At 35.5% G+C, this 52,507-nt stretch overlaps 1 protein-coding gene and 1 long non-coding RNA gene across 4 annotated transcripts; one reads left to right on the top strand and one right to left on the bottom strand.

Annotated features, from left to right (window-relative positions):
• Positions 1–16,513: 16,513 nt before the first annotated feature.
• LOC145948096 (uncharacterized) lies at positions 16,514–28,999 on the bottom strand. 3 transcript variants are annotated; one of them, XR_014427271.1, is made up of 3 exons: positions 28,748–28,999; positions 27,538–28,232; positions 17,317–17,590 (listed from the first exon to the last, which is right to left on the bottom strand). It is a non-coding gene; the product is annotated as an uncharacterized LOC145948096 (long non-coding RNA). The 3 variants fall into 3 exon arrangements; XR_014427272.1 differs by lacking the exon at positions 17,317–17,590 and adding an exon at positions 16,514–16,826 and having other exon boundaries at positions 27,538–28,999; XR_014427273.1 differs by lacking the exon at positions 17,317–17,590 and adding an exon at positions 24,992–25,423 and having other exon boundaries at positions 27,538–28,999.
• A 578-nt stretch (positions 29,000–29,577) lies between these two features.
• LOC145948097 (uncharacterized) lies at positions 29,578–48,097 on the top strand. Its single transcript, XM_083057856.1, has 6 exons — positions 29,578–29,738; positions 44,062–44,892; positions 45,303–45,587; positions 46,274–46,591; positions 46,863–47,467; positions 47,610–48,097. Exons 2-6 carry the CDS (start codon positions 44,086–44,088, stop codon positions 48,094–48,096), a joined length of 2,502 nt encoding a protein of 833 aa, XP_082913982.1. The 5' UTR covers positions 29,578–29,738; positions 44,062–44,085; the 3' UTR covers position 48,097.
• Positions 48,098–52,507: the final 4,410 nt, after the last annotated feature.

Below are 52,507 nucleotides of genomic sequence, written 5' to 3'. Positions count from 1 at the left end.
AAGCAGTGTATCAACGCAGAGTACTACGTCGTTGAATTGTGATATATGAAACATAGTGAAATGTAGTGCCCGCATTTCTTGGAATATCGCAGTGGTATCAACGCAGAGTACTAAGGAGTCGCCGCATCATCGTCGTTCGATGAGGCCCTCCGATAAGTGTGCCTCGAAAAAAACGGCGACGTGAAAATGAGCATCGGTTCTATTCGCGCGCGAATAAGCTCTCGCGATTCTCGCGTTTTACCGAAACGCGTCTAAAATGTGATATCTAAAATCCGATCGTCGCCGCGCGTCGCGAGCGAAAAAAAGTAACGCGAGTGCAAGTGTTTCGAAGCTTCTACGAGGAGGAGGCCCGGGGTGGCATCGGGCAACGACGGAGCAACCTTGTCGTAAGTAGATTTATAACTTGTTTCGTTTATTATTTATTACTTGCAAAATTATAATAATTACTCGTTCATCTTCGCGATAACGATTCATTTTTTATATAAATGTATAATGCATATATAGAATGATGGATTTTGGATATTTTACTTTTCAAAACTTTTAATAATTTTTAATAAATAAATTATATAATAAAATTCTGATAATAATACACACCATTTTTCATATGAAAATTGTATTTTATCATATTTTCTATATATTTAAATATATGTCTAATTTATTGGACGAAATATAATTTATATAATTTATTCGATTAATCGCGAAAGACTATAATCTCTATAATTATTTTGACAGGTGGCATCACTGCAGCAACATTCCGCGTAAATTTTGTGCGTCGCGCCACGCGGATCGTAGCTTCGTATAGTGATAATTGTCGCTGTTCTCTCAAAATATGTGTCGCGTATAATTACCAAAAGCGCATAAAATATGCGTAATTGATGCGAAATAAAATTAATGCGATTAAAATCGGGAGTGCCGTGTGAAAAGTCCCGTACGATTAATGTCGGGAGTTCCGCACGAAGTATCGCGCGATTAAAACCGGAAGTGCCGTATATAGAGTCGCGTACGATTAACTTCGGGAGTGTCGTACTATTATTTTATTTTGCTGATTAATGCGCGCGTATGATTGTATTTTCGCGATCGTGTGTGTACTGTGTAAGTGCCAAAAAGACGCTAAAGTACGAACAAAAGAGGAGGAGGAAGAGGAGGCCCGGGCAGGCATCGGGCAACGGCGGAGCAATCATGCGGTAAGCAGATTATAATTTAAAAAACAAATTTATATAATATCATATAAATATATAAATAAGTATATAATTACATATATAATTTGTATATAATTTATGTAAATTTATTGTTTAAATTTTTCTTAAAATAAAGTTTAAAATAAGTTAATATTAAGAATTTGGAATAAAATTTAAAGAAAAAAATAATTTGGGAAAAAGAATAAATTTCGATATTTATGGATAAGGTAATTTGCAGAAAAATAAGAAAAATTATTACATTAAATTTTATTGTAATTAGATAATTTATAATGAAAAAATTTATTATATTTTATTATATTTTATATAATATAAATCTTATATAATATAAAATATTATATAATATAAAAAAGATCTAAAAATTTTATATAAATTTTTAGATCTAAAAAATAATTAAAAAGTTTAATAATTTTTATGATCTAATTTTATTAAATATATTTTACGGCACGAATAAAAGTTTCATTGCGCATTATTGACTTTTTCAAATATTAATTATTTTGAAAACTACATATTTTATATACGTATAATTTGTGTTTTTTATATGTTATAGATCAACGCTTTGTACTGTAGAGCTCCGCTGCTACGCATCGTATCGGTGAGTGTATTGCATGTATACATATACATATAACATCTGTATGTACATTATAAGAGCGCAATTTCGAAAAAAGAGTTAAGAAATTATACTTTAACTTTATATAAAAAAAGATTTAAGAAATTATATGATAAAATGATGTATATATGCATCCTTGTTCCGAGTAACACTTAACTGCTATTTTTACTTTTTTTATTTTACCGATTTTATCTCGAATATATATGAGTATTTCTTTATGATTGATAAGCCAAATCTTTTACTAAATCGTCCAAAGTGTGTTGCTCTTTTATAATATCAAATTTATAAAAATTATCGCTTAATCTCGGAGTAGCGAAAAAGATTAATGTCGAGTTTTCGTTACTAAACTATTGAAACTATGAACACACAATTCATTATTTTAATTCATACTTTTACGATAAATTTATATTACGAATGTTTTATATTTATAATGTTTTTTCGATCAATTTCTATGTCAATATGGAACTGTTATTGATAGTTTGATCGCACGCAATTAGTTAACAAAAAGTTGATTTTAGAAACACAAGATAATTAAAAATAAAATTGAAACATTATATTCTTAATTGAAAATTTAACTTGCATACAAAACTGAACTATTTCACATTATAGAACTAGTTCGCATATACTTATATACTTGCGCATTAATTTTTTTAATTATGCGGACTGAAAAAGCATATAAAATTAAGCAACTATATATATAGAAATTAGAAATAGCTCAATATGTGCAATTTCGAAATCTATCTATTACGAAACACAAACATTTTGTCTCTTTGTGACAAAACTCCTGCAGATATTCTTCTTGATATATATTAATTCGAAATTATACATATATTAAGAAAAGAAAAACAAATAGAAAAGCGAAGAAATTTACTATAATGCAGTAGACTTACACCGCCGTATACATTGATGTTCTGTGGGAAATTTACTCTTTTTTTTAGACACATAAAATTTTAAACATTTTTATATAGCGATAATAATACACTAATTCTTATTCTGCAGATATTGATATACTGTGGAACAAATGAATAAATTACTTAGCAGTTTTTTTTATGTTGTTGCAAATTACAGAAAACAAACAAAATGTGAAAGCATTTGAGACCTCAATATTGTTCTTAATATTTTTACGTTACTGCATTCCGTGTAGTAAGCCTAAAAATAAATCCTAAAAATATCGCTTTTATCAAGCTCCGCTTCAAAGTTTTGCATCATGGTCTCGAACGAAATATTACCCTAAGAAGCAATTAGCGAAGGCAGGATTTTATTTCATAGGTTTAGATCAGATATGTTTTTATTGCGACTTATGTTTGATAGATTTGGACGACAACGATAATCTCTGGGAAAAATAATATTTTTGGAATCGTAAATGCTTTTATATACTCGAAAGGTCTATATTAACGTCATCACCTCCGAGTTGCTGCAAAATTTATAGGAAGCTTCTTTTTTTTTATCTAGAAAGATATATGATGTTTTTAAGCCGGGCAAACAATATGTTGTCTTTAGGAAAAAACGCCACTTGACGATTTTTCTCAAAGACAACATATTGTTTGCCCGGCTTGAAAACATTATAGAAATTTACCTAAAGTAGTAATAAACTGTAATAATTTTGGGTAATACTCTGAAGGAGAGCTGCGTCCTTTCTGATTTCGCGAAACTTTACAATATTGTGTATTTTTGTGCGTGAAACACGAATCTCTAAATTAAAATTCGCCCTCTTTCCTACTTGAGAGCGACAATTTTAATTTACAGATTTGTGTTTTTTATGCACAAAAATACACAATATTGTAAAGTTTCGGCAAATCGAAGAGAACGGAGCTCTCCTTCAGTATTACCTTTTATAGTTATTTATACAATCTGTCTCGACTATCGTGTTAAAATTTGTCATGATGTTTATCGCATCATATAAATGCATTATGTACACTACCAATCTATAATACTATCAGAATGATAATCATTTAATGAGTATAATGCGTTTGTTATAATAATTATTGATATAAAAATTATATATGATATTCGTACTCTATGTCATTAACACGATATATACGAACACATACGTATTCATATATTAATGTCGCATTTTAGGGCCAATTTCACCAACGTCGATTAACTTTAACCTCAAGTTAAATTATATCTTTATCTCTTTTTAAGAACGTATCTGAAAAGAGACAAAGATATAGTTTAACCGAAGATTAAAGTTAACCGACGTTGGTGAAATTGGCCCTTAATAGAAGTAAACGCACGAACAATCCATGTGCTTACATGCCTAAACGGATCAGCTATTCGTACTGTTGTATCGTCTTACATCACATTGTAAACAAAGCGGCCGAGCCGTCGAGCTTCGAGGAGTCGAACTTCTTCCTCTTCCTCTTCCCCTTCCCTCACGTTCGCACGGCCTGTTTGTACATGTTCAATACAGTCTCTCGCTGTCTCGCTCTCGCTTAGTACTCCGTCGACGATTGTAGAGATTAGATGAAAATTTTTAAAATTCTTCCTATGTGTTACATCCGGACATATTAGTCACGCAATCAATCTATAATACTACGAAAAGGTAATCAATTTATCTAATGAATATTGCAACGCGTTTGTTAAATAACTAGTGATAGATATTATGCATAATATATTGGCATTCGATATACATATCGCGTTTAATAAAAATCAGCTCTCAAGTAAAAGAAAAATTCACGCCGCGACATTATTTGATTCGCGTGGTACAAAGTCGGAATTGCGGAATCGGAATATAAGTATCATCATTTTTATGCTCGTTTTGTCTCGTCACTGTTTGTGACTGATGCGCGCGAACTATATTATTTGTCAAGTGAAATATTTGAATGTTCATTATAAATATATATGTCTATTTTAATATCATCTATATAGAATTTGTAAAATATTTTTTGCAATTTTTCTCAAGCTTATATTTTGCGCGTACTCATATTTACGACAAGTTCAAAGCTTATCACGATGATGCGTGGTAAATCTTTTTTTATTATTGAATTATCAAAAAATAGCAATTTGTTTAAAAACTATAACGAAACATTTTGTCGTACGCGCGCGCGTTATACTGTTCTTTTTTCTCGTGGAACATTTTATATAAATGTATAAAAGTTTTTATAATTATTTATTATTCTTTATAAACAAATATTTACAACAAGAAACATTTTATAAAGCATATTAATATAATATTATGCGCTATACTTTATTAAAATTATTGAAGAATGAATACAAATAAATAGATAAAAATAACATATTTTATAATACTGTATTATACATATATAGTATTATTTTATAATGCATCATCATTTTATATCAACAAAATTAATAATTAGCATTATATGTATACATATAATGCTTTATATGTATACGTATAATATGTAAATTAAAACATATACGTCAAAATAAAATATGTAAAGATTAAAACATATAAAATACGTAAAATTAAAAAAAATATTTGTAAAGTGGTTCTATATTGAATACTTCTCATGATGTTTTTTATAATTATTAGTATATTTATAATATTTAAAATTGATTCTTAATCACCTGAATAATGTAGCCAGTTTAGAAATTTTGTTTTCTTCTTGCGTCCTTGATCTCCTTGATTGGCTATAGAGATTTTGTTATGTAGGGATCTTGTATCTTTTGCGTTTAAGAAAAATAACGACTCGACAATCTACGGAAAACGATGGGATTTGAATTCTTGATTCCGCAGATCGAGTATCCAGGCATGTTCAAGTTCTCGTTTGCCAGTTCGAATTTTCTGAAGATCGGCGTAAAACGAGTCGAGGAATTTGTTTGTCGAACTTAACCAAGCCCACAAAACCGGTCGTGTATACCGATCGCGGCAGAGTGGCCGGTACCCGCCGACTAATTATAACCTCCTATTTATTTTATTTACACGTATGCGCGCGGACGCACCCTTCGCTCTCATATATACGCAAACCAAAACGTAAGGGGGACCAGGGCGGAGAGAAGGGAGAAAAAGAAAGGGAAGGAGACAGAGCGATATAGTCATAAATCAAAATTCCATTTCAACGTTCTAACGAAGGATCAAATAAAACACTTTAATTGACATTTTTACGGCGGCCGGCAGCCGAAGTCGAACTCCTGCCTACACCCGGCCTCACTCTGCTGCGGTCTTTTTCGCTCGCGGGAATACGCGTAGAAGAGTTGCGTGTACACGCACGACATATCGTCCTCGTTTCGCTATCGTGACTTTTTTCTCTATTTTATTTTCTTTGAGTTGTTCCCTTGCGATCGAGCAAAAAATACCCATCATGAATGCGATGCTGCACCAAAATTCAAATTAATATGTAATAGCTTGTTCTGCGTCGATTGCAAGATGAAAGCTGCTTCATTTTTGACGAGTTCAAGTTTTGATATTACAAGACAAAGGGAAAAATATCGCATTTCATTCTTGTGTGTAAATATTTATTTTTTTTAAAGATTTGGAGTATTTATTTGCGAATAATTATCGATAAGGATTTCAAATAAAGATTTATATAGGAATCGAAATGACGGAATATAAATCTATGAATCTTTTTAAAAAAAAATTTTTTTTAAATATCTAATAACATTTGAAATCATGTTGATATCGATTATTGTATGTGATTGATAAAATCAATATTTTCAAATTTTTTTAAAAAGACATTGAAATAAAATCTTTCGTACAATTGTAAAAATAAATCACATCTTGATAGGTCTAGGATTGAAAGCCTATATAGGAAAAGGACAGAAAGTAGATTCGCACTATAGAAATATGCTGAAGGGGAATATTAGGAGAGGGAGTGATTATATATGGCCCCAGAAGTTAAGAATGCGTCGCCGCTGCGTGGCAGCCGATTATCAATAATTTCATGGTTTTTCGGGCGAACCGACGTAAACATAGAGAGTGGCCGCTCCGACCGCTTTAATATCGGTCCGAGCCGATCAATAATAATAACGAAATATACGCGATTCTCTTGTTCCGACGCTGATACGAGGGATGTATTATAGTAATTTCGTGGCGCGCACGGTTTTCTTGTCCCAGCGCGATAATGCTCTTGAACCTGCTGCTTAGAAGTCATTTCAAAAAAGTTGCCAGCTATTTTTTCTATGTATTCTCCGAAATTATCGAAAGCTAAATACCAATAAAAATTTAACGATGCCATCATTATACGCACTGTGACAAATAAGTCAAGATACAAACGTAAGATACAACATATAAAGATAGAAGAATTTAAGAAAAAAAAAACTACACGCTATAATACAGCATTAATCTTTATAATTTTATAATTAATTTTTTTTTATATATTCAAAAATTGACTGGAGTTTAAGATATAAGATATATGTAATAAAGAACATTGAAAAATTCCTCGCGTTTAATCGTAAAAGATTAGTTAAAATTCATAGTCACGTCACTGCAAGTTTAACGACAATTTTCATGGTCGCCACGATCGATACGCTGGAAATCGAGAGTTCACAATAACGGGTAGACAGTCTTCTCGCATTGCATTACGGGGAAAGAAAGTAAAGAGAAGAATTTATTACATATATTTCGAATCTTAAATATCCACTCGATATCTCTTTAGATATATGTAAAAAGAAATTAAATTGGAAAAATACAGATTAATGCTGCGCTATGAGAGTTAAAATGTAAAACAATGTTGAAATAAAAAATAGAAAAATGATGTGATGATATGAACATCATAAACTATTGAAAAACATAGATTAAAAGAAATTGCACAATATGAATAATAATAATAAATGTGGACATTTTACTACTTTTACATTTATTTATATATACCTAATATATATTTTTACTTTTAATTCAATCATTATTTTTATGAACCTGAGTAAAATATTTTTTATTATTATCTTCTTACGATAAACTTTAATTTTTAGAAGAAATTAGTGATTGCATCTATCGTGATTGAAAATCCAAAAATCTATATCAATCGAACGAATAAATAAGGTGTAAGAAAATATACCTATATTTAATTATGAAAGCGGTTTAAATAAACCAAATGATAAATATTTATGCGAAATTTTATGCGAGCTGAAAGTAGAACTGGAAAATGTAACGAAAAAGAGAGAAATAGATAAACAAATGGAAAGAGAAATAAATGGTTTATTGCGTGTGTTGAAAAGAGAAAGGTCGATGAAAAAAAAAGATGCGCTCTCTTTACCTCTCAAGCCGTGTAATTATAAATTTATACGTTGCTTGCGAGATCAGATCTATTCGCATATCGAACACGATGAGTTGCGGCTTGATTGGCGGGAGAACTTTACGATTGGCGGCGCCAAGTGGTCACGTTTGACGGCTATCGAAGGGACCGCGAATCGAGGAGAGGGCAGACGACTCGAGATAGAGAGAAGCGGACGAAAAAAATCCCGCGCGCATTCTCCTTTTATTTTCGAGATAATAATACTACTCCTCTCTCTCTCTCTCTCTCTCTCTCCACCAACCCTTTAAATATAAACTCAAAATCTCCTTATTCTCTCCACTGCCGCCGCCTCTTCTCTTTCGATTCTCGTTGTTTTGCGGTTTACGACGGTTCGCGTTACAACTGATTATTAGTTCCCTTTCCCATCTCTCCCCTTCCTTATCCGCTCTTCCGTATCACCCGAATCGTCGTCATCATCTCTCTTTTTCTCTGTTTCTTTCTCTCTCTCTCTCTCTCTCTCTCTCTCTCTCTCTCTCTCTCTCTCTCTCTCTCTCTCTCTCTCTCTCTCTCTCTCTCTCTTTCTTTCTCTCTCTTTCTCTCTTTCTCTTTCTCTCCTTTCTCTTCGTCTGTTCACACATCCCCTCCCTCCGTCTATCCTTTCGCTCTCTCTTTCACCATTATTATACACGGCCATATACGGCCATTATGCCCAGGCCCCGATATACAACACAATCCGCTGTAATGTTGGCCATAAAATTAAATTAGGGTTATAACACGATTTTTCACAAAGGTTCCGTGAACCGCACGTTTCAAACCATTCTCCCACCCTCGGAACGTCTTCCAGAGTCTTCTTCTATCTCCCGCTCCCTCTTTCCACATTTCTTTCCAGAACCGCCATGCGGACTACCTGCCTCGATGATACCTGCTCGATTTGATCGTTTCATCACGTCTCTCGAGTGGCCGGCATCGACGCGCGGTATAGCACGACAATTTGCACGATGTTATGCCCATGTTAAAGTCGATTACTCGGTAGATTTTCGCGGGCATAAAAGTCGCGTCAGGTACAACTCGAACTCGGATGACTCGAGTCAAGTCGTCGCTTCCGTTCTTTGCCTTCTCGACGTGATGTCCATCGATACGCGTCTTCGTATAGATTAAACGTAATATAGTATAGATTTCAAATATGGAGAAAATATAGAGAATATAGAGATAGCTGTAAATAATAAATATATATACATGTAACATCTTAAAATCCTTATCAATTTTTAAAGCAATTTTTGTTGAAATATTGTTTAAATTGTTGAAATTGTTGAAATTGTTTAAACTGACGATTTTGTAAACATTAAATCAATTTTCTTGCAATTACTAGAATATTCTCAGTATAAGTAAGCAGTACAATGTGTAAGACTGTCTTTAATTCAATCTAAAACCATGGCAATTTATTGCTAACCGTTATATCTTGTTGCCGCGTCTGGCTTCGATTTTTCCCAAATTGGCTCCACGTTTGTTGTTAATCGAGAACGAGTATTATTGGCAGTCTGTCTAGATGGCAGTCAGCAATGATCGTTTGCGAAATAATTCATGCAACCTTTCACGATAATAGGACGGTCTCGTTTGCTGATGTGTATGTGGCTTTAGCTATACTAACTATAAATATATATTCTTTATAGATACACACAATTTTGAGAGAAAAGTGCCAAAAAGACGGACACAATCGATAATCGAAAGAAATACACATGTTCATTTTACTGTAGCATTGCATATATATTATATATACAACATTATATTATAACATATTTATACCTAATTATTTATTTATACTCTGTAGTAATTATTTATACTCTACGCTTTAAAAGTTAAAAAGATAATGTTGTTAAAATATATTACATTGTGTATATTAATATTTATTACTTTAGGTATAGACATTCACTGCTGTTACTATTAAACTGTTAAATATTTTGTATCAAGTATATTATATTGATATTTTTAATTTTATGAAAATAATTTTATTCTTTGCTGCTCTTTTAATTGCAATGTCATATACATATTATAGATGATTAAATGTGCTTGTATCTAGTTGAAATTTCTTACAAACGGAAAGAAATGGTTATACCATCATGCAAATTAAACAGAATTGTCTGCGCGACTTCTTGCTAATCATTGATGTATAAAATGCAACAGTAGTTAATCACAGGTCAATTGTGATGGACATTTGCAATGATACATCGATATATCTAGACTCTGGTATTAAGGTCATTCACCAAATATATCCCGTTTTGAGCATCAAGAAAATAAGGTGAAAATATATATGTCGCGACGTCTGCCGCTCACTGAAAAAGTTCCATTTTTGGAAAATAGAAGCTTCTCCAACGAGAAAAAAATATCTTGTATCAAATATTCTTTTTATTTTGTTATAAAGAGCAAGTACTCGATCGTTCTATTTTCATTTTTATAATCTCGATCTCCATTTTTTTAAATAATTTAGTTGTAAGGAGTAATTAGATATTTAATTTATTACAAAGAATTATCATATAATTACATCCGGAATGTAAAAAGAAACGATTATCTGGCGTAACTTTTTCTATTTTCAGATATACAAATTTTAATAATAAATTATAAATAATAATAAAAATATAATTTGAATTTTAAAAGAATTTGTTATATTTACAAATTATAATGAAATGCTTAGAAAAGTTTATGCATACAATTTTAATAAATTTCGCGTTAAACTTGTAATATGTTAACATGCTACTATATTATTCATCGTAATTATTAATCGAGATTTTAATATGTATCTTTTATTTTATTAAATCTGCAAAAGTCACGGAGATATTTAAAATCTCTCATCTCGTACACTATAATTATTTTACACAATAATCAAATTAAATTGACATATTCTCTAAAAGAGAATATATAATATCATTTAAGGGGGGAAAAAAAAAGAATTTATTCGATCACTGGGAAAGATTCGAGTGAGTTCGAGCGACGTCTATGGTCGATGGACATCCGACCATAAATGTTGACGGAGAAAGGCGAATGGAAGAGGCGAGAAATGGAGAAAGAGGAAATTCAAGTTTCGCGAAGGAGAAGAGCTCGCGAGGAGAATTCGAGAGGCCACAAATCACGGGCTGGGGGTGTCGGTCGGTTGGACGGAGGGTTCGCTTCGAAGGTGGAAGAGGGTTGTAGGGGTCTATGGAAGCGGGGGAGAAAGGGGTAAACTCGGGAGTCGCAGCGATAACAGGGATGGTCGAGAGCGAGAAGCACCGCTAGCAGCAACGCTAGCAGCAGGAGGCAGGAGGGGAGGGCGTATGGCAGGCTGCAGACGCGGAGCGCGACATGCTTTATGACGTCTGTTCATCACATCGCCCCAGTCTCATAAATTAGAAATCACCCCTTAGATAGCTCTGGCACCCATCTCTACGATGGCGTCAGTGCCGTATCGCGGGAGGCCGGCATCGCCTCCGACAGGACGCAAGAAGATTGGAGGAGAGAGGGGAAGGATTGACGCGGGGCCGCGGGTAGGGGAGGGACAACGCGGCAATAATTTTCAGCGTATGTCATGATGGGGAGAGAAAAAAAAGTGGATACGAGCCACGGAAGATCGTTCTGGCTAAACCCTCCCCGTTCGGATCACGCTTTGACCTGTACGGCACTCGGTGGTTTTTGTGTCTGAATGCGGATATAGGTTATTAATTACCGAAGGCGAGTGATAGATATTTATTGCTGCACCGTACACTGGCGGTACTTTTAAACAATATTAGATTTAGACATATGTATGCGTTGGCGTGGAACGCAAATTGATCGGTTGTATCTCAAGACTAGGAATGCTATTAATCTCGGTGATACTTTGTTGCTCAACTTTTGAAATATCGCTAGAGAATCTAGAGATCGATTACTACAATTCACTAATAAAATGTATGACACAAGAGCCTTTCCCTCCTTCTCTCTTTCTCACGCGTGCGCGTGTTCTCTTCCTTCCCCCTGCATACATTTCTTTGCAAACAACTTGTAAATACATTGCGTCATCTTAAGAGTAAAATAATCGCCAATACTGCCAATAGTAAGTTTGACGAAATTCGATGTATTTGAAACCAAAAGTATTATAATCAGTATATAATGGATTTTTTATTCAATTACAAACTGTTGTGTGTGCACCGCTAATTTACAGAATCTGAAATTCAACGTACAGGGTAACACAATTCGCGATGATGGATTCAACTTGAAAAGCAACGCGAAAATTCCGGGAGTCAGAGAAGAGGCAAGTGCGCGACGATTATCGAGCGGTCGGTCGGCCGACGTCGATTGAATTGGTGTAATGAGCTGATTGATTGGCGGTGTCTGCGCGATCGTCATCGTTACACGCTTGAGACACGCTTACACGTGCGCTGGCTAAGCGCGCAACGTCGCTTCGCGTCACTGTCAATCGCCAGCCGTGTCCGCCACCCTGCCACCAGCCTTGCTCTCTGACTCTCTGGCAGGAAAAGCGACAAGTGCGCCGAACTGTCAACGTGCCAAATATATTCCACTCTTCACGCCGCCTCTCTCTTTTCACGCTCCTCTTCCGCTCTTTCTCTATTATTTCGCTTCGTCGCATCACGCGTCTCTAAATTCGCAGCCAGAACTCATTGTCGGTTGAATTTGCTGTCGTGTAATATTTTTTTATCGTTGGTTATATATTTTGTATGCCTATAAAGAGAGAGAGCAGACGGCAAACTGGTATTAATTCTGTGCGGTTATTCGTTTCCACATAAGAATGCAGTGCAAATTTGGGCAGATAGAATGCTTGTTATTTCTTAGTCAATTTTATTCTGCGAGATAATCAACATGCGTACCGCAAATAATTAAAGAGATATTAGTTGTTAAAGAAGATATATGTCGTATATTATAAAATTTATTAATTCATTCATATTGTAGTTATAACTGATTTAATGAAAACTCAGTATAATATTCTAGGATTCTAGGATATTAAATCAACAGCAAAAGAGGCATTTTGCGTTGATGCATAGATCATAAACGTAAATCTTCGCCAAAGATGTTTGAAGCTGGAGATCGAAGGATCTTAATTGCTAGTATTAAGCTCGGTGTCATTATAAATTCGCGCGAACGCGAACCGGAAACGAAGGAATGAAGTGAGAAACACAAGCGAGAATCTATACGGAGGCGCATTATACCGTCCAGTAGCTGCGACCGGCTTGGGTTTGTTGTCGAGGAAACTTTAATTGGCTCTCGAATCCGAACGATTAATTAATCTTCGATTGACTCTCGACTACTAATGATTCATTATCAGGGATCTTTGTCTTTACACAGAGGAGGTGCTCGACAGGAAAGAAATCGAAGATAGGAAATCGTGCTTTCTAACGATGTGGTTTCAATATTACAAGAGTAAAAAAGAAAGTTGGAATAATTTTAATTACTTTTGGCGAAGAGCTCGCATCGTCGCATATATTGTCTCGAGAAGCGCGAGCGATTATAAATCCGCGGTAATAACCGCGTTTGTTTAATGCACAGATCGCGCGCGCGACAGGTTTTTATTTGCTTTTACAAATATTTTTCCAATATTTATCCACTTTGAAAGCACTAAAATAAACTTTACTAATATTTTATTTGTCTTCTCTATTCACTATATCGAATAATCAATCGTATTGTTTATCTATATAAACTAAATATAAAATGTGATTATTTCAAGCATCTGTATTTTATGCATATGTATTTATAATTGCATATGTATTGCAATGCATATATGCGTATACATATATATAATAATGTGTTGTGTTCTTACAATATATAGAACAAGTTGATAATTATTCTTGTACATAGTATACAAATTTTAGTGCTTTCAGTCAATTTCAGTTGTTACGTATTCCTTCGATCTACATATACACATACCTTTTTCATCCTTTCCTCAGCGATCGTTCATCGTCGAGAAAAGGAAAAGGACTTTTACTCTCTCTACTATTCAACTCTTTTAACTTATTTCTCATCATCGAGTTATTCACTGTGCAATGCGCCTAAAGTATTACTTAAATATTAGCGTAAGTAGGAATTTGGAAATAGATCGTATCTGAATATAATAGTGGTTCACACTGAATTTAAACGATACCGTGTGTAATAAAAACACGGGAGCATGTATGTGAGAGAAGTTTGAGGTTTAATGAAGAATTATAATATCTCAGCGCATATCAAAGAAAGAGATAGTTTCAAATATGTTTAATATATCTTCATATCAACTATTATACTTTATAAAATCTACATATATACCCGTTATTAAAAAAAAAAAGAAAGAAGCTTAGAAAAAATTCATGAGATCGTTAAATATTGCTTTATTAAATATTGATTGAAAATAAAGACTTTGAGAAACGATTTTAATATATAGACCAGTGTAGTCTAATATACACGTAATTACATAACGAGGAAAATAATGTATTGTACTATATATTGTACATTTTTTTAATTATATATCTTTTATATAAATACTCTTAAGATCTCAAAATTCTATTTTAAAATGCTCTATAATTATTATATAAACTAGTTATCATTATACATTTATGATGGCTTTTCTTATTCTTTATCAAGTCCAAAAATTATATTCATTATAGCTCAACTTTTAATTAAAATATATAATAAATACCTATAATTGTTAATAAAAATTTCATTATAGTAAACACAATATTATATATACGTTATATACGTTATATAAATTTTCATATTCTCGTGACATATATGATCCTATTCAATCTCTCTATCGCGATCTAGTAGACCTAGTAAAAGTGAGATAAAGCTACACAAGAAAGAAATAAACCAAATGCTCTCGATCGATTGCATTCATGCAGCCGCGAATAGACGGCAATTCTTAAAGCGCGCCGCATTTACGAAAGCTCTACAAAGACAACGCAACGAATAAGGAACGTTGACGAAGCGTCAACGACATTTCGGTCTACGAAAAGTAGACGACCGTCCGTTGAAGCCATTGTCCATCCAAGCCACGGCACCGATGACACGGCGATGGTTTCCGGCAGCGTTGTGAGAGAAGAAGAGAGAGAGAGAGAGAGAGAGTGCCCGCTCGATACCGAGGGAATACTCGCGAAAAGTGCGGACTCGAGATACGCGTTCGTAGGAAGGAAAACGAGAAGGGGTAGACGGGAGAGATGGTCGTAGAGAACGTCGGTAGCGGTTCAACCAACATCGAGCCGCAGTACGAGACGCAATACACGCGAGTATATATGTATACGTGAATATATACATCTGTGTATGTATATGTATGTGTATAGTGCGGATTCGACGTGGAGGCGAGACTGTCCATCTCGCGGCACGTCGCGGTAGAATGGAGTCGTGGAGGACGGCCGGGGGGGTTACGGGGTAAAGGCGGGGGGTGCTTGGTCGAAGGTGGACGAGGAGAGAGGGTGGTAAAATGGGGGTGTTTGGGTGGCCGAACCCGGGGGGGTTGGGTCGGGAAGGAGGGGTCCCCGGGGGGTGAAACAGGGGGGTAGCTGTCGCTCGCCCGGGCAGCAGACGTCTTCTGACCCGGCCGGTGGCTCAACTCGACTCAACTAGACTCAGCGCGCGCTGGCAGGAGGCAGCAGCCAAAGTGAGAGAAGGAAGCGGCGAGGGAGAGAAGGCTCGCTCGCGCGCGCGGAGGAGGTGAGAGCGTCGGGGCGGACGAAGAAGGACGGGAGGTCGCGGGGGCGGTAGGTGCATTGCTTTTCGCAGTAGAAGGTGGAGGAAGTTGGGGTCGTAAGGGTGGCAGGCGTATCGATCCGGACGGAGCTTGGCTGACGGCTGACGAGGCCGTCACGCGAGACGAGTCGAGACGAGACGGACGGACGGACGGAGAAGCCCTCCCTCCTTTCCTCGCGTCCCGCGCGACGCCCCTCTTTCGTCCACCGGCTTCTGGAGAAGCGAGCTGGCGGGGTGGGTCGCCCCTTAAGAGGGTGGCGGAGAGAGGCGGGTGAGCGAGAGATACTGCTTACTTCCCCTTCGGGGCCTCCTCACCGCGCCGCGCGCGCGAGAAACAGTATCTAGATTGTACGTACGTATACACGGCCGAGCTGTTCGGCCCCTGCCTCCTGCCGCGCCGCGCCACGCCACGCCACGCCGTGACGTGACGTGACGTCGATGTGCTGCGACACGCGTGCGACTGTCGTGCGTCTACAGAGTGTTGGAAAAGTTGAGTCGAGTTTGCTCGAATTAAATAAAATACGACTAAACATGTTTCAACACTCTCTACCGATCGCGTTTTGTGCTTATTCATTCGACTCAATTTTTGCACTATTTTATTAATTTCTCGGTGCGTATTAATAAAAAATGCATCCGACTCCGAAGATTTACTAAACGATTTGTTTTGCTCTATAGTCAAGAATCAATCAAGTTACAGCGCAAAGTTCTTTTACGTAAAAATTTTTAATATTTTTTTCTTCCGCGCGCGTGTATTTAAGTATGTAAAGTTGTCGATATGTATATCAAACCTCTATTCACTTCTATCATTATGTCTTTCTTCTCGATTTATATAATTAATATATTCATAATTAATATATAAAACTACATATCTTTTATTATAAAATAAAATTATACACGTTTTTATCTATAAGCACATTACATCTTTTAAATCCATTTTATCACAAATACTATTAAAACAAAAAGAACAAAAATGATAAGATTATACTATTGTTTCCTTTAATCCATTCTGAAAATTCTCAAATATATCTTGTACGTAGTAGCTGTGTGCGTGCAATGTGTGGCAGCATATTTTACACGCGCGAGGCATTTCATCCTTCGGACTATCCGTAGGGGTTCACGTTTACGGGTTTTGACTGCGTGTCTTTCTTTTGTTCCTTCGCTGTCTCTTACTCCCGGTGAATGTCGTCCTGGCAGGGATAAGTGGATCTTTTTCTGGCGAAAAAATAAAGGTTTTCGACGATTATTTCTAATGTCGCGCTTTCTCGTCAATCTTTAATCATTTAATGATATTGATATTGGGCTTAAATTGTTACTAGATAAACTCATGAGACATATCTAAATATCGTTGCTTTATGGATTTGGCAGAATTGAAATCGAACGTGTCAGCTTTGTATTCGCGAAACAACTAGATGGAATTATAATAAATTAACAGAAACGTGTGAAATAATTTTCATTTTTTTAAATACAGATTTTTTTTAAGATTGTTTTTTTAAAGAAAGTTTTTCGATTATAATACAAATCTCATTTATAGTTTGCTGCTAAAGAAATATTTTTGCTGTTTTTAAAAGCTCTTACATCAAAGATAAATCGCGCGATGGAAAAGTTCGAAGTCTTATTGATTAACGACATCACGTCCTTAGTCACGTGGGACTCCGAATATAAAATGCAATTATTGTCAAAAATTGCTCAGGATGTAAGATACCTAGGACACGCTTTATCGAACGCGGCGACTTATCGTTAGAAGTGGTTGATGCGTGCGTGCTGATCGTGCGTCTGCCCGTCTGCGTCTGTGAAGTTCATCTCGGAGAAGCCACAGACGTGCGGCGGCTCACTTCCTCCTTCCTCCCACCTCCCACCTCCGTCGTCCTCTCTAACCAACTTCTCCACTCTTCCCTCCAACATACTCCTATTCGTACTCTTCTCCGTTACCCCCGTACCTGATCCCAACATCGCGAGCCACACGTTTCGCGCATTACCTAGCGGGATGTCCGAATGTTTTAACCATAAACTTGACAACATCTTCTATATGACATTTCTCTTTTTTCGCTTACATATCTAATTTCGTATTTTTACATTTAAAATATATTTACAAATATTATTAAGGTTTATGTATGAATTATACATTTATACACGCGCACGCGATGCGCCTTTTAGAGAGTTTACAATTATAATTTTTATTTCTACATTAAAAATTTTTGAAATTTTCTATTTTTGTATCATATTTGCGAATTGTATCATATACATTAGAGATTGACAGATGTAACACATCGTTTAGCTCGTTTAGAGGTCGTTTACTTCAGCAGATAATGTTTTAGTAGGTAAAAAAATATACGGGAGAAAGAGAGACAATTTTTGTGTATTTGGACGTTTTACACACGACTGCCTTTGACGGACTAGACCTTCTCCCATTCGGCGGCAAGAGTTGCTAACGACTAGATGGTACTACATTTCACCCGCATTTTTTGTCTACAGGCTGAATATGTAGTACGATTATAAATTCAATTCTTTAATTTTGTCCAAACTCTGGGAGAATGACAAAAAAAATGAAACGCGAGCATGAAACACGGACTGGTCGCTTTCTAGTTTGTGGCGTATCTTGCGGGAGCGAGTCTCGTTTCGCGCATTTACTGGCGGTTTGTCGTTGTGATTTAGCTATCTGCTGGTAGCGTTGAATTACGGTGCAATGCGCGGCACACGCAGGGTGGCATATAAGCCGCGAGGAAGGGAGCGTGCTCTCGAGCGCGAAGAGAAAGAAGGAGAAAGAACTAACACACAGCGCACTGTCGCCTTCCATCTATGTACTTCTTCCGCGACCGGCTGCGCCGCGGGACTTGTCGCGAAGGCAAAAGGCTCTCGCCGCGTGCAAAGGCCAAACACCGAAAGTCACTTAAGCGTGCGCTTGCTGGCGCGCTCGAACGGTGGTTCGTTTCGAAGTAGCACGGCCTGTCAACTCTTAGCGCGAGAGTACCGGCGCATTCTCGTCCAGTGATCAACGCATTCGTTCGCAGTCTGAAGGAATGCTCGCTGATAACGTTTGCTTTCAACGTATCGAACGGCATGGCTTACGCCAATTTTTTAGTCATCGGTGTATGAGGATAGTGTCAAAAACACTTTCAACTACTTTGAATAACTACTTTGTTATGCTAAAAAAAAAAGTTTTTAATATACATACTAAATAGATTTTGAAATAAGATTTCTGGAAAAAACGGTATCGATATAGAAATAGGGTTGAAATATATCACAAAGTATTTTAAGATTATCCATTTAGCCTCTGATTTATCCGATTTATCATTGTGCAAAATTCGAAATTCTGTATTTTCCTTCGATCTCTGCTGTAAAAGTGAAGTATTCATTTCGGCGTACTTTTTTGACAAGTAACGTACTTCTCGAGACAGAGAAACTCGCCAATCGAATGGCGGAAAGCAACAAATCACTTAAGTATAAAACTATGGGTCGGTTCAGATCGGCATGAGGTCGCATGGATACTCTTTGATGTGCGTTCACCATCACTCGCAAGCGTCGCCAGGCAGTTCCTTTATGGCATCCATCGGACATCTGTCATGAGGTCGTCTTTTTCTACGGCTAATTTATTAGCGCCGTTTAAAAAGAGAGAGAGCGAGAGAAAGAGAGAAGAGAACGGTCGGATGGTGGAGAAGAAAGATCGTACGGCAGTGTAAGAGTCGGGAGACGGATCAGTCGAATACGAAAACGGCGTATTTTACGAGCCTCAAAAATAGGGTGCGCGTGCTTCTCATGCGCACCCATTGCGAGATGACGAAAAGTATCGCGCCGTTAAATGACTCATCTCGAATAGACGAGCGTCCGCGCTCTTCACGTTGACAATCATAACATATTGTAATGTCGGGTTGGTCATGCGAGACGATACTTATATTTTTAGATGACTTTTACAATTATATTTTCTATTTCATATACAGTGTATTTATATAAATATATTTCGTATTCAGTTTCATATAAATAACGATATTTCGGAATAGAATTACCCCCAAAAAGTAAAGACGCATATATATATAGTTTACAAAATGGTTAGTTGAATAAAAATTTGACATCCTGCAATTTTTATCGTTATCAAAAATATCGAATGATATTAAAAATGTGCAATATTAAAATATTTAAAATCATATAATTCTATTTCTTCTGAAACATGAACCAGACTCCCGTCTAGCATTCAAAAACACACTGTATAAATACAATTTAAGACACATTAGTCTGTCGATTACTCCTCACAGATTCTATCAATAAACATGGTAAACGATGTGCGGTTTAAATATATATACATGTACCAGATGACCCGACTCTGTGTAGCGGCGTAATGAAAATTGTTAAGTATCTGTTTCTGCCGCATGAATTCTTGAATGGTCATCATCGATCATATTATCATTTGCATAAGAGCAAATTCAAATGTTAGTCGCGAGATATCGTCGCGACTAAAAGAGTGCAAAATGAAAAACACAAAATTCTTGAGCGAAGTCTCATTTATCTCGAGATATACTGCATTCGATGTATTTGCCCGTCGATGCAGCATTGCGTGTAAATCATAATCACCGGAAATAATGGAAGCCGATTAGAAAGCTGACTCCATGCTTGATGTATGGCTATAACGCGGAAATCTAAGCGTCGAATCGTTTCGCACGCGGATATGTCTTTAATATCTGCCGAAGATAGCTCTTCCATTCGTCATCATTTCTTTCGTGTTCGTTCGCGCAAAAATCTCAAGAACCAGCTTCTGCCAGCGCGCGTACAAAAGTATATGATTGCAGCGGTAACTGAACGTATCTAACGGCACATTAGTCTCTCGCAAAAAAATTATTTTATTCCTCAATCAATTGCTATTTTATTTTTGTTATTACATATCGATTTATTATTGCACATCAAGGTATTATTTACACATATTTATTGTGTACGTAAAATGTTTTTATATAAAAACATACTCGCATTATATTAAAAAGAAATTACAATCATTAATCATTACATATATGTATATGTTCGTGAATATGTATTTTTTCGCAATTTTATAATCAAACAAATACTATACCTAGTCGAAAATTGCATTATAAGAATAGTATGTGCAATATTTTATTAACTTTTATTAGAATTTTGAAATGTGCTGACATTTTGAATTTGTATAAAGTAAAAATTAAGGCTACTTTGAAAAATAATAAATATACATAATTTTAATGTTAATCTTAATCTTAATCAAACTATAGACACAAAATTTTTTATATAAAACATAATATTTTAAAAGAAAAAAATTAAAAGATTATATAATAGGCTTAATTCGTACTTTGGACAAAAATGTTTTATATATATATTAGGACTTATTAAAATATTTAATATTTCAAATATTGTGCGCGTTATTTTTATCGATGCAATTTTTAATTTTTAATTCTTTTATTTACTGGATCACTGCAAGAGTATAATATCAACGAATAAAATAGTAGCCATAATTAAATCACGCGAAATTACTTTACGAAGATTATGCTGGACGTGTCCAACGATTTTTATACAATTAACACCAATATCTAGTTATAAAAAGTATTAGAAAATTAATCGCATCTCTCTGTTGAGCATGAGAAGAAAACATTCTTCAATTTACGCTAAATATAATAAATTCTTTTTAGATCGTGTCACAAAATTCCTACGACCGAAAGATACAGCGCTTTTTCATTGGATTGAAGGATTTATGGCGATTTATGGCGGGTAGAGGTATCCTATGGAGCAAAAATGCACTGGTATTGTTTGAAATGAAAGTTGCGCAATAGGTGTCGCTTGTCATAGATAGATTTTTACCAGAATCGCTAGTAAAATTTCTTCTTATATAGTATAAGGACGAAGACGTATTGATATACATATATTCGAGTCAACGTTTTCACAACTGGGCTCTGTTGTAAAATTTTAACGGCACATTTTGTAGTGTTTCACTTCAGGTAAATAATAATACAATATGGGAAAACTTTTCGTCAAAAATTTTTTCGTAAATGGACCTTCCACATCTGCAATTTCCTAAGGCAGAAATTTTTAGGAACATTAAAGTTTCATACTATGACATGTTTTTTTAGAAACAGTTCTATATAAAAAATTAATATATAAAACCGATATATAAAGAATTAATATAGGGTTTCAGATTAATACTAAGAATATACATATTTTGTTCAATACTGTTAAAATAATCGGCTATTTTAGAGATACTCGCAACTTGCTGGTTTTATTTTTCTGGCATATCTATTAGATACGGTATTAGAAACTGTTAAAATATGATGTCGAATGTGTTCGCGTGAAAGTTTAAAGGGTTCCGATAAAATTAAACTTCGAATTAGATTAGCAACATCCGTTTGAAAGATAAACATATAACATTAATTAATAATGCTTTATTTTTATGTTTATTTTATTCTTCTTTGTTTAAATTTTTATTTAAATTATAGATAGTAAAAAATATCAAGATATTTATAATTTATAATATATACAAAGATTATAAACGTCAGAATATAAAATATAGAAATTTAAGAAATAAATGTTCAAATATAAATTTATTTGCTATGTCTTAAGACCAAAAATAATTATTTTTAATATTAAATAAAATTAAGAGAAACTAAATAAATGTTCAAGTACATTGTAGCTAAAAGATCCAATTAATTTAAGACATGTCAACAACTTTGGTTTCATAATATTTTTAGATTTTATTTATACGAGACTAATGACGAAAAGATGTCAACCAGTATCCAATCAAGGACGCGACAGTTGTAGTATTTATTCGGAAATACCTATTCGCATCATGTGAGTCAGGGGCAGGAGTGCGTCTCATTAAAATTGCAAAGAAAAAGACGTGAACTTTGAGTTTGGACCACCGACAAGATTTCAGACTAGTTTGCCCGCGGCTATTATACAGCAGATCGATACGTCTCGTAGGTCTTTTAAATCCGATGTAATGTTGCTTTTTCAGGAATAGTTGAAAATCGATTCTTTTGTTGAGAGAGAAAGAGAAAGAGAGAATAATAGCGACGACGAGACGCTTTAAATATAATTCAAGTCCATTTCAGTGTAGTGAATAAATAAGGCGCGTCTGTCGGCAAATCAATCATCTCTATTTGATTATCTCCATTTTGCCGCACGCGATAAGTTTTCGTCGCTGTATCGTGCCATATAGCTGCTGTCTTCGACTTTGTAATTTCGCATAAGCCGAAATTGTCCAAGGGCAACGCAAGTGCGTGGACATGCAAGAGTACATTTCATTCTTTATGAATAAAGATGAGGCGAAAAGTCGTGCGAGAGAAGGCAACTTACAATTACTATCTTCTATTCATTTTTTTGTGGAATATCGTGAAATTTTTTCGTAGTTATTTTTTCATAATTAATTTGTAAGATACGATTACGCAATACATCAATATAGACACAACGAAATATTAATAATGCAAATTTCGATTATGGCCCGAAGGATGCATCAAAGCTACACCTGTTGCACTGAATGCGAATGTTAGTAAATGTTGTATATCTCTATCACTAAATAGGATCTGACAAGTAGGTACATAGTTTGGAAAATTGTATTTAAAGAGATCAAAAACGTTAAAAGAAAATACTAAAAATTCAATGTCTTAATGATATTATAGTTTCGAGAAATTTTGCAAGAAAGCCGTAGCTGTAGGTTATACATAACTATAAACCGAATAAATGTAGCTTAATGATAGCTTACATATACTAACCTAAGATTAATATCAAAAGTAATTAATATTATGATGTATACAAATTTGCAGCAATATGAAAAGTAAAACTTGTTATATTGCAACTTTTTATAGATTAAATTTTTTATTAGTCGTTCAGAATATATTTTATTTATAATTTAATTAAGACAGATATTATTTATTGGCAAATTGTTGACAAAAAAATTATCTCCAATCTGATATAAAATAATACAGTAGGCTCATTAAAGAAAAATAAAAGAAAAAAAAATTTTTTTTACCGTTTATTATTAACAAACTGCGCTTTTGCAAATAATATTTGCATAATAAGATGATTTCACGATTTAAAAAATCAACACTCACAAGATTTGTAAACCTATGGACGAGTGGTTAGGTCTTTATAGCTTCTTGGATTTTTCGAAAACGCCTAATATTTTTCGTAACTTTTAATTTCTTAAAAAGAAGGAAAGGAACAGTCGGTTTATTTCTGCGTGCAAACTCAATATACAGATAAAAACGAAACGAAAAGTATGCATTTAAATTTTCAACAATAATAACGATTTATTATATAGCTATATAATAATATATATTTATTTTTATCTTTATCTATAAGTGAAGCATTTGGAAATTTTATTATTTTACTAGTTTGGCTCTTGATGTGTGTATATTACATGAATTTATACAATATAAAACAACGAAAAATCGGACAATGATAGTTCCTTCATGCTATACTGCTAATTAGATTGCAGGTTTAAGCTTATTGAGAGCACAGGAGCACAATGATCATGCGATTGATAGTCGACAGATCGATTCGAGAAATCATGATATTTTATAGATCCTTTCACCGGAATATCATAAATTAAACGGAGAAATTAGCCGGCTTTGCATTTTGTTGTTTCTTAACCTGCACACGTTTACTTTCGCTGATGGTTTCATCGTGTTTCGAATGGTTAGAAACTTTCGCGTTCGTTTCCGGTTCAGATAATATGTTGATTAGTAAGGTTACAGGATTTCAAAAATATGCTGATTATGATATAAATACATGAAAATAAATCTTTGTTATAATTACAATATGTATCTATATTGGAGAATAATTATTAGATAAATAGAAAAGTCCAATTGATTTGAAAGAGATATATTTGTCAAAACCGATGTATCATATAAATAATGAGCATATTATAAATTAAAAATATTATAAATATATTGAAATAGAGAGAGATGAATAATAAATTAATTTAATGAATTAATGCATACTGAGATTAAAATATCATAAATTTTCACTGTGCTTCTCAGTTTTGAGACGCATATATTTTTTTTGTTATTTATAAATGTTTACAATACATGTTTACAATATAGCTATACAATATATCTTTTTTATATCATTAAAATAATTTTAATAATTTTATTCTTCTACGTTTAAAAAATTAAAATTATTATTTCTTTTAAAATATAATATAATAATATGAGAAGAGAGAGTGAGGGGGGGGAGGGAGGGAGAGAGAGAGCGCATGTATAAAATTTATTAGGAAAATTCTCCAAGTGTTTCTAAGAATGTATGAAAAGAAAATAGAAATATAACATATGTTATATTAATTTTTTATCAAAATATATAGAAATTATTTTTGAATATAGGTATTATTTCTTTCTCAATCTTTTAATAAAAAAATTCAAAGTAAAGTCCCCTAAACGAATAATATAGGTTTCTATCGAAAGCAACTTTCATTAATTAATTAGAACATTCATGTTTTGTGAAAAAACCTCGTGGCACACACTACAATGAAAATCCGTAGATTGCCACAAATTTATATGTATACGCTGCCGATATCGCACCGAGGTATGTGCGTCGCGGTGCATCGCGGTGCATCGCGGTGCATCGCGGCGTGTCGCGCGCGCGCACTAGATTTATCGGCGCTTGGCCGAGTTTCGGTAAAGTAAGTTGAGTGAATTGTAAATGTTTCCGGCAGAGAACTTCACCAAGATGGCTTCCCTTCACTACCGGGGGCGAGTTTGTTTACGCCTCATGACTCCCCACGTGGGAAAGGCAGCATGGCGCGCGTCATGGCCTCAAACGTACAAATCGCCTCAGCCTGAATGCGGCCTCTCGACTGTTCTGCCCATCTGTCGAAAGATTCAACGTAATGGCGTGCTCGCCTTCGGTTCATCTTCGATTTTATCCGACAAAGATAAGGATAAATAAATTTTAGCTTTTTCTTTAAAAATTATTAAACGTGTTGATGTAAAAAAAACTCTGTTAAGTCTGCACATGCATTGCACGATTTTTTATTCATTTATGGTTTTCAAATTAAGCATAGACTATAGAGTTTATATGTATATATAAATGAATAAAAAAATTGTGCAATATTCATATGCACAGAGTTAACAGATATGCATATATATACCTATATCTGTTAACTCTGTGCATGACACAATTACACAATTTTTTTATTCATTTATGTACTTAGTAATTGTAAAATACAGTCTTTAAACAACCGCGAAAAATTACAGTAAATATTTTATATATTACTTTTTTAAAGGATGTAAAAGTCAAATAATATTATAGAGTTATTTCACGTCTCAATTTTCTTCAGTTTTAATAATATTGGATTTTAATCAGAATAATCAGTATGTTAAAGAGAGAAAGGGAGAGAGGAAGAAGAATGAAAAAAATGTATATATTATATAAAATAATATAAACATATTTTCGACTATTTATTTCAACAGCAGACAAAATAGCAGCTTCATTTAAAGTAATAAAATTTATAAGTCTATATAAAATTTACAAGTCCTATAAAAAAATTATAATAAAGAAGGCCTATAATATAGAAATTAAATTATATATATATATAATTAAAATAAATAATTTTTGTCGAAAAGTATATGCATTTTTAATAACTCTTTCTCTCTCTTTCTTTCGGTGACTTTCTATTACTGAAAAACTGGTATATTTAATATAAAAAAAATCGAAATGATATGATTATTATATTAATCTCGTCAAACAATATAATAGTTGGAAAATTTAATTTTCTGAAATTATAAATATCTTTTATATATTGCATAAAATTATAAAATCGGCAATATAAAAATAATGTCCAAAAAATCGTTCTTCGATTTGTCGATAATTTCTGGTTTTAAAAATATCCTAAAAAGATGTAGCTTTATTAACTCACATATTAATGCGTCATATTTTACACATATCTGTGTACTAATTTAAAACTATTCAACAATCACTGCTATACACACATGCAACTACATCATTGCTAATAATACAATAACGTCCAATTCGACTTTTAATTTACTGCTGGAGTCAACATATTTTTATAGAAAAATTTAGGAAACCTAATATTGACGAGAGAGAGAGAGAGAGAGAGAGAGAGAGAGAGAGAGAGAGAGAGAGAGATAAATTATTTCAGAAAAATAAAGTATGTCAAATTATTCTAAACTTTTAACATTGGACGCGTATTGACAAGATGCAAGTTTGTTTCGCTTCATCGAAAAAAACATTCTTTCTGTTTGTTTAATCCTCGTATTAAAAGTTTTCTGCGCGATAATATCCACAGTGTACGACAGTGCTGTAACTTAAGAACTCCGACGAAGAACGCGTAAATGCTAAACTGATAGTAAAAGACATTCTACAACTTTACTAAAGCTCCTTTACGATCGCCTAGACATTTTCTACATTTTAATTAATTCATAAATACGCGCTGCAGAAATGCAATAAATCGTTACTCCGGAGTTTCATCCCGGTTCCCAGTAACGATTTTGTCAAATAATAGTTGAATCAAATTTGCCGTTTCGTTGATTGATCAAATTTTTGTTTCAACTATTATTCTTTTATAGCATAGATAGATCACGTCAGAAGAAAATAAATGGATAATCCTGCGTATATAAATTTTCGCACGATTACTTCCGAAATCAGACCGCATTCCACGTGGCATTCCACGTGGCTCCGCGAGTTTGTTGACGAATCAGCGACGGTGGAACGCCGAGCTCTCGATCGAAGACACAACATTAACTTGTTCCGTTTATCTTTGTATAAAAACGTGAAACGCGTAAGTCCAGATAATTTAAATGATTAGCGAGTTTTTCTTTTTGCAAAAAATATTGTTTTTTGACCAACTCGAGAAGAATAATTCAGAAAACTTTACTGCTTGGTTGATTGTTTCTCGTCAATCGATAAATTTCCTCCTCGTTTCACCGTCGCCATAAAATTTGCTTTGGTTTTGTCGACTTACATTTCATGCGTTGCGGTGCGTGCTGTTTCCTTCGGGGCATCTGCGTCCTTCGGGAATGTGCGATTATCCGTGTGGCCTCCAGTTCTCTTCGCCTTGGCTGCGATCAGTTGGTCCCCAAAAAGTCAAACGATCGAAAACACCGAGAGAGTATCCTTGAACTATCTTCCCCCAGGACAACTACCTGGGATAGTCTACCTCCTTTTCCGTTACAAAACTTGCGGTTATCCAATCGGCACGTGTCCTGACAATCACTACCTCATTGTGTTCGCCAACAACCCGCTCGTCATCAATGATGCAATTGTTGCGATCGTCGTCATTCTATTCGAAGCTCGCGGCACCTATGCATTTATGAAACTGACGACAAAATGAAATAATAACACATTTGTCAAATTTCTGAGAGTACGATTGACGGTGAGAACGTAAAATTGTACAGAATCTCTCTCATTTATCCCAACACATCCGTATTATTCGTATCGCCATTGTAAAACAATCGAAACTGACGATTCGCGTCGAACGTATTGGCGGGTGAATATTAATACTTTCGTATTATTGTCTACATCCTCTTTGCCGGTATTATTATATTGAATTCGAATAGATAATTTTCGATCTCGGTGATACTGGACCGACCTATACCGAAACCATATGAACCGTAGACCATCCGTATCGTGCACCAACCCCTGGTTCACCACTTTTCCCTGCAAGTAATCATTAGTCTCACTCTCGTCACTTTCCCGATCGGTCGTCGTTCACACCGATACGCGAAGCTCGTCTTCGATAACCGCTATCGGGATCGCGCCAAGAACTATCTCATAGGATGGATCGGCGAATCCCGATAATAAAAATCGCGCGATAAACCTCTCCACGACGTATATAATTCGCGACACGCGCACGATGCCTCGCGAACATATGTAAATATCAAAAGATCTTGAATGAAAAACAAAGAAAGAAAAACATAGAAAGAGATGACCACATAGATAACAATAAAACAAACGAAAGAGAATTGATAGAAACAAACGAAACGTAATAATAAAAAACAGACGGATGAAAGAGAACGGAAGAAAGAAACGTGTTGGAAAGAAAGATAAAGAGAGAAAGAGAGATAAAGATAGAGAGTGAGAGAGAGAGGAGAGAGAGAGAAGGAGAGGGGAGAGATAGAAAGATTGGGAGATAGACGGAAAAGAAACGGAGAGGAGATGGAGATAATGGCTACCGTCGTTCGTGGATCGCGAAATCGAGCGGGCGGCGGTCCAGCGCTGACTGACTACGGACTGGCGTCGCGGCGGCAGGTTGTGTGGTGGGGGGGACCCCAGGAGTAGTACTAGTCCTCTTTCCCTTCTCTCTCCGTCACCTCTTCCACCGACCGTTCTCGTTTCCTCGCTCGTCCGTTCTTCTTTGCTGGTCTCACTTGCGCTTGCTCGATCTCCTTCCCGCCACCCTCGTTTTCTTTCTCTCCTCCGCGGCCACGATCGTACCTACAGCGCGTGGCCCGCGAACGACGAGGCTGCGAGGCCATGAGGAAGTGGGGAAGGGAAAGGAAGGGATCGCGAAGTGTACCGAGTGAATGAGCGAGATCGTAGGGGAGGAGGGACCGTGCGCCTCCTTGTTCTCTATCGTTCTCAGTTCTCAGTTTACCTACACATGCTCGTCGCAATGTGAGCCGACGCGACGCGATGTAACGCGACATGAGGGGTTCGTCGCACCAGCGACGGCGCAAAAGCCAGCCACTCTCGTCTGCGAATGCATCGAATGTTGGTGGATGCGCTGCTCGCCGCAACGTGACTGCGACGTGGCATCCACGCGTTCACCGTTGTAGCAAATTCGATCATTTTTTTTTATTTTTACCTTTTCTCACAATTTTAAGATTTTTGAATAGGGCTATGCAAAGTGTACCGAGCGAAAAAGAAGCCGACTGGATCGAGAGGGCTTATCACAGATCTATGGAGACTATAGATGCATTCGCGCGCACTGGGGGAGGTCGGAAAAGGAGGCGGGGTCCTCAACTCTGTCGGCCCGCGAGGGAGGTGCACGAGGGGGGAGATGTCGCTCTGGCTGTAATAGTAATGGTAGTTCCGATTGCTGCCGCGAGAGACGAGAGGCGCTGCTGCGTGACGAGCTACGGTACTACGGCGACGCGGAGCCACACCTAGGAATTTCTCGGGATTTTCGCTAAGAGATCGCATCCAAGGTTACTGCTAGTCAAAGTGAGTACTTGATCGATATTGTCTGTTAGCAAACTAAGACTGTAATTTGTAAGTAAGCTGAGAAATCCAATTATCGAGCGTATTCTACGTATTTCGAAACTTAACCTCAAAAACGCACAGTAGCTATACAAAGCTATAAAACTGATTGTTGAATGCTTTTTCTTCGTTAGATTTTAAATTTACGTACAATTCGTAACACATGTTTCTCTTTCTTTCTCTCTCATACTCATTTTCTTTCTCGTTCACACTTTTATTCTGTTCCCTCTCTTTCTCTCTCTCTCTCTCTCTCTCTCTCTCTCTCTCTCTCTCTCTCTCTCCCTCCCTCTCTCTCCCCCTCCCCCTCCCCCTCCCCCTCCCTCTCTCCCTCTCCCTCCCTCTCTCCCTCTCCCTCTCTCTCTTTCTTTTTTATTGAGCATATTTAAATATTATTATACTGGAAAATATAACGTTAGCTTATAGCTGACAAAAAGGTGAGATAGACTGTGCGTTAAATGTGCGTGTATAAAACTAAATATCAATTGAGAGAAAAAGAGAAAATTGCTTTTTATTATATGCAAAATTTGGAAAATTAATTTAATTAAAAAATTAAATCAACATCTGTTATTATACATTGCCAACAGCATTAAAGTTTTACTGAATCATTTTTTTTCTGTTAAATCATGTCCATACATACTTTCCACCGTGTTGCATTTTTAATATCCTGAATCAAATTACATTTAAACAAAATATCGATAGCCAGTTGATCGCTAGATCAAAGAAATCAGTTAACAAAATCGCAAAATTGCTTTTTTTTATTTTCTCGATTATACATAGTAAAAATAATGTTTATTAATGTATTACTTTTAAACACACTCTGCGTCGATATTGTTGAAGTTCTTTATAAATCGCTGATAAATACAATTTTGAGGAAAATAATATACTATGTAATTTTGCAAAACTTATATTTATAATTTAACAAATAACTTAAAAAATATCATCATGTGACACATGATATTACATCATTATCATCGACAAATTATCATAAAGTTTATTACAACATTATACAAAAACGATACTATAACATGCAATCATATCATATCATCCTCATAATATCTTTTTATGAAAGATATTTTCTAATGAATGACTTTAAGAAGAATCTTTGTTACATATATGTATATTTATTCTTAAACTACATCAGTTTGTTCTCTCTCATCGTTTTGCTCTCTCAAACTCATTTCTTTCTCCAAGTTCTTTCCGAATCTCTCGGTTCTTGTAAGAGATGTTTCCCCGAAAATATCATTTCCAAAGAACCCGACGATCATCCCGCGCTCTCTCAGCTCGACGAAGCTCGTTTTAACGAGCACCGGTGGAGGCGCTGGCAACATTGGCGGCTCTGCGGGATAAACTGTACCAACTGGCAGACACATCCCGCCCATCGGGCGGAGCCCGCATGATCTATAGCGTCATAGAACATCCCTACCGCCGTGGTAGGAACAGAATGGCTACGCCCACGGTGCAGAACGTGCGCGATGCACCCCCGCCGTTGCTGCCGCCACCGCTGTCGTCCTCGCGGCCACGATCGGGGGCCGAGGGCCGAGGATGTTTATGCTCCTGCTGCCGCGTCTCTATCTAGTCGTGGCTCTGGCGCTGCGCTGTTTCTCTCCTGTCGTCGTCGTCGTCGTCGTCGTCGTCGTCGTCGTCGAAGCCACTCTACTGTCGGCATACGCTCTCGACTTATCCTTGGCTCCTACCACTCGACGCGCGTTCATTATCGCTAAACATTCCTGTCAATTAAAAGTGCACCAACGCCCAATTTACCGGCGGTCGTCTGTCGTTCTGGCGAATCAAATATTAACGAGGGACTATAGCCGCGAGATTTTTTTCTCTTTCTTCTTTTTGTTTTCTGGCGTTTTCTCCTACTGGATTCCCGAGTGGAAGGGCATAGCCGTACTTATGGGCTTTTCGTTAGCGCGCATGCAGATGTACCTTGGTTTATGATTATGGCCGTTGATTCTCATTTTCACGGAGACTGAAGCATTCTCCTGCAATGCAATGCTAGTTTTTTTTGGATTATATATATTGGTGAATAAATATACTGATGGAGATGAGATAAATATGATACAGATACGTTTCCACGTTTGCATGGAAATTTACACAACATGAATTACTTTCATTTCATAATCTTGATGGCATTTATAATCATGATTCGATTTTATAAATATATGGATATGTGTGTGTGAAGTCTTTTATATATCTTTCTCTCATATATATAATCTATATATGTATATGTATAATCGTCCAAATAATTAAAATTAATTATGTTATATGAGCATGTAAATTTATCATATCAATTTATCATATCAATTTAATACCTAACGCATATTACTTATGTATTATTAACATGAATCAATAATTTATTAAAAGATTTATTGAATATTCTTATTCTTAATATTTGATTATTAAATGTTAAATAATGTTTTAAAGTTTTAATTAATTTTAATATGCTATATGTGTGCTTTTTCTATACTTTAAAGGCAAAGTTAAAAATGATCTGAACAAAGAAATGTGTCGATTTCGAATCTTTCTTGATCAAACTGTATTTACGTAACTTTAATTTATAATTTTGCAACACGCGTCAGAACGAATAATATTTTCTAGTAGTACATGTACGTCAGTTTTTGAGACCTTAAAAATTTTATATTTGTTAACAAAAAAACTGGCATTTTTGCGATCATCTAAAACTCAACGCGAATAGGATATTACAAAAAGCATTTTATTTCGGCGACGGTCGCACTATTTTCGCAGACAGGTTGAAGAGGTTGTACCGTTCCTGCGCGCATCAAGCCAATTCGACGCCAACGATGTTCACGATGCGACGTTTACGAGATCGTTTATTAGGTGACATTCTCATCGGGCAACTTGGCTGTAGACTGAAATCGCTAGCTCTTTCCAGGGACCGTATCTCGAATAAAATCTATGTATTTAAATCTTGTATTTAAATGCGAAATTTGACCAAATATCAACGAAGTTTGCGACACGCGCGGGACAAAGTAATATATATAATTAGAAACAATAAATATAGAAGCATAAATCGATTAAATGTAAAAAAGTTATCGCTTGTCCACAATTACTCGCGAGAATTTTCGAAAGACGATTCAACGAGATTAATTAATAAATGAGTAAACTTGTACGCACGTTATATTAGCGCGTATATTATTAATATATATGTATAATTGAGTATCGCATTTAATTTTATGACATTAACCAGATTTATGGAAAGAATTTGTATATCTTTTCCAATTAAAACTATATTTACACTTTATATATAAATATATAAGTATTTTATAAATAATTTATATATAAAATTTAAAAATTATATATATATAATAATAAATCTTACTAGCATGATGTGTTTATGTAAGGTGTTAATGTTTGCATGTAGTTATTTTTTGAGATTTTATTAAATAAATTAATATTTTTTATTGGTAAATATTTTTCTGTTAATAAATTTTTTGAAACAATTTTATTTATTGTGCAATTTTTAAAGTGCAACATTAAATATTTTCACTAAAAATTTAAACTAAATTTTTATAAAATAAAATCTTTTCCGAGACTTAATAAAAAACGCATATACGTTTTTTTGTTATTTACTTATTATCTTGTAGTTTAATGCACATGAAAAACTTTAATTGTTAATATTATACAAATTTGTCACACGTACGCACAACGTTTATCAATACCTACTTGAAGTTTAAAAAGCAAATACATTTTTTAGTTTGGTTTATAATATAGGTGAGCGGAAGGAAATGCTCAACTTCTAAGACTAAAATATTCTCATACAGATGTATGAATATCTGTTTTGATATAAGTATTGCGATATGTAAGATACACTCGCGATACGATATTTGTATTTGATTCAAAGAGAAGAAAAACTAGATAGTGCCGACAACAACGTCCGGTTGCCGAAGAAAATACGTATCTTGCAGTCACCTTAGATTCATGAAATAAATTCTTCAATATATTATTAACTTGTATATTGGACGGCTCTCATAACTTCACGATAACTTTTCTGCGCGGAAGGTTCCGTCCAGGCTAATATTTCTTCCGACGTCTTACCAATGGCAAACTTTATCCAACCAGTGTAACTCGAAGCATTACACACGGTCACTATACGGGTCAAAAAAACGATATGACCGTATTCTCTAAAGAAAACAACTAATGTCGCAATTACATCTCTCGTTCTTGTTAAATATAAAATATTACTATTGCCATGCATAAAATTATTGACGTTAAAAACTGCATAAAACGTAAAGAATCTCTAAGAATGAATAAATATGATTTTCGAGAAACGAACAAGAATGATATGCCATCCTCATATTTTATAATTTAATTGTCACGACTAAAGAGTGCATATTTTGTCCAATTTCTTTAACTAAATAGATATATAATTTTTTTATAATATTTTTATTTAATATAATTGATAGAAAGATAAATTTTATTTCTGCGATTACATAAATACAATATCGTTACCAGTGAACCGCAAACGAAAAATGGTCTCACGTGCAACGCATTAAACTGTGAGTACAGATCAAATGAATTAAGAACTGCGTAAAAAATAACTTTGTTACAAAAAATTGTATAAAAAATTATTTTGTAAAAAAATTAATAATTAAGATCTTTTCACGCACATTCGGTTATGATTGTTTGCCTGATCTGGATTCGGCTTTAGATGTGTCTGTGTCTTTCCTTTGACAGCGGGATTACTTTTACGAGCGCTACCGAGTGCCATCGATGAATGCATCCGCAGGCACTAAAACTTGCGAATATTTCGAAAAGCATCCCGTTGTGCAACAATGTGACAATGTGGATCAGTGTTCGTTTGCGTTTTAAATTTACGTGTATATATGTGTGTATATTCATTTATACAGCCAATTCTCTATAGAATCAAAATAAGTGCACCTCATAAAATAAAGCACTGTGCATCCCTTTCTGAAGCTATCTGATATAGCAAAGCGGAAATGTCTATCTCATAATATCACGAAAATTCACCTAAATCTCGATCCAACGCGCGTCGAAATCCTTGTGGACCATTAGCATGTGTAGTTGTTAATCCGCATTGCCAACCTATTAAATGACAACAAGTTTTATTATGATCGTTATTGATAAGATTTATTCCGTCGATCGTTTATTCTTACGTTTTTGGAAACTTGGGCGATTGTTGTATTTTATCGCTTTTTCGGGAAGATTAATTTTTTTATTATTTTGCATTTAAAAACATTTTTAGAAATTAGACGAAATTGCAGAATATTTATTTAATTTAATATGAGTGAAATAATTCATTGCATTAATAGTAGAATGTAAAAATAATCGTAAAATAAAAAGCTGTGTTTGTAGATGCAAGTAAAGATTCTACCTATTGCGATATTTATACAAATGCTACGAAGTTTTTATATTTAACATATCCAACAAAAAAAATTCATTGTTAATCTGTTGAAAAAATTGTAATGCAGGGGCCAAATAAGATTTGCCTAGCGAATAGCGAACTGACATTTGCGTGGGCAGTCATGTTTGTATATATGTATTTATGTGCGTGATGGCGCATAACACTATACAATGGACACACGCACATCGCTCGCATGTACATGCTTGAAAATAGATCTACTATCGACATTTCGCTTCACGAAGCCATAAATTCGGCAGAAAAAATTGCGTATACCAAATAGTTTACAGACGTCGATTGCCGTCGGTTAAATACTTCGTGTTTGTTGCCGAATTGAATTGCATCTGCGCGAGTTATAGGTTTTTACATTTATTTTTTTTTAACACGCCTCACACATACTCTTTTTTTCTCTGCTTACTCATTCTCTCTCTACTTCCACTTTCTTCTATCCTTTTATTTTTTTTATTTTGTCAAAAGAATTGCGACACATATACTTTTCACCGCTCATTTTATAGGGAAGAAACGTTCCGATAGATGATGGAGAAATTTGTTAGAATCTCGACGAAGAACAATTGTGCGAAGCGCAACGTGCATAACGCATATCAATTGGACAAGAAGGCGGAGAGGCAAGGATTTTTTTTGCACGAAAGAAATGTCGGCGACGCTTTTACTTTTTTTCCTTTCTCCATCTTCTTTTCCCCCGAATTTGTTCCTTCTTCCTGAGACCTCTATGAATCATCCACATTCTTTTTTTGAACGACGAAAAGGAAAGTCGGTAAGTGAGAAGGGTGAAGAGAATAGAAAGGTTCGGAGTAGGTCGGATTTGAAAGGGAGAGGAGAATATGCGAGACAAGGAGATCACATTTTCAACGAAGTAACTTTCGCATATTCTCAAAAAACTTTAGCGATCGAATCGGCGATTAGAATACCTTCGAATACCGGATGAAAAGATTAATCGACCATAGAGACGGCCTGTTTGAAAATAATTGCTGTGATGTTTCGATGTGGAGAAGTCGCAGATGAACCCCCTACGGTCCATTTGTTACGATTCGTCTTTTTTTAAATTTGTTGATAGAATTTGTCTATTGCGTGATTTTTAAAGAGAGATCTATATAAAGCTTCATGAGTTATACCTAAACATGAGCGTTGTATAGTTAGAACTATATATGTCTTGAGAAAGAGAGTGAGAGAGAGAGAGAGAGAGAGGGGAGGAGGAAGAAGTGAAGAGAGAAAAAAGAGGAGAAAGGACAGAGAGAAAGAAAGAGAGAGAAATTGTATAGTATAGATATTAGAATATCCAGAAGAAAAATGAATTATAAGTCTTACGGAACTCTTACTAGATCTAAAGATTTTTATATTTGGATTTATTTCTTATATTTCGCTTATATCATATAAATATAATTATGAAGGTTTACACCACAGACTTCTATATATTATCTAGACTGCTGAGGTTTACACACACACACATACGCACACGTGTATGTAAGTATGTAAATATGATTAATAAGTATGAAAAAAATCTTCGAAAAAAAGAAGAAAAAACTAATTAATAAATTAATGATACTAATAGTACAATTATACATGCATTTCGCTCGTCTTAAAATATTATTATTGATTTTATAAGACTTTATAAGAAGCAAAATTATTGATAAAAAAAATATTAACGTACTCACAAATAATATTTTTGATAAATATTAATTTTAACTCATTCATACTTTGTCAACTTAACACATTTTTTTCCACACATGCTTTTTTCAATGAAATTTTCAATGAAAATTTCTTTAAAGAATACAATTTCGTACAATTTTTGAAAATGTGTAAACAATATTTGATATATATACATGATATATATGAGCCATATTTGATCTAGAAAAAGATTACAAAGAATATTTACTGTATGTAGATATCTATATATATTGAATTCTTTTTTACAATTATTTATTATTTCTCAAATTTTAGCTTTAATTTTTTCAAATGTTTTTATTCACAATGTTTAAATGTTATGATTGCAATGGACTCTATCCAAGCTCGTATGCGATATGATATAATTTTTCATAGTGATGCGAGCGATAATATTGCGAACTTGGCGAGTATAAAGCACCAGAAACGCAAGCGTAGTATTGGTGTGGATGGAAGGCGTTAATTTATCTCTCCACTTTTTTAAGGAGCGTTATCGCGCTGTAATTCGTTCACGCACGTCGACATTCTCTTAATGCAATTAATCCTACTACTTGTTTAAAGAACACTTCGATATCAAAGAAAAATTATTCTATATACCGCTTTATTATGATATTTAAATGGCAATATTTAAATAAGATATAAAAGCTAATTTACGTAGTAAAGGCAAGTCTGAAATTTTATACATATATACATATAATTATTACTATAATAATTTTTCTTTTAACTAGAAACAATATATTATAGTATATTATATATAAATGGTGTAAAAAATTAATTTTTTTATTTAGTATTGAAACAAATTAATCATTTCTTTAAAATAATCTTGAATTTATAATTACATATTTATATATACAAAATCGATATTTTATATTTAACGTATACAATCATAAACAGCAATTTTTTAAATATTAAAATAAAGATTGGTCCGATGATTGAAAATATAATTGCTAGTATATTTTTTCTTTTTCTCATATCGTTATAAATAAGCTTTTGGTAGACGGAATTTTTAGATCGTAAGGGTAGTTTATATATTGCTAATCCTAGTTTGTTTTACAAGAATTGTCAGGTCTAGTCATATAGTTATTTTGTGATGTTAATTGTATTGTTTATCAGTAAGCTATATAATTTCTAATTTAATAATTTTACTATATCTCTTTTGAGAACTTTTGAGAACAAATAAAAAAATTATTTACATATACGAATAATAAAAATAATATTGAGAAAAATATATCATATCAGAATTTTATATATATATAAACTGCGATGTAGTCTTGTACAAGAGATGAATATGAAAGAGAAAAATGAATAAGTCATATGTATGTATCACATATTGCATGACATTATATATATATATATATATATTTTTTTTTTATTTTGTGCTTTTGCAAAACACACAAAATATAGTTTATTATTATTTTTTATATCGAAATGTTTTATTTACATGTGACATTGTTTCGTCTTCTAGATAGCCTTTTCTCTCTATGTTTTATGATATATAGATATATTTATCATTATTATAAAACTTTAAAATGGTCTAACATCGCGTTTAATGATCAATTATGAAATAAAATACACAAATTGTGTCATGGAAATGCATGCGTTTCAAGATACGCACAGGTCTTTTCTTTCAGAACCGTTATGAATAATCGTGCACTTTATGAAAAGTTTTGACCACGCAGGAAGTTTGTTCCACAAAGTTACTGATTGCTTAACATCCTTGTAACTTAGAATCCGGTATTCTTCGGATAACTATATTAAATCTGTCAGCAAATGTTACAATCATAGTCAATATTGAATGTTTTTCAAATTGTTTTTAAATGATATTATTAAAGCAAATGCTTCTACATAAGGCTTCGTTTCACCTATTAGCTTATAAAACATGATGACTCATTTAAATCTTAAGCGACATAATTTTAGACGACCAAGATCTTATGCCGATTGATCAGACTCGAAAACATTTAAACTGGATACGAAGCTCCTTCCATGTCCGAATAGAGACCGATCTTGATAGAGACAGCAAGTCAGACGTCTAGTGCTAGCCTAGCGTACAGTATTCGTAGAAGGTTCGTTGCAGGGTGCTCCCTGGCTAGTGAGGGGTAAAGGGTGAAAGGTGGAGTGAGAAGGGTGACGGGTGGAAGGGGGAGGGAGGAGGTGGCAGTTGTCGGCAATAGGGCGAAGGAAGAAGCGGAGGAGCGCCAAGAGAGAAGCCGAGGTCCGTCGGTATCGATCGGGCGTCTGCGGTAGATTGACACGTGTCATGGCCGCCTCTCTCGGTGCCGGAGAGAACGAAAGGAAGGAAAGCGAGAGAAGGACGGCGGTCGCTGTGAGAAACCGCGGAATAAGGGAGAGGAAGTGAGAAGGAATAGCGGCGACGGCAACGACGGCGGGTAGCGCGCGGAACAGCGAAGGTGGAGGAGGCCGTCGAGAGGGTGGCTGGCCGGACGGGGGGTGACGGGAAGGAGGGAGGGGAAAGGGGGGCGAGGGAAAAGGACATTAAGGTGCGTAATAGCCAGCGGGGCGAGCGCGCACCGCCGCGGCATCGATTAGACAGAGGCTCCCTCATCCCATTGCTAGAATGCAGCCCCCTCCCTCCTCCGTCACCTTCAACCACCCACTCACCCTCCATCCGCCTCCCCCTTCACCCCTTACACAGGGGGGTCCTCACGACCACCCACTCCACCCACTCCGTCGAACTGGAGAGCCCCCGAGTACGTGCTCTACATACACACTCGCGCGCTTATGTCAGTTCCTGTCCTGCTGCCGGTACTGCCACTGCCTCCGCCACCGTTGCGAGAATAGAAAAGGAGAGAGAAAGCGTTGGATCTGGGGAGAAAAAGAGACGGCGGGTACGGTGCGGAGGGTGACCGAAGCCACCTCTCTACCCTATCCCGTAGCACCTACACACGCGCCGCCGGGGACACCAACGTCTAACGTCGTTATAAACATTAACGGAGCGGCTCAATATTCCCCGGACCTTGCATCTCTTCCCTCTTCCCGGTCCCCCCCCCCCTCTCACTTCGTCCACCTCCGGTCCATCTCCCTTCTCGGGCAAACCGCCCCCATCCCGTCTCTGCTTACTGGACGCTCGCATGCGGCGAGCTCACCTTGCTATGGTTTCCGGGTCCTTCGTTGACCCTACGAAGGGTTACCTAGTTGGTATGCCCCGAATGACCGAAGTCGAAAGGGTGTGCTCGCTACTTCTTAGCGAACGTACGAAACATTGAATGGTATCTAGGAGCGTAACCAGGTTTTGGACATTGTCCGTCGTATTCGATAATGCGGGCCTTTATAGAGACTCGCTTATTCTTTGAACTAACTCTAGATACAAACTCAAAAAATTTAACTATATACATATATAACCGATATATTCATTATTTATATGTATGATGATATTAGATTCACATTAAAGTTTTATAAAGATTACCAGTATAGAAATACTTTTTTATATATATGTATAATAAAATATTTTTTTTATGTGTATATAGAATCATACAAAACATTTGGCATAATAGTGGACAAATTTTTCATCTATTTTCACTATGTTCTAATTTTATTTTATTCATTAAAAATTGTTATTGAAAACAGAAAAAAAACAAATGTTGCTATTTTTTAAAATACAAACAAATTGAGCGGAATTACGTTAGGGAGATTTAGTCGATTTCATACGATCACTCGGTAGATCTCATCGTTCCTGGACGGAGAAGAGAAGAACGATGAAAAGGAGGTTAAAAGAGTCTGCGGGAATAGAGTCGTGGCCGCTTATGGCTTCGGATCGAGATCGTCTAATTTCGTTCGACGAGTCCCGTAAGGATCCTTCTCTTCGTCGCCTTTTTCTTCGTCTTCTACTTGCTCTAGGCTCTAGGCTTCGATTTCGGTGACGGGGTCGTGCGAGACGGGCGCATTCTTGTTCGAGGGTCGCGCTGATTATTGTTAATTATAGCGAGCATTAAAAGCAAGAGAGAGCGCAGGACCCTCGATCATTCCAATCAGATTAGTGATGATGATTGAAGGCACGGTAAAGGCTGTGTGCTATTATTACTCGTGGAAATTCCGTTTTAGTCTTTTCAGTATAACATAAATTATGTGTACATTATAATTAAATTATGTATAATACCATATTCTATCAAATTAGTTCTTTTGCATTACATAATAACTTTTTACATCTTAATTTTACATATAATATCAAAAAGTTTACACACACACACACACACACGCGCGCGGTATTTCTATCCATATTTTTCATTATAGCATAATTTACAATTTTTCCTCCTTTTATTTATATGTGTTAAAATATTTGCATATACATATAATACATATTTTATTGACACAATAAAATTTGCACACACACAATATAATCCATGTTATAACAAATTATAGAAAATTCGTTCGTAACGATAATTGAACAAGTATTTATTTTTCATATTTTCCCATCTCTCTCTCTTTGCGATCAAATCGTAAGGTTATTTCGAAGAGCAATCTCGCGTTTACGCGAACCTTACTGGCAGCAGGTGCGCGTCCTTTTTCCACACATTGCGATCCGTAATTAGGGATTAGTTACCAACGATCCTCAATCAACGAGGAGTTAGCTGAAAGTGCCATGCGATGCGTCAACCATGGATATTATATTGACGTATCGATGTCTCAGCGATGTTCACGAGGATCGTCCAATTAACGGCTATCCGTGTTTTTTATTGACAAATACTCGTAAATCTCGGTAAATCTGTCCATTTGGTTTATCTACCCTCCACAATACTCGCGCCAATCGTTCTCCTTATTAATGTCGTACACGTGTTACATACATGATACGACGGATTTATATATAATAGAATCGTTTATGTTTCGAGAGATCTAATTTGTCGTATTAATCGCGTCTTTTATTAAAATCTGTTAATTTTTATCTAGCTTCATGTTTTGTTTGTAGTTAATGTCAAAATGGTTTCATTTATTCGTTCTGCAATTAATGCGAATATACATATAGGACATTTACCGTCATCTCTATTAAAAGCAGGTTATTCGACAAATTAAAGTTGATACTTACTCATCGAGTTTTCGATGAGTCTTTTAATTAATTATTCAAAAAAGTAATTTCTGAATTAATTCGTTTTGAAAAAATTGATTTATTTTATGCAGAATATTCTAATATTTGTCTATTAGACTTTACTAGCGTTGTCTATCCTATGCATTATATATTATATCAATAAAAAAATGTCACACAAACATAGGTTTGCAAATAATTCATTATTTTGAATTCATAATAATGCATTTACAAATCTATGTTTGCGTATGACTTTTTGTACACGCAACTATAATCATGTGAATATATCTTGAAAAATGTATGAGAAACTTCATTATTGAATATTATTATGACACAATATGTGTGTGTATAAGTGCGTGTGTGTATGATAAAATTACAATACAATATGCTGCCTTACTTGAACAGTTTGCATTGCATAGTTTGTGATATCGGAAGGACAAATTACAAAAAATTCTCCGTGAAATTTTATTCCAAGTTTTCTCTTCAGAGGTATACCGGCAACGGGGGAATAATCCACAAAGGGCTCGTTCGGTCTTTTCTGTGTATGCGAGTATACGCGTGATACGCGGCATTCGATCGAGGACGGTTAACCCGGGCGCTAAGTTGGTCATGTCGTAAGAAAAACATTTTTGCAACTTCTCTCAACTATACGCAAATCGAATTTCAGTCACGTCAAAGGTAAACTACAAACGACAACGAAACCAGGAACCGGGATATTAGCCGATCGGCGGGAAGAATAGGGGGTAGGGCGAGACGACACCGATGAGCGTGTTTCGGATGGAAATTTCATTCGCTAGTTTTCTCCGCTTAATAAGACGGAGAGACGGAGGTCGCCGCCGGTTCGTAGACTTCGAAAAGGGGAAACAGAAAGGGCGCAACAAGGGCGGGGGTGATGCAGAGGCAGAGGACGCGCACGGGCTGCCGGTTGAAAGGGGAACGCGTTAGGTGGTGGCGAGGGGGCAGGGGGGAAGAGAGAGAGAGAGAGAGCTGCAGAGGGGTGGCCAGGACTGGGAGGCGAAGTGTCGTCGTCCGAATAACGGCCAAGCGGCATCGACCGATCTTCCTGCCCCCCGGCCCGCACGAAGCGTCAACTTGTTTCCCTTCTGCTGCGCGAATATCGGACCTTCAATTTGCCCACTGCGGTTCGCTAACGCGATTGTCCTCAGCGAGCTGTCCATGACGCGGTTGTAGTGTGACGCGTGATCGGGGTATGACAGCTAAACGATTCCCGAATTCACTGCGCGGTGTTGCATACGCTCAAAACCGTGAACAAATGAATTCCTGCTATCGAATCAACGAAGTAACAGCTGAAAAAAGCTTTCTTTTTATAGACTTTTAACCATTTTTTTCTACAGAGGCGTTATCGAAATAAAAAGATTTTTAATTGTCTATTTCTTTCCAAACTTTGTACTTTTAGATTTGAATGCGTTGTTTAAATTTGATTGTTGTGTATTATTCGGGAATTCAAAAAGTGTCAAAGTATTGGGAAACACATACTTTAAATTAATTTGACAAATATATAGCATAAGCATTTATGTTTTTATAAATACATTGTTATAGATATCTTTGAATTATAATTTCATGAATTTTTGACAATTGGAAGATGAATAAAATTGAATTTAAAATAATATTGTAATTTGTTATAAAGCGCGCGTGATTACACACGCGCCATTTATTTCTTTATATCATATATTATTTAATAAATTTCAATATTAAAAAGAAATATATATATTTTTTTGTCGATATATGTATAATAATATCATATATGTTGATAATTATAGACACATGTCCTTCAATCTATAATATTCTTTATAATATAAAAACTAGAAATAAAGATCTGCAAGCAAAGAAATAAAGATAATTATGATGTAATGTTTGTGTGTGTGTAATACTTATTACGATATGATAGATAAAAAAAAAATAAAAATAAAATTGAGAAAGCTTGTTTTGCTAAAGATTTATTTGTACGTTTAAAACAATAACAACATTACACAGCTATAAATTTAACTACAAATTCTCACACTGCCGCGTCACGAGATACACTCTTCGAAGCCTATAATAATAAATATTTTTAAAAAATTATTGCTCTCTCTCTCTCTCTCTCTCTCTCTCTCTCTCTCTCTCTCTTTCTCTCCCAAGTTAATATAAGAGAGTGCCGCTAATAACAATTGTTACTTTTATTATTTTAGCACAGTTTTACTTAAGATTAATCAATGGAGGGTTACGAAGACGACGATGACACTCATTTTTGCATCAAGTGTAATTTGACAGTACACGGTCTCGACAATTATGTACGGCATCGTCGATCAGGTTGTCGACCTCCTGACGATAAAAATGAGACTGTTCACGAGTCACCTTCGACGCCGACGACGGTATCTTATCCCGAAATTTTAAACGCGGACGCATTCTTTAGTTCGCTGGAGCTACAAAGCAGCGCAAAATCAAATCCTCGACGAGCGCCGACTTTACTGGATAATAATAGAAAATTCAAGAAAGAGGACAGAAGAAAGAAGGAAAAAAGTCAGGTGGATGTCGGCGTGAAGGATAAGCTTCACAGTATGTCACTTGCTGTCAGCGATCTGGACGATCCAACTGATAACCTATGCATCCAATCCCTCAAACAAACCGATCGAAAGAGGCAAGAGAATCCTCAGCGAATAGTATCAGATCAACAGAATTGGTTGGATGACACAATTCTCGCCGATCTCGCGTTGGGAAATAGCGAGAACAAGGAGCTGGCAAGATATGATTTCGAATACCAACAGGACGACGAATCTGAAGACGACATGCTGGACGACGACTTGGGAGAAGATGACTCCTATTCAGATTCTGACGACGGCGAAAATCAGGAGCGTCCACCGCGAGATCATACAGGCGGAAAGTGGAAGCCTGGACTCGGCGATTTGCCACAGGACATGCCACATATGCATGAGGAGGATGCGGATCCGGACGATGATCATCAAGAACATCCACCGCCAACGTATACTGGTGGCAAATGGAGACCTACGGAGACATCGCAGGTAAGATAAAGAAATTATTTCAAAATTATAAGTTATTTTATGTCATAAATAATTTAAGACCTAAAATGAGCATGTCTTTATACTTAAAAAAAAAGTATATGATGATTTGATATGATGATGATGAACAGTTTTTCTTCAGCAAAATCAATGGAGTATATATTAGTATACAATAGACGAAAACATAAAATTAATACAAATAAAATTAAATTAATGCACGTCTTTAAATTTGTTTTATCCTTTAACCTTATTTAATCACACATTCATTCCTTCTCTTTGCCTCTTCCCCATTACAAAATTATTTCGTGTATCTTCATTTTCGTGATATAAATGTATGTAACGTGATATGAGCCCAAGCGATTATTGTGCGAGCAATGATGATTTGTTGGACAAAGAGACATCGATCATTACAGAAGATCGAGGAATACGAGAGCAAGAACACATCCGGACAGCCGCCGCCAGAACACACGCGAGGGAAATGGGTACCGGGTGCACGAACGGATATCGAATCGGGATATTGGTGCATTCCTTGCGGCAGGAAGCTTGCCTCACGATTGGTCTACAACAGGCATGTGCTCTCTGCTTTGCACGCCAGAAGGAGCATTAAAGAGATCGACGACGGTCTCCATTTACCGCGCAGAATAAAGTTGCGCGCGAGCAAAAGAATGGCCACTAGTAGGCAGGCTTCGTTTACAGCGGTATATATATAATGTATAATAACTTCTTAACAATACCATGCATTAAAACTAACATATATACCTATATATTTTTTTCTTTTTAATTTTTAGAACTTTTTAGATTACTTTGTTAATGTTTGTTGTTGTCTTATATATTACTATTTTTTAATCTATTACGACAGCAAATATAAATTTAATACAAGAAATAAATATTTGTCATATCATAAAATCTTTCCACAAATTAATTATTTATAAAATATAATATCATTCATTCTATTACATTAGATTGAACAAAGATTTCAATCAATTGATTAAAATTATTAATTTAGACTGAAATTATACAATTATATGTTTACTTTAATATGTTTTCTTATCTTTGAAAAGAAAATTTTTCTCAGATTCAATGAAAACTACGTGATGCAGTTGAAGTTTTATATCGCTGCTTCTTTTTGTGAAAAGTTTTTTCTTTATATAGGTATATATGTATACCTCTAACTCTCTTGTATGTATTAGAAGTTTAAGAAATTTTTTTTTATAAGATATATAACATTGTTTTTTGAAAATATTTAAATTACACACAAGAGCGGAGAAATAATCCAAACATTAATTAATATGTATATATGTCTATATTTTTTTACATAGATTAGATATAGATAATTTTTTTTTAAACTTTTAAAACAAACAATATAATTATATTGTATTATTAGAGGACGAAAGAAGCGCCCGAGCAAAAGAAAATTAAGAAAGGTTTGCGTCAAAGAGACAAGGAGATTCTCTCATGTGAGATGTGCCACGCGCGCGTGAAGAGGCTTCAGATGGGTAAACATTTGCTTTCCCATTATCATTGCCGTGTGGCAGGAGTGAATCCTTGCAGTCCAAACGCACGTCGCTTCCTGCTGGATAACATAGCGAATGTAGTACGACAGTGCCCTTTCCAATGCGCTCTTTGTCGTTTTTACTGCAACACCGAGGAAACGTTCTTGCTTCATTGGCGTTCTGATCTTCATATCAAGACTTTAGAACGCGTAAGTTGTCGATCTTTAATTGGAACAAGCATGAACAATTTTTCAAATTTATAATTTATTTTTGATTTTTTTTTCGGGCTATACATATATGTATAAATTCATGTATTGTATAGTTTTTGCACCTGTTGATGAATTATTATTCCATGCAAATACTAAATAAGGAATAAAAAAATGTACTTGTTAAAATATAAATTAAACTTGATTGGTTCGTACATCTGGATACTCAAAAGCTTTTTATATATATTTTTTCTCTTTCTTTTTTTCTTCTCAGAGTGGTGGTAGATGTAGATGCAATTCATGCGATTTTTGGTGCGAAGACAGCAAGATGATGGAATCTCATCTTTTGAGTACGAGTCATCGTGACGTGGTTTCGATGATGAACGGCTCGGTGCCGATAGTAATTAGTCGTCAAGAAGCATTATTCTGCGGTAGTTGCAATCGGCAATTTCGATACAATTTCCAGCTACGATTGCATGCCAAAGAGACCGGTCACGACGCAAGTTATACCGCATCAGATGAATATCAGCAACGTATCAAATGCGATCTGTGTCCCCAAATTGTCCGGTCCTTGGTTGCGCTTCAACGTCATCAATTAATCTGTCACATCGCCAAAGATAAAGAAAAGAGCGAAGTTGCAGAGGCTGCGCAACCGGCGCCATATTTCTGCTCGTTCTGCTCGATGAATTTCATCACCGCCCAAGAAGCAGTAGTACATCGAAGAACTTCTAGTCACAAGGAGGTTGTAAAAGCACGCAAGATTCAGGAAGGACTATTGGAAACCGTGACGCGAGAGTGTCCTCATTGCGACGAAAAACAGTCAAGTCTTGCAGCACACAAAAGTCATCTTCTCCAGAATCATCCAAAACTTTGTCACAGGTAATTTAATAAATTATTAATACTATAGACAGTTTTCATAGTTATCCTATGTAGAATAAAGCAATATTTATCGTTTTTGACTTTTCACAATATTTTTAGATATTCCGATATAATGTCTATACTCTGTAATTTTTTTAAACAGATGTCCTCGATGTGGCACGCAGTTTGCCCTGTCGCAAGATGTCACTAGACATACGCGAGAAGGTAATTGTATCGAGAATAATAAATTCAATACGACTGAAAGAATAGACGTGAAAAAAGAATGGAAATGCAATGACTGCATCTTCTCAACGGACTCTCAAGGTGAATTCATCTTTCATGAAGCCCTTCATGCTGGTACAGTTTCAACTGACAAAGGAATATCAAGTTCGAGCAAGTTATTACCGAAATATCGGTGCCCGATTTGTAAGAAGGCTTTTGCGAAAGTTACGCTACGGAATCACATCAGACAACATACTGGAGAGAAGCCCTTTCCCTGTGTCAAGTGTTCAATCTCATTCTCGAGAAGAGCGGAACTCATCGCGCATCAAAGGATATGTGCATTCTCGTCACCAGGGTCTCTGGACAAAACTGGACGTCGGAGAAGCTTCAGCTGTTCAGAGTGCAAAGAAGGTTTTTATACAAAGTAAGTGGCACATTCCAGTCTAATCTAATTGTGTTATTAAAATTATTATTTTTCGTTCCATAAGTAACGAAAAATATAATAATCTCTTTTGTTTGTTAATTTTTATGTGTGCCATCGTGTTGTATATAGTGCTATTTTAAATTTTAAAATTATCCGTTTATAAATTTCTGCCTTGTACAATATCCCTATAATTTCTCTTTCTCTCTTTTTTTAATGATTCTGGTGTAAGAAAAAAAATCACATATCGTTCGCAAGAGACGAAAAAACGCGTTTGCAGTAACTGAATATAAGTGCATTACGTCAATCTTAAATATATATTCCCGATTCAAAAACGGTGCAAACGTGCAAGACGTGTTAGGTACATTTTATGCAAAATAAACTTTTTATATGGGATGGGATATTTTATTATTTAAATTGATTTATACATAAATAATCAAAATCAAAATAGATTCACTATTTGATATTTTACTTTTTTTGGTCTTTTTTTATTCGATGGATTTCGACGCTATTCTTTCTGCAGCGTGACCGTTTTGTAATAAATAAAGGACATCGTATTCTGGAAAATGGGAGGGAAGGGAGAGGATGCAAAAACGCCCGCGGCAATAAAAGCATTCGCCGCGAGCTGGAACCGCGAAATGTTCGCGCGGTCGTAGTAAAAGTGTCCTCGCTGCATAACTATAAAATAAAGGAGCGTAGCCCAATGGAGGAGACTAGGTAGAGCGGATCGAAAATGCACGAGAGAAAAGAAGCGAGACGAACGTAAGACGTCGCGAACTGGAAAGAGAGAAAAGGAGAAACGGAGAGAAAGAAGAGATGCACACACCCTAGCCCGACAACGGGCGTCGTATTAACATCTCATATAACAATATATATATATATATATATATATATATATATATATATATATATATCCACCGGTCATTTCACTATTTAACAGACCTCCATTATATGTATAGCTCGTGAGAGTAGTATTATATATTTTTGTGATGCTATATAACATATGGATAATTAAAATATATAGATTAATAGACTATGGTATCGATCGATTATCAAATAGAAAATTTCTAGAGTTTTTTATCATACACAAGATTCTAAGAATATTCTATTTAATAGTCGATTGATATATCCGACAAAATATTTTATCATATATATTTTATCGAATGTAACATCAATCTACTAGCAGTCTACAACAAATCGAAATATATTCCTCTAATTAATAATATATAAAATAACCAATGTGATGTCATTTTTATCAATGGCACATGTTTCTGACCAGATTACGAAAAACACATGTGCATGCACAGTTGCCAGCGTATTTCGGTATTTAACAAGCTCGCATTACGACGGATATATACGTGTTCCTTTAATACTAACGTATGCAGATGAGCGCCTCTATGGCTGCTGCAAAGGTATTTGTGTATAACTCGGATGACGCATACGCGGTTGACATAAGTATTAAACCATTGCTCGTAGAGCGGTTGCTATAAAGCAAATACATTAATACTTCGGTCTTCTCTCCTTCTATCTTTCTTCCGCTTTCGCTGCTTCCTCGGACTTCTCGTATACACGCATTATCTTCTGTTACAACACTCAGCCACCGTCCTATTCTCCTATCCGAACGGCTTCGAAACCGAATGACCGGACAAAAGTCTCAACATGCAACTCGAGTCATGAGGGTTTCGCTTAATGCCACGATTCCGACCATTTCGAGGGATTACGTTTGACCGTTGTTGTTCGGTCATTCTTTAGTTTTACACGCTCCGACGTACCTACTGATATTGTTTTTTCTTTTTTCCAATGCTGATTCGTCTTCTGACAAAGCTTTTCCCTTCCGCGTTCCATGTTCGTTTCATTTAAGAAAATTGGCAAATCCTTAAACTGTCAATAACTATCAATAAACTTTTACATTATTTCGGAAACTGTTCTGAAATTTTGATCGATACCGTTTCAATTACTACTATCTAATAATTAATCTTATACTATACTGCACGAAAAAAATACCATAAAAAATATAATTAATCTTATAACAGAGAATTTTATTTAATACAAGCAGATTACATACATCTGCGTGTATTTTATCATAGAAATCGCGATTATACATGGTAGCGCTTCAAGAAAATCAAAACTAGTTTTATAAAGTTTCAACGAGTCTTTAAATTATTTAATCGACTAATTTTACGATCCTGCTCAGCTTATCCTCGAAAATCATTCTCCATCCTCATCTCGACAAGACTCTTGGTATCACTTCCGTGCAAACTCGGACCATCTCTATGCAGACATCCTATAATCTTCCTTAGGGCTTAGCTTACTGTAGCTTGGAACGCGAGATCGACGTACCTGGAACTCGACATCCTGTTCCGAGCGAAAGGAGTTAGAAGTTCCAGCAAGCTACCTTGATTAGAACTCTCACCACCTCTACTTGTCGTTTCCACTTTGCCTTGTAATAGAAAAAGGAAGGCCCGTAAAGGGGGAGTATATGCGTCATCTTCTACAAGGGCCAGTTGGCAAGCTCGTTCGTTAACTCCAAAATGAGACGTGTTCGTGAAAGATTAACGTGCTGCGGCAAGTTTTTCAAAGATCATGAGAAATGTAATGATGCCGAAAGAAAAATTTTGTATTGAAAGAAACTAAGAAGTTTTGCACTTTGACTTTTTACTTTAAAAAGTAAACTAGCCGACTTTAATTCTTGTCTTTATGCATATGTAAATACGAGCATTTTAATATTTCTTTATATTTTTTTATGTACATATTTAGCAACGATGTACTTTGATGATCGTATTTTCGGTTTTCTTTTATATAACATGTCAAATTTGAAATAATTTTTAAATTCTTACTCATTTAACAATTTTTTCAGAAATCTATTTCTACATTGTAATCTTTTTAATATAAGCAATTGTGACAGTTACGAGAATAATTGAATTAACTTATATAAAAATAAAACGTCCAACATCTTACGATCGATCATTCGGTATTTCTGCTTAGGCGTAGTATTCCCTTTCTCCTCGGCGGCGAGGAGTTCGTTACCTGTAAAACAAGACGCGTGCTCGCGTAGTCGCGTATGCAAGGTCGACGCAGCGCGAAAATAAAAGATATCGGGGTGAACGTGACGATAGCGGCGACCGTGTGGGACAGAAAAGGAGCAGGACGCGTCGCGCTCCGGATGTCGAAGGAGGGGAATTCAGAAAGAAAGAAAGAAAGAAGGAAGATAATTACGCGAAGAGACGGGCAGCTCCCGCGCACTCGATCGCCTAACCGATTCTCAGAATACGTGGCCGGCTTGCGATGTATGCGCATATTCAAGATAGTATGTTACATACGCGAGCTACTGACCATACGTTTTGCTTCTTCGTCGTCCACCCCCGCGCATCCTCCTTCCCTTATTCGTTCTCGGGCCCTATCCAACCTCCGGCAACCTTCTCTTCCACGGACTCACGACGTATACGCTATACGCGAGAGATCCCCAGAGGTATTTATATATGTATATGGACCGCGGCGTGGCGCGAGCGTATCTTTTATCTTCTGTAGCAGTAATGGCGCGTCCACCTCCTCCGTATCTGGTCAGGTAAACAACGCATAGATAGGCATGCCGGGTGAGATCGGCGGAATCTCACCGTTCGTTGATATCCTGTCGAACGACAGATTGCGAGGAAAAATGTGATGGCAAGGTACAATGCTTTCCTTCGATTCGGAAACTCAAATTACGAGCTCAAATCCATAATATGTATAAGGTATTTTACGCTTCGTTTTTTCTACATATTCTTTTAGTCACAATAGAAAGCAATCTTTTCTTAATTAAATGTTTTTTACTTGTTTGGCATTCGCGATTTTAATTATGTTTAGAATTAATTTTATTTAACTTTTATATTTGTAATTATAGTGCCAGATTGATTTCCGCTATTTTAATTGACTTGGCTATATTCAAGAAATTTGATAATTAATTACATTTTCTTTGTTTTTAATTAATCGATGACCTAATAATCATTATTATATTTTATATTAATTATTTTATTTAAATATTTGCGCCTCGAAACATAGTCCATTATATTAATTGACTATACAGTTTCTATCTACAGTGTCTTTAATGTTAATGGAAAAATTAGCATAACGAGGCCATTTGAAATATAGAGTCACGCTAGCTTCTGACAATTTTTTTTATCGGGCATCATTAACGCGCGGTGTTGCTTTTATGAATTATCTCATAGACACTTTGACATATCTCATAGAACCGTTCATGCAAGATCATTCCGACGAAGTAAAGTTTGTACGAGGATTCAACGTTGTGTCGCATTCGTTGCATTTAGATGCATCGGTGAAACGTTTCTCTCTCGCATATTGTGAATCGCGCATTCGTAGCGCGTAATTTCCCGAATCGACTTTACACCAAACCTATGTCGACTTGAATTAGTCTGAATTTT

This window comes from Prenolepis imparis, unplaced genomic scaffold (assembly GCF_030444845.1).
Source record: "Prenolepis imparis isolate NDT839.2.m4 unplaced genomic scaffold, iyPreImpa1.0 SCAF_239, whole genome shotgun sequence".
In the NCBI taxonomy this organism is placed as follows: Eukaryota; Metazoa; Arthropoda; class Insecta; order Hymenoptera; family Formicidae; genus Prenolepis; species Prenolepis imparis.
Note: the sequence above shows the minus strand (reverse complement) of the source record. Positions and strands in the feature narration are given on the sequence as shown.

Bases quoted from the DNA above. Each gene is read 5' to 3' on its own strand.
- LOC145948097 (XM_083057856.1), top strand. From the start codon at position 44,086: ATGGAGGGTTACGAAGACGACGATGACACTCATTTTTGCATCAAGTGT. The intron at 44,893-45,302 runs GTAAGATAAAGA...CGATCATTACAG, and splicing joins GACCTACGGAGACATCGCAG to AAGATCGAGGAATACGAGAG. The intron at 46,592-46,862 runs GTAAGTTGTCGA...TTTTCTTCTCAG, and splicing joins ATATCAAGACTTTAGAACGC to AGTGGTGGTAGATGTAGATG.